General features: G+C 44.8%; 2 protein-coding genes across 2 annotated transcripts in view; both read left to right on the top strand.

Annotated features, from left to right (window-relative positions):
• Positions 1 to 10,796: 10,796 nt before the first annotated feature.
• Positions 10,797 to 28,959, top strand: scaf1 (SR-related CTD-associated factor 1). Its single transcript, XM_046305781.1, has 8 exons — positions 10,797 to 10,816; positions 12,851 to 13,207; positions 13,290 to 13,413; positions 14,187 to 15,975; positions 16,126 to 16,208; positions 22,413 to 22,697; positions 25,976 to 26,104; positions 28,364 to 28,959. Exons 1-8 carry the CDS (start codon positions 10,797 to 10,799, stop codon positions 28,511 to 28,513), a joined length of 2,937 nt encoding a protein of 978 aa, XP_046161737.1. The 3' UTR covers positions 28,514 to 28,959.
• Positions 28,960 to 61,098: 32,139 nt separating this feature from the next.
• Positions 61,099 to 71,335, top strand: part of trpm4a (transient receptor potential cation channel, subfamily M, member 4a) — a 94,749-nt gene continuing 84,512 nt past the window's right edge. Inside the window, 1 exon segment of the mRNA XM_046305487.1 lies at positions 61,099 to 61,133. Coding sequence (XP_046161443.1) covers positions 61,122 to 61,133 — 12 coding nt within the window. The 5' untranslated portion in view covers positions 61,099 to 61,121.

The raw sequence follows: 71,335 nt of genomic DNA, 5'->3' as shown, positions 1-71,335 counted from the left end.
AACGATTCGGTTGACTGTTTTATGTGTGGATTAATTGTCGGAGTAGAGGACTTTGTGTATTTCAGGTAGAATAACAACTCAATGTTTATATCCCAGGACAAATTAGCTAGTAACAGCAAGCTAGCTAAATAGGACAAATTAGCTAGCAAGTGCAAGCTAGCTAGCTAAATTGCCATAAATGTTTGATGCTTTTCGACCTGTCCTCAAAGTAATGTAATTGGTTCAGAGTTTGTTTTGATATTTTAACCTGCGAGTTATGATCGCGTTTGGTGTGGGGGGACAAAGTACATTTATGCACGATGTTCTGTGTCCAACCACTCGTAGAACAGCTAAGTACGTAGTTAGGTGCTTTTTTGACCCCCTCATCACTTTTTTTCCCAGAAGATCTCCGCTATACATAGAATCACATGGTTTATCTGTTTCTCTGTGACCATGATAACTTCGGAACAAAGTTGACCACAAATACAAAGTTGCCAATTCCTTTGCATTTGATACAAACAAGCAACATGCTTCAAATGAAAACTGAGATTACTGCATTAACATACAAACAGTAGGCTATGCATGCCTATTTAAATCATGTAGAAATACATTTCATGTTCAATCAATTGAGGTCTATGTTGCTACTTGTAGGCTACTGTCTCTAATTTGTCTCGATATATTTCGTAAGGTGTAGCCTAAAATGTGATCAATGATGTGCCAAAATGGTGATTTAGTGCATTTTTATTGGGTAAGCAATAAACCACGTCAATATTCCAGCTATAGGTGATAATGTCTCTCCAGGAGCTGATTTCTCAATATTGTAAGATAATTATAATGTCAAGGAAAAATTTGAATGAAGAAAGCGTATCCAAAAGCAGCACTCCCTTTCTTTTGTTCCTATCAGTATCGGCATGCTTCAACAACCCACTTAACCACCGTTTTCTCTGCGTGGTGTTTTGGGAAACCCATGTTAGCCTACATCTTCGGCCTTGGTAGGAAGGTTCCATCGGTATGGGGAAACCAGGCCCAAGTCAAAACATTGTGGTGCAGTGTGATGAGCACTGTGGAGGAAAGATAACCAGGATTTAAATATTGAAATCAATTAACATTACATGGCAAAAGTGTTTCGTTTGTATATTATGGTGTTATTTGTTTTTATTCATAAAAACGATTGATGCGAAATGTATAGGCCTAGCCTACCTTTTTATGTGAAATGTGGGCTATTAGTGGTGTTTGCCTATGATGCAAGAGGCATTGATTTAAGCACCAGGGAATTGGACAGTCCCCCCCCCCCCCCCCGAAGAGATCACGTGAAAAACAAACATGCCACCAAAAAATGCAAGTACAACTAAATGTATGCTATTCAACCAATCGCTGCCTGCACCTGCCCGCCCGTCCAGCATCACTACTCTGGACGGTTCTGACTTAGAATATGTGGACAACTACAAATATCTAGGTGTCTGGTTAGACTGTAAACTCTCCTTCCAGACTCACATGAAACATAATCCAATCCAAAATGAAATCCAGAATCGGCTTCCTATCTTGCAACAAAGCATCCTTCACTCATGCTGCCAAACATACCCTCGTAAAACTGACCATCCTACCGATCCTCGTCTTTGGCAATGTCATTTACAAAATAGCTTCCAACACTCTACTCAACAAATTAGATGCAGTCTATCACAGTGCCATCCGTATTGTCACCAAAGCCCCATTTACTACCCACCACTGCGACCTGTACGCTCTCGTTGGCTGGCCCTCGCTTCATACTCGCCGCCAAACCCACTGGCTCCAGGTCATCTACAAGTCTCTGCTAGGTAAAGCCCCGCCTTATCTCAGCTCACTGGTCACCATAGCAGCACCCACCCGGAGCACACGCTCCAGCAGGTATATCTCACAAAGCCAATTCTTCCTTTGGCCGCCTCTCCTTCCAGTTCTCTGCTGCCACTGACTGGAATGAACTGCAAAAATAACTGAAGCTGGAGACTTACCTCCCTTACTAGCTTTAAGCACCAGCTGTTAGAGCAGCTCACAGATCACTATACCTGTAAATAGCCCATCCAACTACCTCATCCCCATACTGCATTTATTTATTTATCTTGCTCCTTTGCACCCCAGTATCTTCTGCACATCTATCATTCCAGTGTTTAATTGCTATATTGTAAATACTTTGCCACCATGGCCTATTTATTGCCTCACCTCCCTTATCTCACCTCATTTGCACACACTGTATATGGCTTATTTTTCTACTGTATTATTGACTGTATGTTTTTTTTACTCCATGTGTAACTCTGTGTTGTTGTATGTGTCGAACTGCTTTGCTTTATCTTGGCCAGGTCGCAGTTGTAGATGAGAACTTGTTCTCAACTAGCATACCTGGTTTAATAAAGGTGAAATAAAAATACATTTAAAAAAAAAGTAAAGTAACAAAAATATATATATTTACATGCAAGGACTTGTTCAACTACAAATCTTTGTCTATTTATTGTGGCTCCCAGACAGCCCTTTTCATGATCATGTCTACAACACATTTGGATTATGTCATTATAATAATAATAATAATAATAAATAATAATTATTATATTATTATTATTATTATTATTATTATTATTATTATAAAATAGGGACCTTGTAGCAGTCATAAGGCATGAAATCAGCAGAAGGCAGGTTGATGTACTCAAGAGTAGATTTATTTACAGATCTTGGTGATCTAATGGTTACAGCACCATATCATACAAAATACACAAGTAGATTTACCAAATATACAAGGGCAACAGCCCAAAAGAATTAGCCCCTGGATCAGGCTTAACCTATCTAAACATAAATACATAGAGGGAAAGACTGCACAGCCTTCCCTTGAGAAACCAAATCTAATCTGTCTAATAGAAGCTCAAACAGGTACATAATATAAGCACTTGGCCCCCAGGACCATACAATTACCCAATTGGCAATTACAACCAATAAACTGGTTCTGCAATGTAAAAGGCCATTTCCATTGTTACATTGGTACATTAGTCTTAATATGCCTAATGATTGTTAATTATATTTCAACAACATGCATACCTAGGACAATCCTTTTCTTTTATTCCATGTTCTGACTCCAAAGCATGGAGCGCAGGCCACGTAACCTATTTCTATGTGCACTGAGGCGTGCTCGCTCCCAACACGCATAACAAAAACGACAGAGACATAAGATACAGACACACGGAACTCTGACATGTCCCAGGAAATATGAACAAAGGAAACCATGCATTTAATTAAATAAACAGAACTAATACCTTGTGAATCTTGTGAACGTTCATGTGTACAATAAACATCCCTCCCACTCAGAGCAAGGTAAGTAATGGTTGGCTAAATGAAAATGTATCGTGGGCATATCAAACATAAAACAGAAATGTCTAAGTGTTGCAATACATGTTACAGGGATGGAATGATGAAATGCTAGAAGTTATTGTAGTATTAGATGGAATATAGATTTCCTACATGTGCATTTAAACGTGTGAAAGCAACAGCAAACATTCAAACAAGAGACAAAAGCACTCGCCACTGGCGGGGGTTTGGACAGTGCAAGTGGAGAGCCGCACCTATGTTGCGTTTTTGCCACAGTAATAATTAACAAAAAATTCTAAAGGCAAGCCTTATAAGTACATTATAAATTTAAAGCAATTTTGACATACCAAAAGACCAGTTGGCCTATGCTAGTAATTGTTGTTTGATGCCCCATTGCTGTTAAAAATTTCAAAGTAAACAGTAAATATTCTTGAGCACCAAACAATTTTTGGAGCTGCATATTTATTATGGCAATCCTCTCTCCCTACAATTTGACGTTAGCACAGCACCCAATCCTATAGCTGTAGGCCTACAACAAATCAGCAATCTGTTCGCTAGCTCAGCCGATCTGTGTTGATTGATAGTTTGCTGGTCCAATTAGAGGGCCGAGTGTGTGTTTCACTAGCCAATCTGTTCCAGGTTTTTTGGGGCGATACTGCAACTACTGTCTTTTGCTGCATGTAGAGTAATCCACGTAGACTGTGCCACAAAATGAGTGACAAAACTTTACAAAACCTGGCCAGATAATTTCAAGACAAGTCTCAAGTAAACGTAGTGTGCTGAGTCTTGAGGCTCCAAGTCAAATTATTTTATTTTCTATGAAGTTGAGTCTCAAGTCATCCAATTTTTGACTGGAGTCAGACCCGAGTCCAAGTCATGTGACTCAAATCCACAACTCTTCTTTCCTCTGCATCTCTCTGTGGTGCTCTTTCACTGACAACAAGCGCTGTTTTCTAGAAATCCACACTTGTGAAGCTCTGGGAGGAGTGTTGTCATGATCAAACTACCATTCAGCTCCTCATGAGTCATTTGCTTGAAATCCAGAATAATGTCTAATCCCTCGAAAGGGATGCAGTTCACAGGATACAGTTCTGCTACAATGACACACGCAAGCAAACTAATTATCTTTCTGTATCTATAATCCACTCCAAGAAGAATCCCAGGCACCACACGTTATTGTCTGTAAGACAAAAAAACTATTGTACAGTTTGAACTGTTCCACTATAACATCAATATTAGGGTAGGCAAGTACATGTGCACAGGCACAGATATTACATTTACGCCTCTATCATCCGTCCTATTTGCCAACGTACAATTGGAGAATACTGGATGAGCTCCATTCGAGACTGTCCTTCCAACAGGACATTAAAAACTGTAATATCTTATGTTTCACCGAGTCGTGGCTGAACAACAACATGGATAATATACAGTTGACTGGGTTTTCCATGCATTGGCAAGACAGAACAGCTACCTCCGGTAAGATGAGGGGTGGTAGTCTCTGTCTACTTGTCAATAAGAGCTGGTGCGCGAAATGTAATTTGAAAGAAGTCTCAAGGTTTTGCTCGGCTGCGGTATGGGGTACCTCATGATAAGCTGATGACCACACTATAATGCGCACGGTGGAGACCTGGTCTGGACTTTCCACCGTAGTAGCACCAATGGAAACCCCCAAACACCTCCCCGAGCACTCTCACTACCACCCCGTGAGAGCCCTCCGTTGCCATGAAACAGTGGGGTCATGACATGCCGAGCACCACGGAAAACGCAGGAGAGTCAATAAGGAAGAGACTGATTCTCTCCCTGTGACCCCCTGCGTCATCATGACCAAAGGAGTGACCTTTGGTCAAAGCCGGACCCTAATGTTCGACTGTCCAACGCGTGAACTGGAAAGGGCCTAACCACTGAAACAATGGGGATCCTTAAACTACGGGCAACTGCTTTGTCGATAAAATTCCTAGCCACGCCTGAATCGACGAGCGCCTTATGCTGGGAATGCGGGGAAAACTCAGGAAAGTTGGCTTGCACAAACTGGTGGGCAACAGAGGGCTCTGGGTGAGAATGGTGCAAGCTCACCTGGGATGACGCCAGAGCGCTCTGCCTGCTGCTTTCAACCCCCAGAGGAACCAATCCGACACCGACCGGCAGCGTGACCTCTGCGGCCACAGATGGTGCACGTGAAGGCCTCCCTGAGCGCAGCACCCCCCAGCTCCACAGGCACCGGAGCGGTGGTGCTGGGAGATAGAACCGATGGAACCGTCAGAGCCGCCCGCGTCTGAACATCCGCGGGTGACCAGCAGGTTATCCAGCCGGATGGACAGGTCCACCAGCTGGTCAAAGGTGAGGGTGGTGTCCCTGCAGGCCAACTCCCAATGGACATCCTCGCGCAAGCTGCAGCGAAAGTGGTTGGTTAGGGCCCTGTCGTTCCATCCCGCTCTGGCTGCCAGGGTCCGGAAGTCAAGGGCGAACTCCTGGGTGCTCCTTGTCCCCTGCCTCAGGTGAAAGAGATGTGCATCCGCCGCTCTACCCTGCGGGCGGGTTGTCGAAGACTGCCCAGAAGCGGTGGGTGAACTCCTCGAAGTGGTCCAGCGCCGCATCTCCTTCTTCCCACACGGCGTTAGCCCAGGGCTTTCCCCGAGAGGCACGAGACGAGGACGGACACCCTGTCACGTCCCGAAGGAGCTGGGTTGACGGTCCCCAGATACAGGTCCAGCTGCAGCAGGAACCCCTGGCAGCGTGCCGCCGTCCCATCAAACTCCCTGGGAATGGCGAGACGAATCCCACTGGGACCGAGAGCAGGGGAGTCGAGTAGTGGAAACCCCTGTTGTGCTGGAGCGGGCACTGGAGGGACTCCCTGTGTCTCCCAGCTGTCCCGGTTGTTTGTAATTTTGTCTGGTCTTTTATTTCATTATGTGCTATTGTTTTTACCATCGAGGACCACTTTGGAATAAGCGTTTTAATTCATACTTTCAAGTGATATCCTCTGTCCACATTGTACTTTTTGTTGTATATGTCTGTTGCTCAAAATGAATTCAATACAATAAAAAATAAATAATAATCTCATTAGTGTTATGTTGCACATTTGATTTCATAACTGAAAGAGCCTACATTTCTCATTGTCCTCTTGCTCTTTAGGAGTCTCATCAAGAGTACAAATACATTAGAGTGTCTAGTTTGAGAAACAGACGCTTCACAAGTCCTCAACTGGCAGCTTCATTGAAATAGAACCCACAAAACAAACATCTCAACATCAACAGTGAAGAGGCGACTCCAGGATGCTGGCCTTCTTGGTAGAGTTACAAAGAAAAAGTCATATTTCAGACTGGCCAATAAAAATAAAGATTAATATGGGCAAAAGACACTGACAAGAGTAACACTGCCTAGAAGGCCAGCATCCCGGAGTCGCCTCTTCACTGTTGACGTTGAGACTGATGTTTTGTGGCTACTATTTAATGAAGATTCCAGTTGAGGACCTGTGAGGCGTCTGTTTCTCAAACTAGACACTATTATGTACTTGTACTCTCGCTCAGTTGTGCACTGGGGCCTCCCACTCTTGTTTCTACTCTGGTTAAAGCCAGTTTGCACTGTTTTGTGAAGGGAGTTGTACACAGCGTTGTACGAGATCTTCAGTTTCTTGGCAATTTCTCGCATGGAATAGCCTTCATGTCTCAGAACAATAATTGACTGACGAGTTTCAGAAGAAAGTTCTTTGTTTCTGGACATTTTGAGCCTGTAATCGAACCCACAAATGCTGATGCTCCAGATACTCAACTTTTCTAAAGAAGGCCAGCTTCTTTAATCAGCACAACGGTTTTTAGCTGTGGAAACATAATTGCAAAAGGGCTTTCTACTGATCAATTAGCCTTTTCAAATTATAAACTTGGATTAGCTAACACAACGTGCCATTGGAACGCAGGAGGGATGCTTGCTGATAATGGGCCTCTGTACGCCTGTGTAGATATTCCATTAAAAATCAGCTGTTTCCAGCTACAATAGTCATTTACAACATTATCAATGTCTACACTGTATTTCTGATCAATCTGATGTTATTTTAATGGACAAAAAATGTGCTTTTCTTTCAAAAACAAGGACATTTCTAAGTGACCCAAACTTTTGAACGGAAGTGTATATTTTTAGATAACTGATAGAATGCACTCATATATACAATTATATTATAATTATACAATTTGTTGTTGAAATCTTACAATAAATTGAAAACCCAAATCAGGGTGTGGGTCTATTCCCTTTCAATTCCAGTCAATTCAGGAAGTACATTGCAATTCCAATTCCAATTATTTTCAATGCTTTGAAATGAGGAACATTTAAAAAAAAATGTGATAGATTAAAAAAATAAAAAATAGTTTGGAGTATCTTCATCCATTGTCCAACTGTTTCATTTATTATAATTGTTTTTAAAACATTTTTAAAATGTTGATAATTGTTGCTCAGGGACTGTTTGTAATTATGAATGCTCATAGTGATGATTAATTGAAGGCCTCTGGTATTTGGTCTCTGATGGACCCGGACATTGGTCAGACAACATGATGCATTAGTTAATGTACAGTAGATGGAGAGAAAGGAAGTGTGTGGGTGTGTGTGTGTGTTTGTCAAATCAAATCAAACTGTATTTGTCACATGCTTTGTAAACATCAGCTGTAGACTAACAGGGAAATACTTCCTTTCTGGTTATTTCCTGACAATTCAGAGTTAATTATTTAAAAAAGTATAGAAATGTGTGTCTGTGTGTTAGTGTGTGTGAGAGAGAGGGCGAAGGGAATATCGAAATAAAAAGCCCTAACAGCCAGTCAACAGGGTAAGTTAACTCTACTTTAAAACTACTTAAAGCTCTACTTGCATTTCCGTCTTTGCCTTCACATCAACTTTTTTCTTCGTAGCATTTGTCACTCACCCTCAATCTCATCTCTCTTTTTCTCTCTCTCTGCCTTTCTGTGTCAGGTTACTTATTTTTCTACTCTTTCTTTCTTAATCTTTTTTTCTGTCACTTCTTGGTGACAAATTGTTCCTCTCCATCTTTTCCTCTCTTGTTCTTACGTCTATCCTTTGTCTTTCTTTCTTTCTTTCTTTCTTTCTTTCTTTCTTTTTTCTTTCTTTCTTTCTCTCTCTCACAAACTGTCTCCCCACCGTGTGGCTCCTCTCTACTCTGTACTCCTCCTCTGTAGCAGAAGGATGCACCTTATTGGTCTCCCTGTCCTGGCCCTGCTCCCTGTGCCATCCCTGTGTGAGCATTTGAGATCCGCAGTCCGTGTGGCATCCAGCTGGTCGAAGCTCTGCTGTTGGTCTGTGGAGAGAATGGGTCAGCGAGACGGGTCAGAGAGGAGAACATAGGCCTGCGTATGTTTTTGTGTGTGTCTATAGGTGCCTGTTTCTGTGTAACAGTACCCTGTTTTCAACCCAAACAGGTATCATCCAGTGGAGGCTGGTGGGAGGGGCTATAGGAGTATGGGGTCATTGTAATGGCTGGAATGGACTTCATGGAACAGTATCAAACACATCAAACATATTGAAATCACATGTTTGACTCCGTTCCGTTAATTCCATTTCAGACATTACAATGAGCCCATCCTACTATAGCTCCTCCCACCAGCCTCCACTGGCATCATGATGAGGGACATAGCCCATTTCCAAATGGAAACCAGGGTGATGCTGGAGAATGAAGAGAGATCAGGACCATGGACTGTTAAAGAGGGGCTACTGAAACTACTATGACCTGGAAAACTACTGCAATAGTTAGGAAAGCTGTTGCTGTTCCTCGGCCAACAAGCAAAGATCTTGGGAACCACAAAACTACAACACTTTGAGACCGATTTAGCATGGGTTTAAACCAGTGGAAAGTTTAAACATTTTCTGAAGTATATACACTAAAAGGATATGGGTCGACATATGAGGATAAAAAGTTTGAAAGACAATTAACAACTAAACAATAAAATAGTGTATTTTATTTAAGGAGGCAAGTCAGTTAAGCACAAATTCTTATTTACAATGACAGCCTACATCGGCCAAACCCGGACGACGCTGGGCGCCATCCTATTGTGCGCCATCCTATGGGACTCTCAATCACGGCCGGTTGTGATACAGCCTGGATTCGAACCAGCCTCAAGCACTGAAATGCAGTGCCTAAGACCACTGCAATTATTTGTTATAATAAAGGCTTGATATTCAGTCATCGAAACGTGAAAAAATATAATCTTCAGTATTAAATACACATCTAGATGTATAGGCGGGAAAAGTATTTATTTGGTTCAGGATCTTTCAAATAGCATTTGGTAGGTTGTCATACCCAACATTAGCCCGATCAACGAAAATTTTAATTTCCCGTCGGCCCTTGTTGACCAGTTTCAAGTGAAGGGAAATAAAATGTCGGCGATGGATGGGATGGGCCTCTTATTGTGCTTTTAAAATAACAATATCTCAACCTTTAATACTGTATTTTAAACTTAAATTGCATGTTTTAGAAAATAAAGGGTAGTTGAAGATTGTGGATTTACACGGACAAAACATATAACTGGAGCTAAGGAATTTAGCGCATGTATTTGACTGGTGTAGCTAGGAGGTGAGCTAACATGAGCATTCCTGGCCAGCTAGCTAGTAACGTTAATGCTATTTCTGGCAGTTCTGGCTGGCTAGCTACGAATCTATTCCATTGAAAACATGTGACGATTGTAACTAGTTTTCAGTGATCAAGTGTATTTGCTAGTTAAGTTAGTTGATGTAGTTTGTTAGCCTAGTCAACTGAGTAGTGCGACCTGATCCAGGTATTTTGCAACATCTAACGTTAGCTAGCCACTGCCAGTTATAACTAATGCAATGGCTAATTAGATAGTTAGCTAGCATTAGTTAGCGCTCTCGTTCGCTGGCTGAAGTTTTCATTATAGATCTGTGGTCTTATTAGCCAGCTAGCATTACATAGTTACACAACGACGTGTATTTACGACCCAATCACTGAATGTCATTATCGTCTATCTTTCGTGTTTTTTCGCAGGAAACTGTGAAATTAGCTAATCGGCTAACCCCGATCAGTAATGATAGCTTGATGTCGAGACTAGCTAGACTACAATTTCACTATTGTTCTCACATAGATGGCCATAGAGGAAGAAACTGATGGAGACAGCCTGAATCCCAGAAACAAAGGATTGTGCTGTAACTGTGCTTCCTCAAATTAATTGAGGGGGTACCGTAGAAGTTGAAGGTTTTGGTTCAATCATTTTGTTTATGGTCATGCTGCAACTGATTTGAATTGAGGAATGCTTACATTTATTCACGGTCTACATTTTCTAATATACCTGAAGTGATAAGCGATGTGGCACAGAGGGAGGGTCATACACCACTACACTACAAGATTCTTCAAAACAAAATTTGATTTGCCTTATGTTGCTTCAGACAGAGAAAGACTCCAGCGAAGAGGAGACAGATAAGGATGAAGAAAGGAGTAGGACGCGATTGAGGTGTTACCAATTGCGATCGGGAGAGCCCAGATGACGAGCCTAGCGAGCTGGTGAGTGTGATTGTGTGTTTTTTAAAGCTCTTCCACAGACTGTAGCAGCTATTAATGTGTGTGTTTGTCTGTCTGTCCCCTTCGTATAGGGAGCTGTCATTACTGCAACCCCCGAAACGCTTCCCTGCCTGGTCTATCTTCACTGCTCTCCTCAGCATCTCCTTGATAGGTAATGCCGGCGTACACTACATTACTTTTCAAATCTTTCCTGTAATTTCTTTTGCTTTGCCAACATAGTGTTGCCGCTCTAAACAATGTGGCAGAGACCGGGGTCACACGCTATAAAATTCTTCCCTTGGCCGTGAGGATTTGAAACACCACGCTGTCTCGCAAAAGCAATTATGTAATTAGATGAGCTAGAATGAGCTGTGGGTCAAAGCCGCCTCATAAACGTTTTAGGTCAGACATTCACGCACGCCATGCAGAGTTGAAATATCAAGCCAATACGTTATTGGATTGAATAACATTGCTTGTCAACTTCAGAGCTGTGATGATATTACGCGTTGGTTAAAGGCAAGTACAAATGCATTGCAAGTATTAGTCATCACTCTTGTTTAAGAGTACACATTCTGGCAGACGCGATACATCATCATCACTGGTAGGATATCTTTGGCTATTGCTGATCACCGTTCTCAAAACTTGTCATTAAACATCTCGCACTACAAGAGCATTGTAGATTTTTTTGGAAAATATCGGGCCGTCTCAAAGACGGGATCGGTAGGCCTCAGATTTCTTCTCTGACCCGCTCACATTTAAACAAGCATCAGTGACAGCCACGCGCCCCGAGTAGGCAACGACGTGTAATTTTGTCTACAATCTCAAACGTGTCGGGGACAGCTAAATTGCGGCCAAAATCATATGCCCGGCTAAAGAGAGGATGTCAGAGTGAAAAGTAAGCTGAAATGTATGGGAGAGGGAGACACCCAATATAATAAATGACATAACAGGGAATTTAGATGTGCCAGTTCCACTGTGCGTGGTCTCAGGGGTGATGTATTTGTATTCCAGTTCTGACCTTGAAGTGGAGTTGACAGCTGAGGTGAGAGTGGAAGGCTCGTCACTGCTCAGTATCTTGTCCACTGTCACTGCTGGTATAGGCAACAGGAAGTCAGGTAAATTATTGGTACCGACTCAAATACACACCTACAATACTCTACTTCCCCCAAACACACACACACTTCACAGATTGTGGACCCCAGGTGGTTGATTAAAGCCTAACATTTCTTGTCTCATCTTTCAGGGTTGCTCTTTTATCCCCGGCCCTCAGCATCCCTCCTCCAGCCACAACCCCAGGCTCCAGGGAGTACTGACTGGACTGCAGCTTGCCCCAAGCCCAGCTCCCATCCTGGCCATGGATTTAACTCGAATCCCAGGCCTTAAAGGGGTGCCTGCCGTCCCTCCTCCTCACGGGATCACAGAGACTGCCAAGAGCCCCCTGCCCTCCTCCACATCTCCCTCCTCTCCTTCCTCCTCTCCTGCCTCCCCACCTTCCTCTTCATCCTCCTCTCCTGGAGCTGTGGCAACCAGCTACCACAACGACATCCAAGAGGGAATGGCCAACAGCGTGATGATGGGTGACGTAGTGTCCTCCACTTCCGCCTCCCTGGCTCCCCCCTCCTCTCTCGCTGACCCCCCTTTCTCCTCCTCTGATCCCTTGTTATGTCTCTCCCCACCCCCTGTGGGCACCGACGGACAAAAAGAGGACGAGACTGAGATCTACGACCCTTTTCACCCCACGGAAGGAGAGAGGGAGGGAGGAGCGGCCGAGGAGGAGGAAGAAGGGGAAAAGTACGATCCCTTTGATCCGACCGGCTCTCCCCCCTCAGAGAGAGAGGAGGAGGAGCGAGCAACGGGGGGAGGGAGGGAGAGAGGGAACAGCGTGAGCAGCAAGGGGAGCGATACCAGAGGGAAGAAAAGGAAGGCAGAGACGGGGGGGACAGGAGGAGAGGAGAAGGACAATGCTCCTCCAGACTCCACGGACACTCTCTCTGTTCCCCCGCTCTCCCCGCGCTCTCTCCCTCTACCCCTCCGGAGGAGGCTGGACCGAACCAAAGAGCCCCGGGTGAAAGTACGGGACAGGAGAGAGAAGGCGGACCACTCGGACCACTCTGAAATTGAGGAGGGTGAGATCGTGGGGGCCACCGAGAGGGACGGAGGGAATAGGGAGGAGAGAGGCCGGGAAGGAATCGTTCCTCTCGTCCTCCCCATCTCCTCCGGCAGTCCTTTCCTCCACGGGGGAGCTAAGCCGGAGAGGATCCTGAGGGTGTTGGATGGGGATAGCTTTGTGTCGGTGCGGGCTGATGGGGACTGGGGGGGGCCGGTGATGCCTGGCATGGAGGATGGGGAGCCCATGGAGGAGGAGGAGGAAGAAGAGGAAGAGGTGGTGGTCGGGTTGGGAGATCTTAGGAGGAAGCTGGTCAGCCGGCGTAAGGCGAGATACCGTTCCTCCTTCCCTTCTTCCCTCTCACCTCAGCACCTCCCATCGTCTCCTCACACCCTCCTTCTGCCCCCCTCCCTCCACTGCCGAGAAGGACAAGAGCTGCAAGTCCTCCAAGAGTTCCAAGGAGAGGGAGCGGCGCAAGCGGAAGGAAGGAAAGGTAGGGGAGGAGGAGGAGAGTAGGAGGAGGAGAAAGAAAAGGAAAGAGAAGGATTGTGGTGGAGAGAAGCGTGGTGAGAGGAAGGAAAGACACAGGGAAAGGGAGAGGGGGCGGCGGAGTGAGAGAGAGAAGAAAACAAAGGTGGAGGAGAGAGGGAGGAGCAGCAGAAGCGATAGCAGAAAGAGGAAGAAGAGACGATGGAGCACCCCGGAATCTCCAGCACGCCCCCGCTCACAAAACTCCTCAGTGCGGCAAATGCGCGGGGGTCGCTCCTGGTCAAACACTTCAGAGGACCAACACAGAGAGAGAGATAGAGACAGAGAGAATAACAGAGACCGGTACAGAGACCGAGATGGGGAACAAGATGGAGATCGAGACAAGGACAGAAAGAAAGATGACACCCAGAGAAGGGAGAGGGATAGAGACTCGAGCCGGATAAAGAGGGAAAGAGAGCGAGACGGCATCCACGAATCGACCAGCCGAGAAAGAGGCAGCTCCAAGAGGTCTAAAGCAAGCATAGAACGAAGGCACCGGGACAGGCACCGGGACAGGCACCGAGAAAGGCACAGAGAAACGGACAGGGACAGAGACAGAGAAAGGGACAGAGAGAAAGGGACAGGGACAGAGAAAGGGACAGGGACAGAGAAAGGGACAGGGACAGAGAAAGGGACAGGGACAGAGACAGGGACAGAGACAGAGAAAGGGACAGGGTCAGAGAAGGGGACAGGGAAAGACGTAGAGACGGTCGTCCCGTGGTGCCACCGTCCATCCAGGATCTCAATGGCTCTGACCTGTTTGCCATCAAGCGCACCATCACGGTCACCACGACCACCACCACCACTCTCCCCGGTTCCCCCCCGCTGGCTCCATCCTCCCCCCACAGCCCCCCCCAGGGCTCGGACAAGCCCCACAAGAGGAAGAAGAAGAGGCGTCGGCGCTCGGACGAAGAGTTGGAAGAAGGCATGGGCCGGCGTGGGAGCCGCTCCCTCTCGCCGCCGTCACATTACCATGGCTATGACTCGGACCACTTTTCAGACAAACTGGAGATAAACATGCACTCTCTGGACGGGGAGGCCCTGGACTCAGACTACCCCTCTATAGAAGACTCCCCACCCCCTCCCCAGCTTCTGGAACCCGCTGCTCCCAGCGCCAAACCCAAGACCGCCAACAAACCTGGACGCCACCACTTCAAGAAGAAATCCCGAACGGGGAAGAAAGCTGGTCAGTCCGAGTCGTCCTCTTCCTCCTCGGTTCGACCCAAAGGCAAGGGGCTCTCCACTGCCTCACTCTCCCCAACCCAGGCCGCCCTAGCCACCCTCCCCTCGGCCAAACGAGGTCGGAAGATGGGGAAGGAGAAAGATCGTGGGGAAAAAGGGGGAAAGAAAGAGTCTGGTCGGTCTGGCAGGTCCAAGAAATTAAGCGGTGGTGGGAGGAAAGCCAAGCTGCAATCCAAAGTGTCAGTGCTCGTGCGTGAGGGCGTGAGCAGCACCACGGGGGGCCCGGTGGGCTCTGGGAAGCTGGGCATGGAGCTCCTCGGGGCAGGCGGGTCAGTAGGGGGCTCTGGTATGCCGGTGGTGGGAGGTTCCATTGCGGTGGTCTTTAGGAGGGACAATGAGAGCAGGTCTCCGTTCCTCAAGCCCTGCTCTGAGCCTCTATTGCTGAGTGGACGCAACAAGGACCTGGGGAAGGTGGGCAAACGCAGTTCCCTGGCCGCTCCCCCTTCCTCCTCGCTGGCCAATCCCACGGTGGCAACACTGAAGTCCAAGAAGGCCAAGCCCAGCTCCACCACCTCCACTTCCTCCTCGGCGTCTTCGCCCTCATCGTCCCTGGCAACCAAGCGTAGGCGGCGGCTGGCGAAGAAGACGCGGGGAGAGAAAAGCTTAGCCGCTGGTTTGACGGACGTGGATGGCGCCATGGCCAACTGTAGCTCTGAGGGCGGCGGCTGGGGTGGACCTTCCTCCGACATCCAATCAGGAGTCGGGACTAAACCATCCAGTCCACACTCTGGTCCAGCCGGTCCAACCCCTTCCTCATCCTCTTCTTCATCATCCTCCTCTTCCACCAGTGTCCTCCCCCCGTCCTCCTCACCCCCCCACACCCCTCCGCCCTCCTTCACCACCTCGCGTGATGCTCGGGAGTCGTCTCCCGACTCGCAGACTGTGGACAGCAGCTGTAAGACCCCTGAGCCCTCCTTCCTATCCGAGGACTGCCCCGCTCAGACCCAGAGCACCCCCAACCTGCCCCCCTCCAGTCCCACGTCCGTACCATCCTCCCAGGGGGGAGGCCTCTCACAATACGGCCCCTCCAGCATAAAGCCCCTTCCTCTGGAAGAAGCCTCCAAATCCCTGGCCTCACCCCCTTGCTCCTCCTCATCTGGCTCTGCCCTCGCCTCTCTCTCCCTTCCTCCTTCCTCCACAGACCCCTCCTCCTCTTCCTCTTCTTCTGTTTCTTCATCCTCAGCCAACAAGCTGCCACCGCCTCCTCCTCCCCCTCCTGCTGCCCCTACCCTCCCCTGGAGTCTGCAGACAGGAGTGGACTGCACAGCCGGAGGAGTTTTAGCATGTAAGTCTCTGTCACGAGCATTCGTTATAATAATGTCAACTAGTAGATTTTTGGTGGAGGGGCATTATTTTTGGGGGGTATTCCTGTTTCTACTATGAAGTATATAATATCTATAAGGTTTTTACTAACCCCTTGCTCTCTGTATTTCAGTGACAGCTCTGCTGTTTAAGATGGAAGAGGCCAATATCGCAAGTAGAGCCAAAGCCCAAGAGTTCATTCATGCTACAAGCCAGGTGTGTGTGTGTGTGTGTGTGTGTGTGTGTGTGTGTGTGTGTGTGTGTGTGTGTCGTACCAGTCAAAAGTTTGGACACACCTACTCATTCCAGGATTTTTCTTTATTTGTACTTTTTCTACATTGTAGAATAATAGTGAAGACATCAAAACTATGAAATGACACATGGAATCATGTAGTAACCAAAAAAAGTGTGAAACAAATCAGAATATATTTTATATTTGAGATTCTGCAAAGTAGCCACCCTTTGCCTTGATGACAGCTTTGCATGCTCTTGGCATTTTCTCAACCAGCTCCATGAGGTTGTCACTTGGAATGCATTTCAATGAATATGTGTGCCTTTTTAAAAGTTAATTTGTGGAATTTCTTTCCTTAATGCGTTTGAGCCAATCAGTTGTCTTGTGACAAGGTAGGGGTGGTATACAGAAGATATCCCTATTTGGTAACCTCCCTCTACCATCTGTTCTATTGGCCAACGTGACATCACTGGAGAATAAACTGGATGAGTTCTGTTCAAGACTATTGTACCAACGGGACATTTAAAAACGGTAATATCGTATGTTTCACCAATTCATGGCTGAAGGATGACACGGATAATAAACAGTTGGCTGGGTTTTCCGGGCATCTGCAGGACAGAACAGATATGTCTGGTAAGACACGTGGTGGTGGTATGTGTATATTTGTCAATAACAGTTGGTGCGCAATGTTTAATATTAAAGTCTTGAGGTATTGCTCGCCTGAGGTAGAGTACCCCATGATAAGCTGTAGACCACACTATCTACCAAGTTTTCATCTATATTTTTCATAGCTGTCTATTTACCACAACAAACCCATGCTAGCACTATGACCGCACCCAATGAGCTGTATAAGGCCATAAGCAAAAAAGAATATGCTCATCCAGAAGTGTCGCGCATAGTGGCCGGAAACTTTAATGCAGGCAAATTTAAATCCATTTTCCGTTATTTCTACAAGCATGACATATGTGCAACCAAAGGGGGAAAAAAACTCTAGACCACCTTTACTCCACACACAGAGACGCATGCAAAGCTCTCCCTCGCCCTCCCTTTTGCAAATCTGACCATAATTATATCCTCCAGATTCCTGCTTACAAGCAAAAACTAAAGCAGGAAGTATGTGACTCAATACTGAAGTGGTCAAATGATGCGAATGCTACGCTACAGACTCTTCCAGGATTCATCCAATGGCATTGAGGAGTTTATCACATCAGTTACCGGCTTCATCAATAAGTACATCGACGATGTCATCCCCACAGTGACCTTACCTCCATATCCCAACCAGAAGCCATGGATTACAGGCAACATCCGCACTGAGCTAAAGGCTAGAGCTGCCGCTTTCAAGGAGTGGGACACAAATCCACACGCGTATAAGAACCACTATGCCTTCAGATTAATAATTTAAACAGGCAAAGCATCAATACAGGAACTAGGATTGAATCCTACTGCGCCAGTTCTGACGCTTGTTGGATGTGGCAGTGCTTGCAAACTATTACGGAGTACAAAGGAAAACTCAGCCGAGAGCTGCCCAGTGACACGAGCCTACCAGACGGGCTAAATGCCTTTTGATACTTGCTTCGAGGCAAGCAACACTGAAGCATGTGTAACCGATGTGAAATGGCTAGCTAGTTATCGGGGTGCGCGCTAATAGCGTTTCAATCGGTGACGTCACTCGCTCTGAGACCTTGAAGTAGTTGTTCCCCTTGCTCTGCAAGAGCCGCGGCTTTTGTGGCGCGACGGGTAACGATGCTTCGAGGGTGGTTCGAGCCCAGGTAGGGGCGAGGAGAGAAAAGGAGGCTATATTGTTACACATGCATGAGAGCACCAGCTGTTCCGGACGACTGTGTGATCAAGCTCTCCATAGCCTATGCAAGTAAGACTTTTTAAACAGGTCAACATTCACAAGGCCGCAGGGCCAGACGAATTACCAGGACGTGTACTCAGAGCATGCGTGGACCAACTGGCAAGTGTCTTCACTGACAATTTCAACCTCTCCCTGACAGTCTGTAATACCTTCGTGTTTCAAGCAGACCTCCATAGTCCCTGTGCCCAAGAAAGTGTTGTTTGGACTTCCTAAACATGCCGCCCCCAGGTGGTAAGGTTAGGCAACAACACATCAGCCACGCTGATCTTTAACGGGGGGCACCTCGGGTGTATGCTTAGTCCCCTCTTGTACTCCCTTTTCACCTACGACTGTGTGGCCAAGCATGACTCCAACACCCTCATTAAGCTTTCTGATGACACGTGGCAGGCCTTATTACCGACAACAATAAGACCGCCTATAGGGAGGAGGTTGGAGACCTGGAAGTGTGGTACCAGGACAACAACCTCTCCCTCAACGTGAGCAAGACAAAGGAGCTGATCGGGTACTACAGGAAAAGGAAGGCCGAACACACCCATTCACATCGATGGGGCTGTAGTGTAACGGGTCGAGAGCTTCACGCCCCTTGGTGTCTACATCACCAACAAACTATCATGGTCCAAACACACCAAGAGGTTTGTGAAGAGGGCACGACAACACATTTTTCCCCTCAGGAGACTGAAAAGATTTGGCATGGGTCCCCAGATCCTCAAGGTTCTACAGGTGCACCATTGAGTGCATCCTGACTGGATGCATCACCACCTGGTATGACAACTGCTTGGCATCTGACCGTAAGGTGCTACAGAGGGTGCATACAGCCCAGTACTTCTCTGGAGTCAAGTTTCCTGCCATCCAGGACCTATATACTAGGCTGTGTCCGAGGATGGCCCAAAAAATGGACAGACTCCAGTCACCCAATTCATAGACTGTTCTCTCTGCTACCGCACAGGAAGCGGTAGCGGAGCGCCCCCCCTTGTTTTTACACACCTTACCCCTACCTACATGTGCAAACTACCTTTACTAACCTGTGTCCCTTGGTACTGGTACCCCTTGTGTATAGCCTTGTTATTGTTACTTTGTGTTACTTTTATTACATTTTTCATTTTGTTTATTTAGTAAATATTTTCTCAACTCTATTTCTTGAATGGCATTGTTGGTTAAGGGCTTGTAAGTAAGCATTTTGCTGTAAGTTCTACACCATTGTATTCGGCGGATGTGATAATTAAGATTTTATTTTAATTTCAAGCAGATTTAAGTCAAAACTGTAACTAGGCCACTTGGGAACATTCAATGTTGTCTTGGTAAGCAATTCCAGGGTACATTTGGCCTGGTGTTTTAGATAATTGTCCTGCTGAAAGGTGAATGTCTCCAAGTGTCTGTTGGAATGCAGACTGAACCAGGTTGTCTTCTAGGATTTTGCCTGTGCTTAGCTCTATACAGTTTATTTTATACTCGAAAAATCCCTGGTCCTTGCCGATGACCAGCATACCCATAACATGATGCAGCCACCACCATGCTTGAAAATATGAAGAGTGGTACTCAGTGATGTGGTGTTTGCACCAACATAAATCTTTGTATTCAGGACGAAGTACATTTCTTTGCCACATTGTTTGCAGTTTTACTTTAAATCAAATCAAATTCATTGGTCACATACACGTGTTTAGCAGATGTCATTGCGGGTGTAGCGAAATGCTTATACTTCTAGCTCCGACAGTGCAGTAATATCGAACACTTTCACAACATGTGGTCCTTCTGTAGCTCAGTTGGTAGAGCATGGCGCTTGTAACGCCAGGGTAGTGGGTTCGATCCCCGGGACCACCCATACGTAGAATGTATGCACACATGACTGTAAGTCGCTTTGGATAAAAGCGTCTGCTAAATGGCATATATTATATTATTATTATTAAATACATGTACATCTAAGTAAGGAATGGATTATCACAGCCTGTAACTGTTTTAAAGTCACCATTGGCTGGGCCACCCGAGTGGTGCACCGGTCTAATGCACTGCTTCGCAGTGCTAGAGGCGTCACTACATACTCCGGTTCGATCCCGGGCTGTATTACAACCGGCCATGATTGGGATTTACTTGGCTCATCACGCTCTAGCGACTTCTTGTGGCGGGCCGGGTGCCTGCAGACTGTGGGGGAAATAAAATGTCATAATCACCTTTGGCCTCCTTCCTCTACGGCAACTGAGTTAGGAAGGATTCCTGTATCTTTGTAGTGATTGAGCGTATTGATGCACTGTTCAAAGTGTAATTAACAACTTCGATATGCTCAAAGGGATATTCAATGTCTTTTTCCTACCAATTATGTGTCCTTCGCGAGGCTTTGGAAAACCTTCCTGGTATTTGTGGTTGAAGCTGTGTTTGAAATTCACTGCTCGGCTGAGGGACCTTACAATTATCTGTATGTGTGGGTTACAGAGATGAGGTATTCATTTTACATTAAGGCTCTACAAACGCAACAAAATGTTGAAAAAGTCAAGGGACGTGAATACTTTCTGAAGACACGGTTTCCAGTTGAAGTCGGAAGTTTACATTCATCTCAACCAAATACAGTTTTTCACAATTCCTGACATTTAATTCTAGTAAATTTCAGTGTTTTAGGTCAGTTAAGCTCACCACTTTATTTTAAGAGTGTAAAATGTCTATAATAGTAGAGTGATTTATTTCCGCTTTTATTCAGAAGTTTACATACAACTCAACTAGTATTTGGTAGCATTGCCTTTATTTTTTATTTATTTTTTATTTATTTCACCTTTATTTAATCAGGTAGGCTAGTTGAGAACAAGTTCTCATTTGCAACTGCGACCTGGCCAAGATAAAGCATAGCAGTGTGAACAGACAACACAGAGTTACACATGGAATAAACAATTAACAAGTCAATAACAGTAGAAAAAAATGGGCAGTCTATATACAATGTGTGCATTGGGTCAAATGTTTCGGGTAGCCTTCCACAAGCTTCCCACAATAAGTTGGTTGAATTTTGGCCCATTCCCCCTGACAGAGCTGGTGTAACTGAGTCAGGTTTGTAGGCCTCCTTGCTCGCACACGCTTTTTCAGTTCTGCCCACACATTTTCTATAGGATTGAGGTCAGGGCTTTGTGATGGCCACTCCAATACCTTGACTTTGTTGGGGTCATTGTCCATTTGGAAGACCCATTTGCGACCAAGCTTTAACTTCCTGACTGATGTCTTGAGATGTGGATATATTGAAGCGACATCCTTTTCCTACCTCATGACGCCATCTATTTTGTGAAGTGCACCAGTCTCTCCTGCAGCAAAGCACCCCCACAGCATGATGCTGCCACCACGTGCTTCACATTTGGGATGGTGTTCTTAGGCCCGTTCTATTTTTGTTTCATCAGACTAGAGGACATTTCTCCAAAAAGTACAAACTTTGTCTCCATGTGCAGTTGCAAACCGTAGTCTGGTTTTTTTACGGCGGTTTTGGAGTGGTGGCTTCTTCCTTGCTGAGCGGCCTTTCAGGTTATGTTGATATAGGACTCGTTTTACTGTGTATATAGATTATTTTGTACCCGTTTCCTCCAGCATCTTCACAAGGTCTTTTGCTGTTGTTCTGTGATTGATTTGCACTTTTCGCACCAAAGTACATTAATCTCTAGGAGACAGAACACATCTCCTTCCTGAGTGGTATGATGGCTGTGTGGTCCCATGGCGTTTATGCTTGCGTACTATTGTTTGTACAGATGAACATGGTACCTTCAGGCGTTTGGAAATTGCTCCCAAGGATGAACCAGACTCGTGAAGGTCTACAATTATTTTTCTTAGGTCTTGGCTGATTTATTTTGATTTTCCCATGATGTCAAGCAAAGAGGCACTGAGTTTGAAGCTGGGCCTTGAAGTATATCCACGGGTACACCTACAATTGACTCAAATTATGTTAATCAGAAGCTTCTAAAGCCATGACATTTTCTGGTATTTTCCAAGCTGTTTAAAGGTGCGGTCAACTTAGTGTATGTAAACCTCTGACCCACTGGAATTGTGATACAGTGAATTATAAGTGAAATAATCTGTCTGTAAACAATTGTTGGAAAAATGACTTGTGTCATGCACAAAGTAGATGTCCTAACCGACTTCCCAAAACTATAGTTTGTTAACAAGAAATTTGTGGAGTGGTTGAAAAACACGTTTTAATGACTCCAACATAAGTGTATGTAAACGTCCGACTTCAACTGTATGTTTACTGTGAAATATAATGATATTATATATTTACATATTTGTCTTGGATTGTTTTGAAGGTGTTAAATATCTGACCAAGCACTTCCGTTTCTCATCATACCTTCCGTCTCTCTCTCTCTTGCAGATTCTCTCCCAAACCAATCAGAACCATTCATCGCAGCATGCCCCTTCCTCTTCTTCCTCCTCCCAGGTTCCTCCCCCTGGCCCCACCCCTGCCCAGTTCATCCTGCACAGCTCTCTCCCAATGGTGGGCTGCACCAAAACCACGCCCAGCCACCTGCACCCTGGCATGTCTATGGGTGGCGGCTGTGCCCAGACCCCGCCCCCTCCCATGCCCTCTGGGTTCTCGGGAGGGTCTGGGGGCTCCAGTGACATAGGCTGGGACAACGAGAGCAAGGACCCTGACAAGGTAGCACCATTAAAAACCATGTCTTTCTACCACTCCCATACCTTCCAATTACGTGTGTGTGTGTGTGTGTGTGTGTGAAAGGAAGGTAATCTGACTATCAGTACAGTACCTCATAGTGTTGTCACGATACCAGAATGTTGACTTCATTACCGATACCAGGTTTAGTATCACGATGCTCAATACCAAAACGGTTCCATGGCAACAACAAAAAAGGCATATTAGCCAAAGTCACCGAATGGCACAGCTACTGCTCTCTTCAATCGTTGGGCATCTTTGAGTTCAATATCATTACATTTGCATTTTTTTACTAACAATTTTTCAGAGACAGCCATGTATGCTGTAGTGGCTTCCTTTCGTCTTTACCATAGCCACTGCCCAAGCCTGAAGCGGGGTTGTTTGGTACGCATACAGTCCACACTCAAGGTTTCCAAACGGCCAAACATTCCATGACATCCAGGGATATGGTGCAACAAAAATGTTTATTCTTCTTATATCTAACAAATAAATGAGTCTCCAATCAACTTAAAGCACAAAATACTTGATATGGAAAATACATATTATGACCTGTATGTCTGTATGTCTGTATGTCTGTATGCGTACCAAACAACCCTGCTTCAGGCTTGGGCAGTGGCTATGGTAAAGACGAAAGGAAGCCACTACATTCAAGTCAAAAAACTCCGCGAAGGATTACTATCGGAAGGAAATCTCCGGTTCGGACACACGCTGGATATTGTTCTATTTGTAATTGCATCCGGATCGTAAGGACAGCTCGCTTGGAAGGATTTGAACTCCTAGAATTCGCCAGCCGTGAGTAACCACTGCGAATGAATGAGCTGCCCTGTTCAATGCGATCATTTGATCATGCATATTATGGAAGCGCAAATGTGCTTTTAATTGGAATGTTTGATAAACTTGGGAATGGAATTCAAAACACAGCGTTGTGAAAACAATTAAGAAGTTTAAGTTTGGGAAACACTGAGATCCTACGCACAATGTAGCCTAATCTTATGTCTAATATTTGGCCTAACGTGGAAATGCAATGCATCAACGCAACAAATTGCAATCTAAGGATCTGAAGATACTGCGTGTTTAAACTTCATTAAAGGGACAACTTATAATGGGATGAAATGTTTAAAACTCATCTAAAATGCCGAACTTCCACATGTTCAATTCAAAATGGGTCAATATGCTGAAATGGAGGACTGTGTTTTAAAGCATTAAAGGAGGTCTAAAGGGGCATTACGTTTAACAATCAAAAACCAACAACTGTGTCATTGTAAATTGTGTGAACTAAAAGTGAATGATGGAGGATGAAATCCCAAATAAGACTCCACTGGAGAGGGCAGAGGAGCATCTAAATTCACTCTATGCAGCCCGGAGAGGCAAACTTGGAGTGTGTACACGCAAAATGAATGAAATAAAAGCCCTTCTTGTTGATGGAGGAAACATTGAAACTGTGGATGAGAGTCTTGAAGCATTCCATGCTGTTCTCAATGACTTTAAGAATGCTCATGATTCTGTGCTAGAGCTGGTCACAGAGGAGGAACACGAACAGGAGAGCATTAACTATTATCAACCAAGAATGAGAACTTATGAACATTTCCTGAAAGAGGTGGAAATATGGAAAAAAGCTGAAATCGAGCCACAAACGCTCATTGAACCACACGACAGCATTTCCAATGTGTCAAAAACATCAAGTAAAACAAAGTCTTCTAAAACTGCTTCCTCAGTGTCCTCTGCACGCCTAAAAGCTGAGGCAGAACGAGCAGCTCTACTAGCTCGCCAAGCATCATTACAGGACAAGCATGCATTGGAACTGGAGAAAGCTCAACTGGAACAACAGAAAGCTCAACTGGAACAACAGAAAGCTCAACTGAATGTTAGGATGGAAAAAATGGCACTGGAAACGGACATAGCAGCATATAATGCCAAACTGAAGGTTCTGGAGAGTGTTGAGTCAACTTCTCAATCCCATTCTGTGGCAGCCCATTTTCTAAGCCAAGAAGATGGAATGAACTCTTATTATGAGAACCAGGAACCCGAGGTCTATAAGGAACCTGAACCATCACCTGTTGCATTTTCTGCATTAGGTGCAGTTCCAAAGACCCCACTATAAATCATAAAGGTACGTACCTAATATTTCATCATTTACATTCATATTTAATATATTTACACAAATATACATGGAGCTCCATATGTTCGGTCTTTTATACAAATATGTCCAAATCGGCTCTAACATATGCATTAATTAATCAATTATACAATCATGCAATCAGTTTGACTTTGTTTTTACCAATCTAACTACATTATGGTAATAATTTATTTGAATAATCTGTTGGGTAAATAAATCTGTAGCATATGGACAATACAGGTGAATGCATATTCAATAGGAGTGTGTGCATGCATTGAGTTATTGGCCTTGTTTTTGGGTGTTTACAGATGACAAATTGTATTCAACAACATTTGCGGAGAAGTAGCTTTTTCATAAAAACTTGCGTTGTCTCTTAACGGGTAACGATGTCATTAAACGAGGCAGTCAGGACACCAAGGAACTTGGGTCAATGGGTAGCCTTGTGGTTAGAGCTGGATCGAATCCCCGAACCCCCAAGCTGACAAGGTAAAAATCTGTCGTTCTGCCCCTGAACAAGGCAGTTAACCCACTGTTCCTCGGTAGGCCGTCATTGTAAATAAAAATTTGTTCCCAGCTGATTTGCCTAGTTAAATGAAGGTTAAATAAAAAACAATAACGTTTTTATTGATGATCAGCTTTGAAATGAACATATGCCTTTTGCAGTTTGCATATCACAAAGTAAGTCTCGGATAGTGAATTGATGTTAGCTTAGCATCACCTAGCAAGGAAAGTTAGCCTACAAAGCTGGACACTCTGTAAGCTGTATATTCTTCCATTGTAAAGGGTATCGACATTGTTTTGCTCACAGTAGTTAACAGTTTCAACATCTACATGCCTTGTCGCATTGTTCAAGTCTGTTAACTTCTGTTCAGCATGAGTGGGGAGCCAACATGATGTTGCCCAGACTACCAGTGCAGGCTAGAAATGAGCAAGTGTAGCAGGCACTGTGCACGCTATAATAAGGGGTTCGGCTGCGCTGATAAGAATGGCTTGATCCGTGAGGGACATTTGACAGAAGTACCGAAAGTGACATTCTACTGCAAAACAGTTTTGCATGTTCTGGTATCTAAAAAGTACTGACGTTTCGGTATACCTTTCAACCCTAGTACTGCACCTCTTATTTTATTTTTCTCTCTCTCACTCTCAGTACCTGAAGAAGCTCCACACTCAGGAGCGTGCGGTGGAGGAGGTGAAGCTGGCCATTAAGCCGTACTACCAGCGTAAAGACATTAACAAGGACGACTACAAGGACATCCTGAGGAAGGCAGTACACAAGGTAACCCAGCTCTCGAACCATAAACCTGTTTTAGCTGCATTACATTGTTATTACATGGTTTAAGTGCGCCGTTGCCGCGCGGCTGAGTGCGCCGTTGCCGCGCGGCTGAGTGCGCCGTTGTTACGAACGCTTTGTTCAGCGTTCTTAACGCTGTTATTCGAGGGTGTCAAACACCTTATTCTATGACTTGATAAACAGTTGAATCAGGTGTGTTAGTGCTGGGCTGGAACAAAAACGTCTGCTCTGCAATGGTCAGGCTTTTGGATTTAGGCTGTAGCGTATCTCAGTAACGGAGTGTAGGTGCATCTTGTTCCATAGGAATAACAATTGCTGTTCAACCTGTTTGTGACTTGCACATTTAAAAATATTGGCTCACACAATTTAAAGATTGGCGTAATTACTAGACTGAGTGGTGTGGTGTCGATACAATTACTTTGACTTGTTTGTGAAGGTTTAAAGAATTTCCACAAACAGTTGTTGGAAGTAGACTTCATAAAGGCCAGAGGGAGTGTAGTATATTTAAGCAATAAGGCCTGAGGCGGTGTGGTATATTGGCCAATAAACTGAACAAAAATATAAACACAACATGTTAAGTGTTGGTTTCATGAGCTGAAATAAAAGATTTTAAAAAAATAACATGTGCACAAAGAGCTTATTTCTCAAAGTTTGTTCACAAATTTGTTTACATCCCTGTTAGTGAGCATTTCTCCTTTGCCAAGATAAACCTTCCACCTGACAGGTGTGGCATATCAAGAAGCGTATTCAACAGCAGGATCATTACACAGTTGCACCTTGTGCGGGGGACAATAAAAGGTCACTCTAAAATGTGCAGCTTTGTCACACCACACAATGCCACAGATGTCTTGCAATTGGCATGCTGACTGCAGGAATGTCCACCAGAGCTGTTTCCAGATAATGTAATGTTCATAAGCAACCTCCAATGCCGTTTTAGAGAATTTGACAGTATGTCTAACTGGCCTCACAACCGTAGACCATGTGTAACCACGCCAGCTGATGAAACTGAGTATGCACAACTGAAGAATTTCTTCACTAACTATCAGAAACCGTCTCAGGGACGCTTGTCTGTGTGCTCGCCGTCCTCACCGGGATCTTGACCCGACTGCAGTTTGGTGTCGTAACTGACTTCAGTGGGCAAATACTCTCCTTCGATGGCCACTGGCACACTAGAGAAGTGTGCTTTTCACGGATGAATACCGGTTTCAATTGTACTGGGCAGACGGCGTTGTGTGGGAGAGCTGTTTGCTGATGTCAACATTGTGAACAGAGTGCCCGTGCTGGCAGTGTGGTTATAATATGTGGAGGCATAAGTAACACGATTGCATTTTTTCGAAGGCAATTTGAATGTACAGGGATATCATGACGAGATCCTGAGGCTCATTGTCGTGCCATTCATCCATCACCGCATTATAACGCACGGCCTCATGTCGCAAGGATCTGAACACAATTCCTGGAAGCTGAAAATGTCCCAGTTCATCCATGGCCTGCACATCCATGTCACCCATTGAGCATGTTTGGGTTGCTCTGGATCAACGTTTACGACTGCATGTTCCGGTTCCCGCCAATATCCAGCTACTTCGCACTGCCATTGAAGAGTGTGACAACATTCCACAGGCCACAATCAACAGCCTGATCAACTCTATGCAAAGGAGATATGTGGCGCTGCATGAGGCAGATGGTGGTCACACCAACTACTGAGTGGTTTTCTGATCCACGTGCATATATATAAAAAAAAAAAGCTATCTGTGACACACAGATGCGTATATGTATTCCCAGTCATGTGAAATCCATAGATTAGGGCATAATTGATTTCGTTATGAACTGTGACTCAGTAAAATCTTTGAAATTGTTGTATGTTGTGCTTTATCTTTTTGTTCAGTGTACCATGGCCAAGGGCTGTTCTTATGCACAACGCGGAGCTGTATATTGGCCATATACCACAAACCTCAGAGGTGCCATATTGCAATTATAAACTGGTTTCCAACATAAGGAGTATTTTTGCAGTATACCTGTGGTATATTGTACAATATACACGCGGCTGAAATGCTGTTTCAGCCAATCATCATCCAGGACGCAAACTAACCGGTTTATAATGCAGAATATGTTACTATGTTCCAGCAGTTGCAATTGGAAGTTGTAATTACAGCCTAGTTAAACTGTAACTACACAGTAATTACGCTGTAACAGCCATTTGATATATAGTGTGTTTATGACTAATACCGACCTGTGTCTGCTTCTCAGATCTGCCACAGTCGAACGGGAGAGATCAACCCGGTCAAGGTGAGCAACCTGGTCAAGCTTTATGTTCAAAGGTACAAGTACTTCAGGAAGCACGGTCGAAAGATGGACGAGGAAGAGAGGGAGGACAGAGAGATGGATTCCTCCTATTGATTGGACATGGGGTCGCACTCCCCCTCCTTCCGTTGGTTCTGCCACCCAACCAAGGACCAGCCCCGCACTCCTTGCACGTGACTGGGCCCAATGAGGCCGTAGAGTGACATTTTGTTTTATTCCCCTCCCTATTTTCTGTCCCCATGTAAACTCGTAACAACACCCCCCCCCGTCTCCTGTGTGTCTTGCTGTACAGAAATGAGTAGATATCTGCGAAATATACACACGCAGTATATGAATTTTTTAAAAGTACAATGTTGTGGGAGAGATGCAGAATACATGTATACACACTTACACATGCGCGCGCGCGCACACACACACACTGTATATACTGTAAGTACACTACACTGACTCTCCTTTCTCTCTGTGTGGTATAAACCTGTCATAGTCAGGTGGTTGGTCTGTTGAATGGATGGATGGTTTAAATATAGAGATTTGACACTTGATATTCTGTCCCTGTCTTTTATTTGAAGTCTGTACTCTGAAGGGTGGTTTCCTGAGCACAGGAGATTCTCTATCGAGTTTGCGTTTTAAATCCGGGACCAGGCTTAATCTGTGTCCGGGAAGCCAACCCTGAAGGTGTGTGTACTCTGATCAGTGCTTAGGCAGAGAGAGAAATAAATGAAAGCAGGGTGTCACTGTCCTACAAGCTATGGATTTACAGGCTTGCAGCAGACCTGTCACTGACTGAGTGAACTGTTTGTAATGGATTCTTTATACGGGCTGGTTCTGAACCAGGCTTAAATGCTGTAGGTAATGTTAGTTAAAAGAGCTACTTTGAAGCCTAAAGTAATTGCGTGTATCTCTGTGTATCCCTTTCTGTCATACACACAGGCAGATCTAGGATCAGTTTTATCCGCCACACAATCCTTACCCTACCCATTAAAGTAGGGAACTGCAGAACTTAGATTGGCAATTTGACACTACTACTTTGTGGTTAGCCTTCATTGGTTTATATTAGTGTTAGTGAGTCATTTTTCTTAGTACATTATTCATCAATAAACGGACATCAAATGAAACATTGAAAGCATATGACTTGTGACATCAGAGCTCACGTTAAAAGCAACCATGAAAATGAAGTCTTCTACACATTGGAAGTTGAAGCTATGTGGTGAGTCAATGCATGTTGGGTGCCTGGGATGTGTGAACTGTGTTGCATGTATCAACGTGCTTGTTCCTTTCATTGTCAGGTCTCCTGTAATCTCTGTTAGTGGGTGAACACGCCAGTCAGTTTATCTCTACGTGTTTGACAAGTCAGGCAGTCAGAATTGGAACCAATTAAATAGTCCCAAACGAGTTGACTCCAAGCAACATCAAGAGCACCTCAGAACTATGGAAGTATATAATTATTAGGGCTGTTAGAGTTGATCAGTTTTTATAAATGTTTTGTAATGTTTAGTGCACCACAGTCTTTTTATCACGATTTAATTATATTTTCTGAAATGGTAGAAAATACATTGAAAACATCCAAAATTGATGTGTCATGGACACCGGCGTCATGCTGCCAGACAAACTAAACACATTCTTTGCCTGCTTTGAGGATAATACAGTGTTATTGTCGCGGCTCACTAACAAAGACTGTGCCCCCCTCTCCTTCTCCATGGCTGATGTGAGTAAAACATTTAAACTTGTTAACCCTCGCAAGGTTTCTGGCCTGGACGGCATCCCTAGCCGTGTCATCAGAGCATGTGCAGACCAGCTGGCTGGTGTGTTTACGGACATATTCAATCGCTCCCTATCTCAGTCTGTTGTCCCCACATGCTTCAAGATGGCTACCATTGTTCCTGTACCCAACCAAGAAGACAAAGAGAAATCAAATCCAATTTTAGTTGTCACATACACATGGTTAGCAGATGTTAATGCGAGTGTAGCGAAATGCTTGTGTTTCTAGTTCCGACAATGCAGTAATAACCAACAAGTAATCTAACTAACAATTCCAAAACTACTGTCTTATACACAGTGTAAGGGGATAAAGAATATGTACATAAGGATATATGAATGAGTGATGGTACAGAGCAGCATAGGCAAGATACAGTAGATGGTATCGAGTACAGTATATACATATGAGATGAGTATGTAAACAAAGTGGCATAGTTAAAGTGGCTAGTGATACATGTATTACATAAGGATGCAGTCGATGATATAGAGTACAGTATATACGTATGCATATGAGATGAATAATGTAGGGTAAGTAACATTATATAAGGTAGCATTGTTTAAAGTGGCTAGTGATATATTTACATCATTCCCATCAATTCCCATTATTAAAGTGGCTGGAGTTGAGTCAGTGTCAGTGTGTTGGCAGCAGCCACTCAGTGTTAGTGGTGGCTGTTTAACAGTCTGATGGCCTTGAGATAGAAGCTGTTTTTCAGTCTCTCGGTCCCAGCTTTGATGCACCTGTACTGACCTCGCCTTCTGGATGATAGCGGGGTGAACAGGCAGTGGCTCGGGTGGTTGATGTCCTTGATCTTTATGGCCTTCCTGTAACATCGGGTGGTGTAGGTGTCCTGGAGGGCAGGTAGTTTGCCCCGGTGACGCGTTGTGCAGACCTCACTACCCTCTGGAGAGCCTTACGGTTGTGGGCGGAGCAGTTGCCGTACCAGGCGGTGATACAGCCTGCCAGGATGCTCTCGATTGTGCATCTGTTGAAGTTTGTGAGTGCTTTTGGTGAAAAGCCAAATTTCTTCAGCCTCCTGAGGTTGAAGAGGCGCTGCTGCGCCTTCTTCACGATGCTGTCTGTGTGAGTGGACCAATTCAGTTTGTCTGTGATGTGTATGCCGAGGAACTTAAAACTTGATGATTAAGTTGGAGGCGTGCGTGGCCACGCAGTCGTGGGTGAACAGGGAGTACAGGAGAGGGCTCAGAACGCACCCTTGTGGGGCCCCAGTGTTGAGGATCAGCGGGGTGTAGATGTTGTTGCCTACCCTCACCACCTGGGGGCGGCCCGTCAGGAAGTCCAGTAACCAGTTGCACAGGGCGGGGTCGAGACCCAGGGTCTCGAGCTTGATGACGAGCTTGGAGGGTACTATGGTGTTGAATGCCGAGCTGTAGTCGATGAACAGCATTCTCACATAGGTATTCCTCTTGTCCAGATGGGTTAGGGCAGTGTGCAGTGTGGTTGAGATTGCATCGTCTGTGGACCTATTTGGGCGGTAAGCAAATTGGAGTGGGTCTAGGGTGTCAGGTAGGGTGGTGGTGATATGGTCGTTGATACTAGTGATACTAGTCTCTCAAAGCACTTCATGATGACGGAAGTGAGTGCTACGGGGCGGTAGTCGTTTAGCTCAGTTACCTTAGCTTTCTTGGGAACAGGAACAATGGTTGCCCTCTTGAAGCATGTGGGAACAGCAGACTGGTATAGGGATTGATTGAATATGTCCGTAAACACACCGGCCAGCTGGTCTACGCATGCTCTGAGGGCGCGGCTGGGGATGCCGTCTGGGCCTGCAGCCTTGCGAAGGTTAACACGTTTAAATGTCTTACTCACCTCGGCTGCAGTGAAGGAGAGTCCGCATGTTTTCGTTGCAGGCCGTGTCAGTGGCACTGTATTGTCCTCAAAGCAGGCAAAAAAATTATTTAGTCTGCCTGGGAGCAAGACATCCTGGTCCGTGACTGGGCTGGATTTCTTCTTGTAGTCCGTGATTGACTGTAGACCCTGCCACATGCCTCTTGTGTCTGAGCCGTTGAATTGAGATTCTACTTTGTCTCTGTACTGACGCTTAGCTTGTTTGATAGCCTTGCGGAGGGAATAGCTGCACTGTTTGTATTCGGTCATGTTACCAGTCACCTTGCCCTGATTAAAAGCAGTGGTTCGCGCTTTCAGTTTCACGCGAATGCTGCCATCAATCCACGGTTTCTGGTTAGGGAATGTTTTAATCGTTGCTATGGGAACGACATCTTCAACGCACGTTCTAATGAACTCGCACACCGAATCAGCGTATTCGTCAATATTGTTATCTGACGCAATACGAAACATATCCCAGTCCACGTGATGGAAGCAGTCTTGGAGTGTGGAGTCAGCTTGGTCGGACCAGCGTTGGACAGACCTCAGCGTGGGAGCCTCTTGTTTTAGTTTCTGTCTGTAGGCAGGGATCAACAAAATGGAGTCGTGGTCAGCTTTTCCGAAAGGAGGGCGGGGCAGGGCCTTATATGCGTCGCGGAAGTTAGAGTAACAATGATCCAAGGTTTTTCCACCCCTGGTTGCGCAATCGATATGCTGATAAAATTTAGGGAGTCTTGTTTTCAGATTAGCCTTGTTAAAATCCCCAGCTACAATGAATGCAGCCTCCGGATAAATGGATTCCAGTTTGCAAAGAGTCAAATAAAGTTTGTTCAGAGCCATCGATGTGTCTGCTTGGGGGGGGATATATATGGCTGTGATTATAATCGAAGAGAATTCTCTTGGTAGATAATGCGGTCTACATTTGATTGTGAGGAATTCTAAATCAGGTGAACAGAAGGATTTGAGTTCCTGTATGTTTCTTTCATCACACCATGTCTCGTTAGCCATAAGGCATACGCCCCCTCCCCTCTTCTCACCAGAAAGATGTTTGTTTCTGTTGGCGCGATGCGTAGAGAAACCCGCTGGCTGCACCGCCTCCGATAGCGTCTCTCCAGTGAGCCATGTTTCCGTGAAGCAAAGAACGTTACAGTCTCTGATGTCCCTCTGGAATGCTACCCTTGCTCGGATTTCATCAACCTTGTTGTCAAGAGACTGGACATTGGCGAGAAGAATGCTAGGGAGTGGTGCACGATGTGCCCGTCTCCAGAGTCTGACCAGAAGACCGCCTCGTTTCCCTCTTTTTCGGAGTAGTTTTTTTGGGTCGCTGCATGGGAACCATTCCGTTGTCCTGTTTGAAAGGCAGGGAGTATTCTTGGTCGTACTGATGGTGAGTTGACGCTGATCTTATATTCAGTAGTTCTTCTCGACTGTATGTAATGAAACCTAAGATGACCTGGGAAACTGCATAGTTTCCTAGGAACGCGAAGCGAGGCGGCCATCTCTGTCGGTGCCGGAAGTCAAGTAAAAGACTACCGCCCTGTAAGCATTTACTTCTGTCCTCATGAGGTGCTTTGAGAGGCTAGTCAAGGATCATATCACCGCCACCTTACAACTTGCAGGTGCCTTGGTGGAAGAGTAGCGTAACATCTCACAGCAATAACTGGCGAATCTGGCGCAGTCCATGAGGACGAGATTCACTGCAGTACTTAATGCAGCTGGTGGCCACACCAGATACGGACTTACTTTTGATTTTGACCTTCCCCTTTGTTCAGGGACACATTATTCAATTTCTGCTTAGTCACATGTCTGTGGAACTTGTTCAGTTTATGTCTGTTGTTGAATCTTATGTTCATACAAATATTTACACATGTTAACCTTTCTGGTGCAGGCGTTCAGCTAGCGACCCACTTCGACAACATCCGGTGAAATTCGGCCAAATTCAAAATACAGAAATAGTCATAATAAACATTCATAGAAAATACAAGTGTTGTACATCGGCTTAAAGATGAACTTCTTGTTAATCCAGCCGCTTTGTCAGATCTCCAAAAAGCTTTACGGCGAAAGCATACCATGCAATTATCTGAGGACAGCACCCCGCTTACAAAAGCATACAAACATTTTACAACCAAGTAAAGGAATTACAGTCAAAGTCAAAAATAGCGATAAAATTAATCACTTAACTTTGAAGATCTTCATATGGTTGCAGTCACGAGAGTCCCAGCTACACAATAAATGTTTGTTTTTGTTTGATTAAGTCCCCCTTTTTATCCCAAAAACTCAGTTTTGTAGCGTGTTTTGTTCAGTAATTCACTGGCTCAAAGGCGGTCAAAACATGCAGACGAATACATCCTAATAGTACCGGTAAAGTTCGTCAAAACATGTCAAACAATGTTTTTAATTAATCCTCAGGTTGTCAGTTGTCTAAATAATTGATCATATTTAAACTGGACAATACCGTATTCAATAGAAAGGAAAAACAATGAAGGGTGCGCACTCGGTCATGCGCGCAAACCAGCTCTGCATGAATTCTACAGTCCAGTGACAGAAAGGTCTCATTCTTCTTCATTTTTCAGAAAACAAGCCTGAAACATTGTCTAAAGACCTGACATCTAGTGGAAGCCATAGGAACTGCATTCTGGGTCCTAACCCATTAGATACTTTATAGGCATTCAATTGAAAATACCCACTTCCTGGATGGATTTTCCTGAGGTTTTCACCTGCCATATCAGTTCTGTTATACTCACAGACATTATTTTAACAGTTTTGTAAACTTTAGAGTGTTTTCTATCCAAATCTACCAATTATATGCATATCCTGTGTAACAGGCAGTTTCCTTTGGGCACGCTTCTCATCCAGACGTCGAAATACTGCCCCCAAGCCATAAGAAGTTTAAGTTTGCTGAAAATAAACGCAGTTGACAGTGAGAGGACGTTTCTTTTTTTGCTGAGTTTGTGAAAACAACGCGCAATTCTATCAGGGGCAGTCGCCATGCCCTAGCTCAAGAACAAAAATGTAAAGTAAGCAACAACAAAAAAAGTAGACAAAAATCATTCCAATCCTGATTAAAATGAAATGGCTGTTTAGCATTGGCTGGCTTTAGGACCATGCAAAGCATCGCTCGGAGAGCAGCTGCCAGCCTGCAGCCTTTTTTCTCACTTTTAGAAATTAGAGACACTGCCAGTTTGTTTTGCCTTTCAGCCATTTAGGCAGTGCGCAAATTGCTTCACATTTGATGTCTGCATTTGAACTCGTAAACCTTGTTGTAATCAGATAGCCAGGGGTTAATTGAATTGGGAGGTCGGCAATGTTCCCTCTTTTTTTTTTTTTTGGTACTGAGCAAATTTCAGGTCTGCTGAGTGCAAAAATTCGGTGCAACTTCCAGCACACTTTTAATTTGAACACTGAGTCTGTACCCACCTTAAGTTAGTTTTAACAGTGGCCAAGTAGGCTGCTGTGGCTATTTGATCGTAATGTAGGCCTACCAGTGGCCTACCACAAAAACAATGGAAAAAATGCATCCCAAAACATTTTAACATGGAAATACCTACAGTAGCAGCCAATGTGTGGTGCTCAATGTAGGCCTAAATTCCATGAGACTTTTGAAAAAAACATGCAGGGCTTGACATTAACCTGTTTTCCACTTCTTCTTCAGACAAGGTGACTGAAAATGTTGTCGTATTGTTTGATGCAAGAAATCATTTTGCAAAATAGAATGCATTATTATTCCCATACCATTATTACAAATGATGCTACCCTTTGCCTATTGGCTACGCGTGTCTCAAAATACAACACTGCCCCTTGCTTTGATCTCAAAACAAGCGCATCTACTCATGACCACAGCTGTAAACACAGTCCAGTTCAATGTGAATGGCATCCTTACCCCTAACCCACCCCTTACCTTAAATCAGGTTTGTATCCAAACCCCAACCCTACCCTCCCCAAACACAGATACATCACACTCTTTCCCTTCCTTGAGCCCACCCCTGTTGTTGTTCATGTTTTTGTTAAGTCTGCTGTTGTTTTGCTTGAAATGCACTGCAATGTGGAAAGAAAAACAAGTTCGAAGTGCTATGGGAAAATCGCTGTCAACTTTTGTTAATGATGGGCAGCTGGCAAGAAATCACATGTATTTGTCTGCGATTGTGTTAATCATCAAGGGGGACATTGGACGAGAGTCAAGAGGGGAGGGGGGCAGTGGACTTTTTCTGTCTATGATGGAAAATACTCTCTGAAACGACAAGGAGTTTGCCAAGGTGTTTAGCACCATACCCAACAATGCCACACACACGTCCCACGATATTCAAAATGAAAGGAGTGAGGCATCCTCAGCTACATGCGAGAACTAATTTTCCACTTTTACAAGCTTGTTCAGTCAGCACAGAAGAAGCATGCTACACCAGGAAAGCTCAACTAATCCAACTGGAATTTGAGGGAGATCTTACAAGAAGATTTTGGGGAGAATGGAATGAAAGTTCCACAAAGCATCAAGGAGGCTGGAACTCTTCTGAAAAGGTAAGAAACAATCTAGCTGGTTGGTTTTGATCAAAGTCTTGGTGGCACAGCCAGTGGTGTCATTTCAGCAAAAATGTAGGGTATGGAATGTCAAAATGCATCCTTAGCCAGTGTCGTGTCTTTGGCATCATTTAAGGTGAAAACTTATTTTATCAAATAAATTCTCTGTAATTATTATTATTACGTGATTAAACTAATCATGTACATTTAATTAACTAGGAAGTCAGGGCACCACGGAAAATCTTTAGATTACAAAGTTATAATGTTAATATCTCATCAATTAGTCTTCTATTAATGAATTATTCTTTACCTCACGTTAGTCTCATCTGAACGAACCCAGCCTTTTACTATAAATCATCCATACACCTATTGGCTTAATCATTTATTTACTAAACTAACTAAATAATCACAGAAATGCATAAACAAACAAACAGTAGATATTGGTTACTAACAAAGATAGGGAAGATTCCCTAGTGGGCGAAACCGATATGACGGCTTGGTGGACAAAGGGAAGGGGGTGTGGACTGAGAAAGAGCGAGGAAGACAACATTGATTCATTACACAGTCTATAATTATATACAGTCATGGCAATAGTTTTGAGAATGACACAAATATTAATTTTTCATAGTCTGCTGCCTGAGTTTGTATGATGGCAATTTGCATATACTCCAGAATGTTAGGATTAGTGTTCGGATTAATTGAAATCAATTGCAGTCCCTCTTTGCCATGCAAATATACTGAATCCCCAAAAACATTTACACTACATTTCAGCCCTGACACAAAAGGACCAGCTGACATCATGTCTCGTTAACACAGGTGTGAGTGTTGACGAGGACAAGGCTGGAGATCACTCTGTCATGCTGACTGAGTTCGAATAACAGATTGGAAGCTTCAAAAGGAGGGTAATGCTTGGAATCATTGTTCTTCCTCTGTCAATCATGGTTACCTGCAAGGAAACGTGCCGTCATCATTGCTTTGCACAAAAAGCGCTTCACAGGCAAGGATATTGCTGCCAGTAAGATTGCACCTAAATCAACCATTTATGGAATCATCAAGAACTTCAAGGAAAGCGGTTCAATTGTTGAACCAATATTTTGGGTCCATGGCCAGGAAACTCCCCAGACCTTGTGAACTTGTGCTCAATTCTCAAGAGGTGGACAAACAAAACCCCACAAATTCTGACAAACTCCAAACATTGACTACGCAAGAATGGGCTGCCATTAGTCAGGATGTGGCCCAGAAGTTAATTGACAGCATGCCAGGGCAGATTGCAGAGGTCTTGAAAAAGAAGGGTCAACATTCCAACATATTGACTCTTTGCATCAACTTCATGTAATTGCCAATAAAAGCCTTTGACACATATGAAATGCTTGTAATTATACTTCAGTATTCCATAGTAACATCTGACAAAAATATCTAAAGACACTGAAGCAGCAAACTTTGTGGAAATTAATATTTGTGTCATTCTCAAAACTTTTGTCCACGACTGTACATTGAAATGCTAATCCACTCATTCGAGAATAATTGCAAGTACATAGTTACGGTGTATATCATTGTTTTCTTCTCTGTTGGAATCTGGTCCGTCTGCTGGAGAGTTCATCCGAGTCTCTCTCTCTTTCTGGTTAGAGTACCATTCAGAAATGTTCTCATAGAATAGATGTTTCAGCGGTTGTCTGTATTCTCGTCCTCGGTTTAACAACCATTGCAACCTTAGCTCACGCTGTGGGTTTGCTTAGTCTGGAGTGGATTTTCTTAGGAGGGGCTTGTATTCGTAACAGTAGAAAAGGCAGTTCCATGACGCCAGATCATGTCTGTGCTCAAGGGAGTGTGGCCGCTGACTAGTTAAACTTTACAGGAAATACAATTCTCTCAAAATTAAAAAGGTTAACATCACATTACATAATTTCACAAATAGTTTCATCTTTACTCATTCATTTTATAAAATAATTAGATGCAAACACCATAATTGAGAAATGTACACGTTCAGAGATATAATTGTGTGTTTCCTGTCCTTCATGAGGTCACCAAATGAAACACACTCAACATAACTGTCCCTTAAGTGTCCACGGACCCTTCCCACATTCTCACAAGTGGACATAATAGTTTCATTTTCCCATTTTGGGGATTTAGGAGTTCGGCCACGTGAAATCCTTTGTTCACTTTGTGGTCTCTCTCTCTCTGCATGACCAGGTGAAGAGAGTCTCCGCCAGGAATTTATGACCTGAGACAACCGAACTGGGTGTAGGAGAGAGTGAGAGAGGGGGAAGTCACGATCTACACCCAGAAAGGGCCACGTCATGACACCAGCATAGGTTTTCATCGGCTTTGCTTTAGTGTGTAGAGCGCTGTCCGTGGTGTTAATAGAGCACAGTGGAGATTTCACGCCCACCTGTCACTTCTTGATCAAAAGCACTGGTGGCGGCATTTGAACTGTTATGTTTATTGTGGTGTAGCATGATATAAGCACCATTCAATATAATTCCAATGCGTGAATCCAAATAACAACCCTGGGTATACAGTGTATTCGGGAAACTATTCAGACCTCTTAACATTTTCTACATGTGGAAAAATAAAAAATGTATTCAAAATAAAAAAACAGATTTTATTTACAGACCCTTTACTCAGTCCTTCTGTAGCTCAGTTGGTAGAGCATGGCGCTTGGAACGCCAGGGTAGTGGGTTCGATCCCCGGGACCACCCATACGTAGAATGTATGCACACATGACTGTAAGTCGCTTTGGATAAAAGCGTCTGCTAAATGGCATATATTATTATTATTATATTACTATGTTAAAGCACCTTTGGCAGCGATTACAGCCTCGAGTCTTAATGGGTATGACGCTACATGCTTGGCACACTTGAATTTGGGGAGTTTCTCCCATTCTTCTCTGCAGATCCTCTCAAGCTCTGTCAGGTTGGATGGGGATCGTCTCTAACACAGCTATTTTTAGATCTCTCCAGAGATGTTCGATAGGGTTCAAGTCTGGGCTCTGGCTGGGCCACTCAAGGACATTCAGAGACATGTCCCAAAACCACTCCTGCGTTGTCTTGGCTGTCTGCTTAGGGTTGTTGTCCTGTTGGAAGGTGAACCTTCGCTCCAGTCTGAGGTCCTGAGCGCTTTTGAGAAAGGTTTTCATCAAGGATCTCTCTGTATTTTGCTCCATTCATATTTCCCTCGATCCTGACTAGTCTCCCAGTCCCTTCTGTTGAAAAACATCCCCACAGCATGCTGCTGCCACCTATACTTCATCGTAGGGATGGTGCCAGGTTTCCTCCAGACGTGACGCTTGGTATTCAGGCCAAAGAGTTTAATCTTAGTTTCATCAGACCAGAGAATCTTGTTTCTCATGGTCTGAGAGTCTTTAGGTGCATTTTGGCAACCTCCAAGGGGGCTGTCATGTGCCTTTTACTGAGGAGTGGCTTCCATCTGGCCACTCTACCATAAAGCCAAGTTTGGTGAAGTGCTATAGAGACTGTTTTCCTTCTGGCAGTTTCTCCCATCTTAGCCAAGGAACTCTGTAGTTCTGTCAGTGGCCATTGGATTTTTGGTCACTTCCCTGACCAAGGTCCTTCTTGCCCGGTTGTTCAGTTTGGTCAGATGGCCAGCTCTATGTAGAGTCCGGGTAGTTTCATATTTCTTTAAATTTCCTAATGATGGAGACCACTGGGCTCTTGAACACTTTCAACACTCTAGAAATGGTTTTATACCCTTCCACAGATATCTGCCACATTTCCTTGGACTTCATGGTATAGTTTGTGCTCTGACATGCACTGTCCACTGTAGGACAGGATATAGACAGGTGTTTCTTTATAAATCAACCATTTATTGAATCATCAAGTGTTTGATAATCAATGTTTTTAAAATATTAAAACTTTTAATGATGTCATCGGGTAGAACTTTTGAATGTTATATTTTTCTGACATAACTTAGACATGCGTCGTTTTTGCAAATGTAAATACTGGTTTGGTGCTGGAGATAAATAATATAATGTTGCGGAGTGGCAGAGTTGTCTTTTAAATGTCAGAATATCCTGTAAGTTTAAAAAAATTACATTTAGTTATCGTTTGACAGCCCTAATAACTATGTATTTTAAAATCAGCAGCTCTGATCGGCTGATCAGGCACTGAATTAAATAGAACTAGACCTTTGTCTCAGAAATGTCTAATTTATATGATATGAGAAATATTTGAGATGAACAACCAGGAACGAAATCAAGAAACGGAACTCAAAACAGATTTAAGCGGACAAGAGGCACTTTGCTCCAATAGAATCTAAATCGAATAAGTAATGTAGCCTTAGTCATATGAATATTAAATATGTCCCAGACCATGCCCTTACATACCACGATTGACCTGCCCAGCAGTCTATGGCACTGCATCTCAATGCAAGAGGCGTCACTACAGTCTCTGGTTCGGATCCAGGATGTATCACATCTGGCCGTAATTGGGAGTCCCATAGGGCGGCGCACAATTGATCCACCGTCGTCCGGGTTTGGCCGGGGTAGGCCGTCATTGTAAATAAGAATTTGTTCTTAACTGACTTGCCTAGAGGCAAAGGTTCAAAAATAAAAAATAAAACCCTGTGTTCTCTAATTACCTACTGGGTGTGGCTAATCTGATGAAGAGAGGGAAATTGACACTACTAGGCCCTAAATTAGCTGCCCCATCTGCAGGTCTACAGTCTCCTGCCCTGTACGGATCGGGTCTCCTACCTTATTGGGTATGCAGCTTCCTATCCTGCCAGGCTTAGAGCCCCCTGCCATGCCATGCTAGGCTATAAGTTACCTGCCCTGTTTTCAGGTCTGCTGTTTCCTGCTCTGCTCAGATCTCAGCCCTCTGTCTTAGTTGGTAGCAAGTTGCCTAGCCCACCAGGTTTAGGCTCCTGCCCTATTAAGCCCAGAGTTCGCTGCACTAGGCTCACTGTCTTCAAACATAGTCAGCCTGCAGCTCCCTAGCCCGCCAGACTTTCAGCCTCCTGCCCTGCTAGGCCACAAGTTGCTGGTGCTAGGTTTTCAGTCCTCAGCCCTCCTAAGGCCTTCAGTCCCTAGCACTAGGTCCTCAGTGTCCAGCTGTACTAGATATGTTGTCTCCAGCACTAGTCGGCCCTCAGTTCCTAACCCAGGTGGGTTATCAGGTGGCTGCCCAGCTAGGCTCAGAGTTACCAGTTCCTGGAGTAGGCCCAGAGCTCTAATGCTCTCCTAGCACTCCGTGGTTTTTCCTGTCAGGTCCAGAATCAGTTTCCCTGCCAGTTTCAGAGTCGTTCTCCCTGTCCGCTCCAGTGTCAGTATCCTTGACAGGTCCAGAGCCACTTTCCCTGTCAGGTCCAGAGCCACTTTCCCTGTCAGGTCCAGAGCCACTTTCCCTGTCAGGTCCAGAGCCAGTTTCCCTGTCAGGTCCAGTGCCAATTTTCCTGTTAGGTCCAGAGCCAGTTTCCTTGTTAGGTCCAGAGCCAGTTTCCCTGTTAGGTCCAGAGCCAGTTTCCCTGTTAGGTCCAGAGCCAGTTTCCCTGTTAGGTCCAGAGCCAGTTTCCCTGTTAGGTCCAGAGCCAGTTTCCCTGTTAGGTCCAGAGCCAGTTTCCCTGTTAGGTCCAGAGCCAATTTCCCTGTTAGGTCCAGAGCCAGTTTACCTGTTAGGTCCAGAGCCAGGTTACCTGTCAGGTTCAGATTTGTTCTCCCTGTCAGCTCCAGTGACAGTATCCTTGTCAGGTCCAAAGCCAGTTTCCCTGTCAGGTCCAGAGCCAGTTTCCCTGTCAGGTCCAGAGCCAGTTTCCCTGTTAGGTCCAGAGCCAGTTTCCCTGTCAGGTCCAGAGCCAGTTTCCCTGTCAGGTCCAGAGCCAGTTTGCCTGTCAGGTCCAGAGCCAGTTTGCCTGTCAGGTCCAGAGCCAGTTTGCCTGTCAGGTCCAGAGCCAGTTTGCCTGTCAGGTTCAGAGTCGTTCTCCCTCTCAGGTTCAGATTCAGTTTCCACTAGGTTTTGGGTTGTCCGCAGCCTCTGCTCTCAGTTGATCCGCAGCCCCCCAGCCTCAGCAAACAGTCAGCTCCCTTAGTGCTTCACACCAAACCTCCTACCCTGGTTCTACACCCTGTGTCTCCTGTTCTGCTAGGCTCAGAGTCCATGCCTCTAGCAAGTTTAGCTGCTAGGTTCTGAGTCCATGCCTCTAGTAGCCCCAAGTCACAGCCAGAGCCCAGTCTCCTGTCCTAGCGCTAGGTGCCAAGTTCCCTGCTCAGCTTAGTTCACAGTCTCCTGCCATACTTGGTTCTAAGCCTTAGTAGTAAATTCAAAGTCCCCTGTCAGGCCCTGAGATTCATACCCTGCTAGGCCCTCAGCCCCTGGCCTGGGGGACCCACCACTCCCTGACCTGAGAGTCCTACTGTCTCCAGTTCTGGGGGTCTACCCGCTTCCTGGGCTGGAAGACCATTTGGCCCTCACACCTGGGGAACCACCTGACTTGTCTCTGGGGCCCAGGCAAGTCATGCCTTAAGATCCAAGCCTCCCCCAGTTTATGGAGCCCTGTCTGACCTACCACAGGGGTTCCCACCAGCACAGGAGTAATCTCCTTCAGTTGTGGTAGGAGAGCCACCCAACAGCATGGTCAGCACGCCTCACTCCTTCACTCCTTCAGCTATGGTCAGGAGACCACCTTCAGCTTCTTGCACCTCACTCAGCTCCCATTGGTGGGCCCCAGCGACCCTACAGCCATGCCACAGAGACACACGTGGCCCTCCATGGGGCGGCTAAATGCTGTGCCCTTTGACTATGTACATTCCTTACTGGGTAACCGAATACAATGCCCCTTGACTTCCGTGTTCTTCCATCACAGGGCGGCCCTCGAGCCCTGTAGGCACAGCTGAGCTGGCACCTCCATGGTGTCCTTGACTGAGAGACCTTTTTTATTGCCTTTGATTCGACTGTTCAACACAGGCTTTTGTCAACTGTCTCTAGTTTTATGACCTTTTTCAAGATGTTAAAATGTATAGTGTACATTTTGGGGCAGCTGTTAAAAAGGCCCTTAAAGACTATGATTGACCTGCCAATGAACAAATTGCTACTCCCTTGTGTCCTCTAATTACCTTGCTGTTGCCCGCCTACTGGGCATGGCTAATCTATTAATAATGATCAGACCCTTTTTTTCAATGTAGCCTAAAAAAAACATACTCAAATCTAACTGCCTGTAGCTCAGGAAGCAAGGATATGCATATTATTGATATCATTTGAAGGAAACACTGATGTTTGTGGAAATGTGAAATGAATACATTAGATCTAGTAAAAGATAATACAAACAAAAAAAACATGCATTTTCTATTTTATGTTCCATCTTTGAAATCCAAGAAAACTGATCCAGTGAAGAATTACATCACAACACAACATTTTGTATCAAGTCTGCCAGGAGTTTGCCCAAATGGGTCGGATTGGTCAATTTATACATTTTCAAGTACATAACTACATATAAAAATGCTATGGTAATACAAAAATAAAGTTTATCATTAGCTTCCCTACAGAAAATACACTGACCTTCACACATCTTGATGGCCGGGCGGGGGGGTGGGTGTGGCGCCAGAGACAGCAGTGGGGTCAAACTGTAGAACCCAGTTCCTACATTTTAATATAAAAATTGATTTTTCAAACTACACTACATTTTTTCTCTGGGACCCTCAGGATGACAAATCAGAGCAAGATCACTGAATGTAAGTACATTATTTACCTGGAGGTGAATGTATCAAACCAGTTTCCGTGATAAGTGTTTTGTTGTTGTGAACTATTCTCAAACAATAGCATGGTATTGTTTTTTGTAATAGCTACTGTAAATCTGACACTGCATTTAGATTAACAAGAATTGAAGCTTTCTGCCCATATAAGACATGTATATGTCCTGGAATTGGCTGTTGTTTACAACGTCCCGGTTTAGGGACACCGAACCCGTAGAGGTTAAAAAGAGGGAGATGGACACATGGGAGCAGAACTAGCAACAAAGAAGTTGTTTCCGTGTCACCGTGTGCGTAAAATAATAACGCACATTGTTGTAAAAGTACCTAAAATGATGATGTGTAGTGACAATAAAATCCCTTTACCCTGGCATCCCTGGGGTCCTTCACACATCTCTGAATCATCAGTACATAGTGTTTAGTAGAGGTCATCAAGACAGTTTCATTTTTACACCCATCTTAGTCATGACTGTCAGGAAGTGGGTTTCCTGACTTGTCAGAATGCAGGGCTACAGTTTCCTGTACTGTGTCTTTATGTTGCCTCCTCTCAGAGCCTGCAGAGATCACACACACACACACCGGTTGTGTATGCTAGTTGTAATGACAGGATGTTTGTGTGCTATGCTATGGGTCAGGGGAGACAGCAACCGATAAAAGACCAAACATTTCCTTGGAAATGTGACGAAGATTCTTCAATACACACACCACACACACACAATGGCACACACATTCCCTCTGATTCAACACAACACACATTGCATTACGATACATGGTTGTTCTCCTGTGAATAACTACTTTCCCCTGGAAAAGTAACAGGAGGTTTACATTGGGGTGGGTTCATTGGAAAGTATGGGCATCATTTCCAAGGAAAATCTACGTTTTCATTTTCAAGACCATTCTCGACTGTAGTTATTCACAGGAGATCAGCCATTATATATTGTAATGTACTGCATCTGTGATTCATCAATGCAACGGAATGTGTGTTGTGCTGAACAGAGGGTGTGTGAGTGTGTGTGTCCGGTGTACATGTGTGTATTGAAGAACGTCAGGAGATTGTACTGTGACTTCCTCGAGTTCAGGAAATAACACGACTCCAAATGGGTCTCCAAGACGTGACTAAGGCCCAGTTCCCTTTCAGTCCCTATCCCCTTCCCTTAGTGCCAACCCTCTACAGTGTTCACAGATCTGAGCTAGAGGACTTGATCAATTTAAGATATACGGAGCGGATCCCTACTAGTCTTTCAAAAGCCTGTGGAGTTCCAATTGCATTGCTTTTACCTATCAGATCTGTGAACACAGAAAAGGGTAGAGAGCTTGGCGCCAAAGGAAAGGAACCGGTCCAGAGTTAGAGACTAACAATGCAGGATGCCTGAGGTCCCACCCAACGTTGACCCTGTTTGATAAAGAATGGAAGGAACCCAGCCCATGAAAGCAAGTGTATCCATACCCAACTGGTTTCACTCTATCTCCCAGCCTGCTCCCCCTCCACCCTCGGACCCACACTTTCTCTTCCAATTCACTATCACACCTTTCTACATTAAGTGTTAACTGAAATAGAGACCTGCCTTTATGCCAACAGACTTCCTGACAACTATAGGCCTAGCCCACTAAGCACACCCATGTCATTTCAACGTGGAAATGTGGGTCATATTTGGTTGAGACCTTGATCAATGAGATTACAACCTTTATTCACCCACTCAAAAATGACAGCCAGAAGTTTGTTGAATTGTGTGCTTTCAACCGTCTAAAAGCACAACCAAATTCCAATGGAAAAGCAGTGTCTGATTGTTGGTTTCTTTGTCATCTAAATGTATTATCACTGTGCTTTCAACCATTTAAAAGTACAACAAAGTTAAAATGGGAATACAATGGCAGATATTTGGTATTTATACAACAATTTAATGTTTTATCACTTTTTTGTGTCATTTGTAACTTATTTTGTACATAATGTTTCTGCCGCCATCTTTTATGATCGAAAAGAGCTTCTGGATATCAGGACAGCGATCACTCACCTCGAACTGGACGAAGATTTCTTCTTTAACGAGTCGGACGCGAAGGATTTACTTCAGACGCCCGACAAGGCCCACATCCTCGTCACTCGCGTGAGAAAGAGTCAGAGATATCTGGGACGTAGGTCGGGTGCCTTGTAAGGATCCGATGCCGAGTGGGCTATCTGCCTCTACCATCAGTCCTATTAGCCAACGTACAATCATTGAATAACAAAATAGATGAGCTACGATCACGAATATCCTACCAGCAAATCAAATCAAATGTATTTATATAGCCCTTCGTACATCAGCTGATATCTCAATGTGCTGTACAGAAACCCAGCCTAAAACCCCAAACAGCAAGCAATGCAGGGGTAGAAGCACAGTGGCTAGGAAAAACTCCCTAGAAAGGCCAAAACATATGAAGAAACCTTCAGAGGAACCAAGCTATGTGGGGTGGCCAGTCCTCTTCTGGCTGTGCTGGGTGGAGATTATAACAGAACATGGCCAAGATGTTCAGATGTTCATAAATGACCAGCATGGTCCAATAATAATAAGGCAGAACAGTTTAAACTGGAGCAGCAGCACGGCCAGGTGGACTGGGGACAGCAAGGAGTCATCATGTCAGGTAGTCCTGAAGCATGGTCCTAGGGCTCAGGTCCTCCGAGAGAGAGAAAGAAAGAGAGAATTAGAGAGAGCATACTTAAATTCACACAGGACACCGAATAGGACAGGAGAAGGAATCCAGATATAACAAACTGACCCTACCCCCCCGACACATAAACTACTGCAGCATAAATCCTGGAGGCTGAGACAGGAGGGGTCAGGAGACACTGTGGCCCCATCTGAGGACAACCCCGGATAGGGCCAAACAGGAAGGATATAACCCCACCCACTTTGCCAAAGCACAGCCCCCACACCACTAGAGGGATATCTTCAACCACCAACTTACCATCCTGAGACAAGGCTGAGTATAGCCCACAAAAATCTCTGCCACGGCACAACCCAAGGGGGGGCGCCAACCCAGACAGGATGATCACATCAGTGACTCAACCCACTCAGGTGACACACCCCTCCCAGGGACGGTATGAGAGAGCCCCAGTAAGCCAGTGACTCAGCCCCTGTAATAGGGTTAGAGGCAGAGAATCCCAGTGGAAAGAGGGGAACCGGCCAGGCAGAGACAGCAAGGGCGGTTCGTTGCTCCAGAGCCTTTCCGTTCACCTTCCCATTCGTGGGCCAGACTACACTCAATCATATGACCCACTGAAGAGATGAGTCTTCAGTAAAGACGTAAAGGTTGAGACCGAGTTTGCGTCTCTGACATGGGTAGGCAGACCGTTCCTTAAAAATGGAGCTCTATAGGAGAAAGCTCTGCCTCTAGCTGTTTGCTTAGAAATTCTAGGGACAATTAGGAGGCCTGCGTCTTGTGACCGTAGCGTACGTGTAGGTATGTACGGCAGGACCAAATCAGAGAGATAGGTAGAAGCAAGCCCATGTAATGCTTTGTAGGTTAGCAGTAAAACCTTTAAATCAGCCCTTGCTTTGACAGGAAGCCAGTGTAGGGAGGCTAGCACTGGAGTAATATGATACATTTTTTTGGTCCTAGTCAAGATTCTAGCAGCCGTATTTAGCACTAACTGAAGTTTATTCAGTGCTTTATCCGGGAAGCCGGAAAGTAGAGCATTGCAGTAGTCTAACCTAGAAGTGACAAAAGCATGGATACATTTTTCTGCATCATTTCTGGACAGAAAGTTTCTGATTTTTGCAATGTTACATAGATGGACAGCGGGACATTAAAAACTGTAATATCTTATGTTTCACAGAGTCGTAGCTGAACGACAACATGGATAAAATTCAGCTGGCGGGGTTTACGCTGCATCGGCAAGATAGAATAGCGACCTCCGGTAAAACAAGGGGTGACGGTCTGTGTATATTTGTAAACAAAAGCTGGTGCACAAAATCCAACATTAAGGAAGTCTCAAGGTTTTGTTCGCCTGAGGTAGAGTAGCTCATGATAAGCTGTAGACCACACTATTTACCGAGAGAGTTTTCAACTGTATTTTTCATAACTGTCTATTTACCACCACAACCTGATGCCGGCATAAAGTCCGCACTCATTAATCTGTATAAGGCCATACGCAAACAGAAAAACGCTCATCCAGAGGCGGCACACCTAATTTCTACTAGCATGTTAAATGTGCAACCAGAGGGAAAAAACTCTAGACCACCTTTACTCCACACACAGAGACGCGAACAAAGCTCTCCCTTGCCCTCCATTTGGCAAATCTGACCATAATTCTATCCTCCTGATTCCGGCTTACAATCAAAAACTAAAGCAGAAAGCACCAGTGACTCGGCCAAAAAATAAGTGGTCAAATGACGCAGATGTTAAGCTACAGGACTGTTTTGCTAGCACAGACTGTAATATGTTACGGGATTCTTCCTATTGTATTGGGGAGAACAACACATCAGTCACTGGCATAGTGATCGTACGTACATGCCCCAACCAAAAGCCATAGATTACAGGCAACATCCAGGTAAAGATTACAGGGTAGAGCTGCCGCTTCAATGAGTGGGATTCTAACCCGGATGCTTATAAGGGATCCCGCTATGCCCTCCAACAAACCATCAAACTGGCAAAGCATCAATAAAGGACTAAGATTGAATCATACTATACCGGCTCCAACGCATGTAGGATGTGGCAGGGCTTGCAAACTATTACAGACTACTGTACAAAGGGAAGCACAGCTGTGAGCTGCCTAGTGACACAAGCCTAACAGATGAGCTAAATGACTTCTATGCTCGCTTCGAGGCAAGCAACACTGAAGCATGCATGAGAGCATCAGCTGTTCAGGACGACTGTGTGATCAAGCTCTCCGTAGCCGATGTGAGTAAGACCTTTAAACAGGTCAACATTCACAAGGCCCTATGGCCAGACAGATTACCAGGACGTGTACTCCGAGCATGCGTTGACCAACTGGCAAGTGTCTTCACTGACTTTTTCAACCTGTCCCTGACTGAGTCTAATACTAACATGTTTCAAGCAGACATCCATAGTCCCTGTGCCCAAGAACACTAAGGTAACCTGCCTGAATGACTACCAACCCTTAGCACTCACGTCTGTAGCCACGAAGTGCTTTGAAAGGCTGGTCATGACTCCCATCAACACCATTATTCCAGAAACTCTAAACCCACTCTAATTTGCATACCGCCCAAACAGATCCACAGATGATGTAATCTATTGCACTCCACACTGCCCTTTCCTACCTGGACAAAAGGAACACCTACGTGAAAATGCTATTCATTGACTATAGTTCAGTGCTCAATACCATAGTGCCCTCAAAGCTCATCACTAAGATAAGGACACTGGGACTAAACACCTCCCTCTGCTACTGGATCCTGGACTTCCTGATGGGCCGCTCCCAGGTGGTAAGGGTAGGTAACAACACACACACATCCTCAACACGGGGTGCATGCTCAGTCCCCTCCTGTACTCCATGTTCGCCCATGACTGCATGGCCAAGCACGACTCCAACACCCTCATTAAGTTTACTGATGACACAACAGTGGTAGGCCTGATCACGACAATGATGAGACAGCCTATAGGGAGGAGGTCAGAGACCTGGCCGTGTGGTGCCAGGATAACAACCTCTCCCTCAATGTGATCAAGACAAAGTAGATAATTGTGGACTACATGAAAAGGAGGACCAAGCCCGCCCCCATTCTCATTAACAGGGCAGTAGTGAAGCAGGTTGAGAGCTTCAAGTTACTTGGTGTCCACATTACCAACAAACTATCATGTACCAAACACAACAAGGCAGTCGTGACGAGGGCAAGACGAAGCCTATTCCCCCTCGGGAAACTAAAAAGATTTGGCATGGGTCCTCAGATCCTCAAAAAGTTCTACAGCTGCACCATCGAGAGCATCCTGACTGGTTTCATCACTGCCTGGTATGGCAACTGCTCGGCCTCCGACTGCAAGGCACTAGAGGGTACATCACTGGGGCCAAGTTTCCTGCCATCCAGGACCTCTAACAAATCAAATTTTTAAATCAAATGTATTTATATAGCCATTCTTACATCTGCTGATATATCAAAGTGCTGTACAGAAACCCAGCCAAAAAACCCAAACAGCAAGCAATGCAGGTGTAGAAGCACAGTGGCTAGGAAAAACTCCCTAGAAAGGCCAAAACCTAGGAAGAAACCTAGAGAGGAACCAAGCTATGAGGGGTGGCCAGTCCTCTTCTGGCTGTGCTGGATGCAGATTATAACAGAACATGGCCAAGATGTTCAAATATTAAGAAATGACCAGCATGGTCAAATAATAGTAATCACAGTGAATAGGTCAGGGTTCCATAGCCGCAGGCAGAACAGTTGAGACTGGAACAGCAGCACGGCCAGGTGTACTGGGGACAGAAAGGAGTCATCATGCCAGGTAGTCCCAAGGCATGGTCCTAGGGCTCAGGTCCTCCGAGAGAGAGAGATAGAAAGAGAGAATTAGAGAGAGCATACTTAAATTCACACAGGACACCGGATAAGACAGGAGAAATACTCCAGATATAACAGACTGACCCTAGCCCCCCGACACAAACTACTGCAGCATAAATACTGGAGGCTGAGACAGGGGGGTCAGGAGACACTGTGGCCCCATCTGATGAGACCCCCGGACAGGGCCAAACAGGCCGGATATAAGCCCACCCACTTTGCCAAAGCACAGCCCCCACACCACTAGAGGGATATCTCCAACCACCAACTTATCATCCTGAGACAGGGCTGAGTATAGCCCACAAAGATCTCTGCCACTGCGCCAACCAGACAGGAAGACCACGTCAGTGACTCAAGCAACTCAAATCACGCACCACTCCTAGGGACGGCATGGAAGAGCACCAGTAAGCCAGTGACTCAGCCCCTGTGGTAGAGTTAGAGGCAGAACATGAGGGGAACCGGCCAAGCAGAGACAGCAAGGGTGGTTTGTTGCTCCAGTGCCTTTTCGTTCACCTTCACACTCCTGGGTCAGACTACACTCAATCATATGACCCACTGAAGAGATGAGTCTTCAGTAAAGACTTTAAGGTTGAGACTGAGTCTGCGTCTCTCACATGGGTAGGCAGACCCTTTCATAAAAATGGAGCTCTATAGGAGAAAGCCCTGCCTCCAGCTGTTTGCTTACAAAGTCTAGGGGCAATTAGGAGGCCTGCATCTTGTGACCGTAGCGTACGTGTAGGTACAGTGGGGCAAAAAAGTATTTAGTCAGCCACCAATTGTGCAAGTTCTCCCACTTAAAAAGATGAGAGAGGCCTGTAATTTTCATCATAGGTACACTTCAACTATGACAGACAAAATGAGAGAAAAAAATTCCAGAAAATCACATTGTAGGATTTTTAATGAATTTATTTGCAAATTATGGTGGAAAATAAGTATTTGGTCAATAATGGTTTCATCTGACCATGGTGGCCTGGCGGCGTAGTGTGTTACTGATGGTAGGCTTTGTTACTTTGGTCTCAGCTCTCTGCAGGTCATTCACTAGGTCCCCCTGTGTGGTTCTGGGATTTTTGCTCACCGTTCCTGTGATCATTTTGACCCCACGGGGTGAGATCTTGTGTGGAGCCCCAGATCGAGGGAGATTATTAGTGGTCTTGTATGTCTTCCATTTCCTAATAATTGCTCCCACAGTTGATTTCTTCAAACCAAGCTGCTTACCTATTGCAGATTCAGTCTTCCCAGCCTGGTGCAGGTATACAATTTTGTTTCTGGTGTCCTTTGACAGGTCTTTGGTCTTGGCCATAGTGGAGTTTGGAGTGTGACTGTTTGAGGTTGTGGACAGGTGTCTTTTATACTGATAACAAGTTCAAACAGGTGCCATTAATACAGGTAACAAGTGGAGGACAGAGGAGCCTCTTAAAGAAGAAGTTACAGGTATGTGAGAGCCAGAAATCTTGCTTGTTTGTAGGTGACCAAATACTTATTTTCCACCATAATTTGCAAATAAATTCATTAAAAATCCTACAGATTTTTTTTCTCATTTAGTCTGTCATAGTTGAAGTGTACCTATGATGAAAATTACAGGCCTCTCTCATCTTTTTAAGTGGGAGTGTATGTACGGCAGGACAAAATCAGAAAGATAGGTAGGAGCAAGCCCATGTAATGCTTTGTAGGTCAGCAGTAAAACCTTGAAATCAGCCCTTGCTTTAACAGGAAGCCAGTTTAGGGAGGCTAGCACTGGAGTAATATGATAAAATTTTTAGTTCTGGTCAGGATTCTAGCGGCCGTATTTAGCACTAACTGAAGTTCATTTGGTGCTTTATCCGGGTAGCGGGAAAGTAGAACATTGCAGTAGTCTCACCTAGAAGTGACAAAAGCATGGATTCATTTTTCTGCATCATTTTTGGACAGAACATTTCTGATTTTTGCAATGTTACTTAAATGGGAAAAAGCTGTCCTTGAAACAGTCTTGATATGTTCGTCAAAAGATAGATCAGGGTCCAGAGTAACGCGGAGGTCCTTCACAGTTGTATTTGAGATTAATTAAGTATTAAGATTAATTGTCAGATTCAACAGAAGATCTCTTTGTTTCTTGGGACCTAGAACAAGCATCTCCGTTTTGTCCGAGTTTAAAAGTAGAACATTTGCAGCCATCCACTTCTGTATGTCTGAAACACAGGCTTCCAGCGAGGGCAATTTTGGGGCTTCACCATGTTTAATTGAAATGTACAGCTGTGTATCATCCGCATAGCAGTGAAAGTTAACATTATGTTTTCGATTGACATCCCCAAGAGGTCAAATATATAGTGAAAACAATAGTGGTCCTAAAACGGAACCTTGAGGAACACTGAAATTTACTGTTGATTTGTCAGAGGACAAATCATTCACAGAGACTAACTGATATCTTTCCGACAGATAAGATCTAAACCAGGCCAGAACTTGTCCATGTAGACCAATTTTGGGTTTCCAATCTCTCCAAAAGAATGTGATGATTGATGGTATCAAAAGCAGCACTAAGGTCTAGGAGCACGAGGATAGATGCAGAGCCTCGGTCTGACAACATTTAAAAGGTAATTTACCACCTTCACAAGTGCAGTCTCGGTGCTATGATGGGGTCTAAAACCAGACTGAAGCAATGAAAGCTCTTACAATATTCAATGATTATATTTCTCTAAAACAGGCTATAGGCTACATACGCACCACCACATCAGAACAGTAGGCTAAGTTACGAAGGGGAAAGGGACCAAATTATTAGGGTGAGGCACATGGGCTACTACACAACACACACTTAGTATTACTTTCTTAGCTACAGTATACATATCTACCTGGCATATTACATCATTATGCAGCAACATACAAGACATTTTTTGACTCACCTTGTTGTTCTGTGCTCACTTGAACAGGAAAATGGTGCGGCGGTTCTTCTTGTGGTCCGATTTTGTCATCAAACTTGAAAGCACCATAAATCCAGAGAATGCCAGACTTTGATGACAAAAACCAGGTTAAATCATTTACATTTACATTTAAGTCATTTAGCAGACGCTCTTATCCAGAGCGATCATGTCGTCAGTGATCTTCTGGTCGAAGCTCTAGGACGAGGCCCGAATTCTGGACTTGGAATTCCTAGTTGGATGACCGTTCAAAACATATTTTCCCAGTCAAAGCTCGTTTGTTTTCACAATTTCCCAGTTGTCTTGAACTCACTGAAGTCTGAGATGTCCTAGTCCCGAGTTTCCAGTTGTTTTGAATGCAGCAGAAGTCATGTTGCACGGCCAATGTATGGAACCTTTTATGTGAATGTTTATCCTTTTAAGCTTGGAAAAGAGACCCTTAAACCCAGACTTGGACCACATACCCACTCCACTGAATAGCAGGAAGGGGATAGACACTGTGTCATGCAGGTGAAAGAGGACCCAAAAGCGACTTGGCGAAAACAGAGTCTTTAATCCAGTAAAGTAAATACAATCAAAAAACACAACTTTCACTCGAAATGACGAGGACAAACTGGAGACTCGATCTTGAACAGCAGGTGAACAGCAGGTTGCCTCGGGAAGGCACTTGAACCAGACAGACTCAGACACCTGCTCACCACGCAGCATCTGAGGAAAACACGACACGACAGGGCGATACACAAACACAGCACGGTGCATTCTAGACAAGGAACCGACAGGGCAGAAACGAATAACAAGGAGAGAAATAGGGACTCTAATCAGGGAAAAGGATCGGGAACAGGTGTGGGAAGGCTAAATGATGATTAGGGGAATAGGAACAGCTGGGAGCAGGAACGGAACGATAGAGAGAAGAGAGAGCGAGAGAGTGAGAGAGGGAGGGGAGAGAGAGGGATAGAAAGAGGGAAAGAACCTAATAAGACCAGCAGAGGGAAACGAATAGAATGGGGAGCACAGGGACAAGACATGATAATAAATGACAAAACATGACAGTACCCCCACTCACCGAGCGCCTCCTGGCGCACTCGAGGAGGAATCCTGGCGGCAACGGAGGAAATCATCAATGAGTGAACGGTCCAGCACGTCCCGAGACGGAACCCAACTCCTCTCCTCAGGACCGTAACCCTCCCAATCCACTAAGTATTGGTGACCCCGTCCCCGAGAACGCATGTCCATGATCTTATGTACCTTGTAAATAGGTGCGCTCTCGACAAGGACGGGAGGGGGAGGGAAGACGAACGGGAGTGCGAAGAAAGGGCTTGACACAGGAGACATGGAAGACAGGATGGACGCGACGAAGATGTCGCGGAAGAAGCAGTCGCACAGCGACAGGATTGACGACCTGGGAGACACGGAACGGACCAATGAACCGCGGAGTCAACTTACGAGAAGCTGTCGTAAGAGGAAGGTTGCGAGTGGAAAGCCACACTCTCTGGCTGCAACAATACCTTGGACTCTTAATCCTGCGTTTATTGGCGGCTCTCACAGTCTGTGCCCTGTAACGGCAAAGTGCGGACCTCACCCTCCTCCAGGTGCGCTCACAACGTTGGACAAACGCTTGAGCGGAGGGAACGCTGGACTCGGCAAGCTGGGATGAGAACAGAGGAGGCTGGTAACCCAGACTACTCTGAAACGGAGATAACCCGGTAGCAGACGAAGGAAGCGAATTGTGAGCGTATTCTGCCCAGGGGAGCTGTTCTGCCCAAGACGCAGGGTTTCTGAAAGAAAGGCTGCGTAGTATGCGACCAATCGTCTGATTGGCCCTCTCTGCTTGACCGTTAGACTGGGGATGAAACCCGGAAGAGAGACTGACGGACGCACCAATCAAACGACAGAACTCCCTCCAAAACTGTGACGTGAATTGCGGGCCTCTGTCTGAAACGGCGTCTAACGGAAGGCCATGAATTCTGAATATATTCTCGATAATGATTTGTGCCGTCTCCTTAGCGGAAGGAAGTTTAGCGAGGGGAATGAAATGTGCCGCCTTAGAGAACCTATCGACAACCGTAAGAATCACAGTCTTCCCCGCAGACAAAGGCAGACCGGTAATGAAGTCTAGGGCGATGTGAGACCATGGTCGAGAAGGAATGGGGAGCGGTCTGAGACGACCGGCAGGAGGAGAGTTACCCGACTTAGTCTGCGCGCAGTCCGAACAAGCAGCCACGAAACGGCGCGTGTCACGCTCCTGAGTCGGCCACCAAAAGCGCTGGCGAATAGACGCAAGAGTGCCTCGAACACCGGGATGACCAGCTAACTTGGCAGAGTGAGCCCACTGAAGAACAGCCAGACGAGTGGAAACAGGAACGAAAAGGAGGTTACTAGGACAAGCGCGCGGCGACGCAGTGTGCGTGAGTGCTTGCTTAACCTGTCTTTCAATTCCCCAGACTGTTAACCCGACAACACGCCCATAAGGAAGAATCCCCTCGGGATCAGTAGAAGCCACAGAAGAACTAAACAGACGGGATAAGGCATCAGGCTTGGTGTTCTTGCTACCGGACGGTAAGAAATCACAAACTCGAAACGAGCGAAAAACAACGCCCAACGAGCTTGACGGGCATTAAGTCGTTTGGCAGAACGGATGTACTCAAGGTTCTTATGGTCTGTCCAAACGACAAAGGAACGGTCGCCCCCTCCAACCACTGTCGCCATTCGCCTAGGGCTAAGCGGATGGCGAGCAGTTCACGGTTACCCACATCATAGTTGCGCTCAGATGGCGACAGGCGATGAGAAAAATAAGCGCAAGGATGAACCTTATCGTCAGACTGGAAGCGCTGGGATAGAATGGCTCCCACGCCTACCTCTGAAGCGTCAACCTCGACAATGAAGTGTCTAGTGACGTCAGGAGTAACGAGGATAGGAGCGGACGTAAAACGTTCTTTTAGAAGATCAAAAGCTCCCTGGGCGGAACCGGACCACTTAAAACACGTCTTGACAGAAGTAAGAGCTGTGAGAGGAGCAGCAACTTGACCGAAATTACGAATGAAACGCCGATAGAAATTAGCGAAACCTAAAAAGCGCTGCAACTCGACACGTGACCTTGGAACGGGCCAATCACTGACAGCTTGGACCTTAGCGGAATCCATCTGAATGCCTTCAGCGGAAATAACGGAACCGAGAAAAGTAACGGAGGAGACATGAAAAGAGCACTTCTCAGCCTTTACGTAGAGACAATTCTCTAAAAGGCGCTGTAGAACACGTCGAACGTGCTGAACATGAATCTCGAGTGACGGAGAAAAAATCAGGATATCGTCAAGATAGACAAAAACAAAGATGTTCAGCATGTCTCTCAGAACATCATTAACTAATGCCTGAAAAACAGCTGGCGCATTGGCGATACCGAACGGCAGAACCCGGTACTCAAAATGCCCTAACGGAGTGTTAAACGCCGTTTTCCACTCGTCCCCCTCTCTGATGCGCACGAGATGGTAAGCGTTACGAAGGTCCAACTTAGTAAAGCACCTGGCTCCCTGCAGAATCTCGAAGGCTGATGACATAAGGGGAAGCGGATAACGATTCTTAACCGTTATGTCATTCAGCCCTCGATAATCCACGCAGGGGCGCAGAGTACCGTCCTTCTTCTTAACAAAAAGAACCCCGCCCCGGCCGGAGAGGAAGAAGGCACTATGGTACCGGCGTCAAGAGACACAGACAAATAATCCTCGAGAGCCTTACGTTCGGGAGCCGACAGAGAGTATAGTCTACCCCGAGGAGGAGTGGTCCCCGGAAGGAGATCAATACTACAATCATACGACCGGTGAGGAGGAAGGGAGTTGGCTCGGGACCGACTGAAGACCGTGCGCAGATCATGATATTCCTCCGGCACTCCTGTCAAATCGCCAGGTTCCTCCTGAGAAGTAGGGACAGAAGAAACGGGAGGGATGGCAGACATTAAACACTTCACATGACAAGAAACGTTCCAGGATAGGATAGAATTACTAGACCAATTAATAGAAGGATTATGACATACTAGCCAGGGATGACCCAAAACAACAGGTGTAAACGGTGAACGGAAAATCAAAAAAGAAATAGTCTCACTGTGGTTACCAGATACTGTGAGGGTTAAAGGTAGTGTCTCAAATCTGATACTGGGAAGATGACTACCATCTAAGGCGAACATTGGCGTAGGCTTCTCTAACTCTCTGAAAGGAATGTCATGTTTCCGAACCCATGCTTCGTCCATGAAACAACCCTCAGCCCCAGAGTCTATCAAGGCACTACATGTAGCACCCGAACCGGTCCAGCGTAGATGGACCGACAAAGTAGTACAGGATTTTGATGGAGAGACTTGAGTAGTTGCGCTCACCTGTAGCCCTCCGCTTACAGATGAGCTCTGGCTTTTACTGGACATGAATTAACAAAATGTCCAGCAACTCCGCAATAGAGGCACAGGCGGTTGGTGATCCTCCGTTCCCTCTCCTTAGTCGAGATGCGAATCCCTCCCAGCTGCATGGGCTCAGTCTCTGAGCCAGAGGAGGGAGATGGTTGCGATGCGGAGCAGGGAAACACCGTTGATGCGAGCTCTCTTCCACGAGCCCGGTGACGAAGATCTACCCGTCGTTCTATGCGGATGGCGAGAGCAATCAAAGAGTCCATTTACATTACATTACATTTAAGTCATTTAGCAGACGCTCTTATCCAGAGCGACTTACAAATTGGTCCACATCTGAAGGAACCTCCCGGGAGAGAATCTCATCCTTAACCACTGCGTGGAGTCCCTCCAGAAAACGAGCGAGCAGCGCCGGCTCGTTCCACTCACTAGAGGCAGCAAGAGTGCGAAACTCAATAGAATAATCCGTTATGGACCGTTCACCTTGGCATAAGGAAGCCAGGGCCCTAGAAGCCTCCCTACCAAAAACTGAACGGTCAAAAACCCGAATCATCTCCTCTTTAAAGTTCTGGAACTTGTTAGAGCAATCAGCCCTTGCCTCCCAGATAGCTGTGCCCCATTCTCGAGCCCGGCCAGTAAGGAGTGAAATGACGTAAGCAACCCGAGCTCTCTCTCTAGAGTATGTGTTGGGTTGGAGAGAGAACACAATCTCACACTGCGTGAGAAAGGAGCGGCACTCAGTGGGCTGCCCGGAGTAGCAAGGTGGGTTATTAACCCTAGGTTCTGGAGGCTCGGCAGGCCAGGAAGTAACAGGTGGCACGAGACGTAGACTCTGGAACTGTCCAGAGAGGTCGGAAACCTGAGCGGCCAGGTTCTCCACGGCATGGCGAGCAGCAGACAATTCCTGCTCGTGTCTGCCGAGCATGGCTCCTTGGATCTCGACGGCAGTGTAACGAGCGTCTGAAGTCGCTGGGTCCATTCCTTGGTCGGTTCCTTCTGTCATGCAGGTGAAAGAGGACCCAAAAGCGACTTGGCGAAAACAGAGTCTTTAATCCAGTAAAGTAAATACAATCAAAAAACACAACTTTCACTCGAAATGACGAGGACAAACTGGAGACTCGATCTTGAACAGCAGGTGAACAGCAGGTTGCCTCGGGAAGGCACTTGAACCAGACAGACTCAGACACCTGCTCACCACGCAGCATCTGAGGAAAACACGACACGACAGGGCGATACACAAACACAGCACGGTGCATTCTAGACAAGGAACCGACAGGGCAGAAACGAATAACAAGGAGAGAAATAGGGACTCTAATCAGGGAAAAGGATCGGGAACAGGTGTGGGAAGGCTAAATGATGATTAGGGGAATAGGAACAGCTGGGAGCAGGAACGGAACGATAGAGAGAAGAGAGAGCGAGAGAGTGAGAGAGGGAGGGGGAGAGAGAGGGATAGAAAGAGGGAAAGAACCTAATAAGACCAGCAGAGGGAAACGAATAGAATGGGGAGCACAGGGACAAGACATGATAATAAATGACAAAACATGACACACTGATTCCTTCCAATCCACTCATTGTTGAATTTGCGATTTCCAACTTGTTGTGTAATGTTTATGTCCAATGGACTGTGAGAACCGATACGTTTGATCTATAATTTATATTCATATGACAACTACTGCATTGAAAAAGATTTGCCAGTAGATTGTCGACTTGATTCATGATGATGACTACTTGTCTAGCTTGCTAGCTAATATTTTGAAGGTATGATGTTGACATGATCAGTCCCATCAAAGCTTCGGTAGATATAACGTGATTTGCTATTTTATCTGTGGCCAATGACCTTGAGCCTTCTTGGATGGGCACATCTAATGTAAATCTATGGCAGCACCCAAGGGGCTTGAATTTCCGAGATCTCCCAGTAGATTGTGCAGTGACGTAGTGTCCCCATGAGTGACAGAACACTGAGCCAATCATGGCACAACTTGAGAACATGACCAACCCTTACGCTTCGTATTTTCCTCTGGCTGCCCCACCACCACAGAAAACACTGAGCTAGGCTGAAACACCTGCATTTTGGAGCTGCCTTACTCAAGAAAGCAAAAAAAAGAGACCATGTTTGTATGCGGCTTTAATAACTCAATTATATATATTTCTTTACATTGTTTTCAAACTGATATGTGACACGTATGAATGCCAAAATAACATACAAAACAGGCAAAAGCCCCACCTGCCCAGAATGATGGGTCACCACTGGTTACAACAATGGCATAATCCTTTGGTTGAAATTCCACCCTCAAAACGAAGTAATTCCAAAGGGTTGACTACTTTTTTCAAATCCAGTTTAATTTCCAAGTAGATTCCACGTCACAATAAGTTGACAAATTACATTGAAACAATGTTGCCCAGTTGGAGGCCTACTGCAGTTTCAATGCTGATTCATGATTCCAGTTTGCCAAATCCCTTCTAAAATCAATTAACATTGATGTGTTGGTGTGAGAAAAAAGTTGTCTTCTCTCCAATGTCGGTCTAAGCTCTACAGAACACCACAGTTTGCAGATTAGTTTTCAAATATCCTATAAACCGAATTATAATTAAATAAGTGTTTAATACATTGGACAAATTCAAATGGCAACAGTCTAAAGGATTCATCCAAATAATTCACACTTTATAATTTATTAATGTATGATCCTGGAATCAATTTATGCTTTCTGGACATGATGGGTAGCCTAATGTAATTCAAAACGAGTCTACTTTTGTCAGTTGGCCTATGAGAAAACGCAATCAAACATCCCAAAATGACATGAATTGTTGCTTTTATGCTGGGTGACGTTGGCGACACACTGTTACATACTGTCCCGAGGTATATCCCAGGACTTCCCTAGAAAATGGTTGCGCCATGATTGAACACCACAAACCATGTTAAAAACAAAGGTTTATTTGTTTATGATTGTTGTTCCAAAGATAGGAAAACCAGAATCCGCGAGGCAATGCACTCGAAATGCCCCGGAGCCTGGACACTGGCCATTCTTTCCTGCCTGCCCCCCCTTTCCCAAGTAGCTTAACCCTTTGGCCTCCTCCCATTCCCCTGCTCTATATCATAGGCCCTACCATTTCTACACCGTGCCTCGAGCATACTGTACATCTTCCTTGCAGATGGGCTCGGCTGTAAGTCTATCTATTCACAGCACCAGCGAGCTATTGTACACTTCTTGAGAGATAGATCCTTGTGACTGGTTGTGGGCAGAACGCAGCGTAGCCGGAGGCAGCTACTCCAAATAGTTTTGCATCGCTCTGTCTGCAGTGCACATCCAGCAGTGAACCTCAAAACTTCAAAATGGGGTTTTAGCTGTTTCTGTATCGACTTCGGACCTATTCGAGAATTATTTTAGCCGCTTGCCGGAGAAGGGCAGAGAGGGGATAGAGTGTGTAATGAACGACACGGATAAAGAGCATGAAGGAGGCAGAGGGAGAAGGGAAACAAGAAAATCCGAGAAAGATCAGGTTTGGTTCATCTATTATAAACACGTGTGAGTTACTCAACTATCACTCAATTCCACTGTGTCATTTTGGGTAGTGCATGCCAAAATCGTGCGCGTAAATGGTACAGTAGGCTACTGACCAAGTGATTCCGTGTTAAATGTTTAACTGAAAGCAGCGGTATAGTGTTACTTCTATAATATAATTTTTATTTATTTATTTTTTATTTCACCTTTATTTAACCAGGTAGGCTAGTTGAGAACAAGTTCTCATTTGCAACTGCGACCTGGCCAAGATAAAAGCATAGCAGTGTGAACAGACAACACAGAGTTACACATGGAATAAACAATTAACAAGTCAGTAACACAGTAGAAAAAAAATGGGCAGTCTATATACAATGTGTGCAAAAGGCATGAGGAGGTAGGCGAATAATACAGTTTTGCAGATTAACACTGGAGTGATAAATGATCAGGTCATGTACAGGTAGAGATATTGGTGTGCAAAAGAGCAGAAAAATAAATAAATAAAAACAGTATAAAAAAAGTATGGGAATGAGGTAGGTGAAAATGGGTGGGCTATTTTCCTATAGACTATGTACAGCTGCAGCGATCGGTTAGCTGCTCGGATAGCTGATGTTTGAAGTTGGTGAGGGAGATAAAAGTCTCCAACTTCAGCGATTTTTGCAATTCGTTCCAGTCACAGGCAGCAGAGTACTGGAACGAAAGGCGGCCAAATGATGTGTTGGCTTTAGGGATGATCAGTGAGATACACCTGCTGGAGCGCGTGCTACGGATGGGTGTTGCCATCGTGACCAGTGAACTGAGGTAAGGCGGAGCTTTACCTAGCATGGACTTGTAGATGACCTGGAGCCAGTGGGTCTGGCGACGAATATGTAGTGAGGGCCAGCGTATCCCGAAAGATTACATTTCTTATCTTTGAAATGTATTATACTTCATTAAAGCTGTTAGATGCAGTTTATCATAGCGCACTGCCCTTTATTACTGGCAACAATTTTAGTACTCATCACTGCATTCATTTTAGTAGAAGCTCTTATCCAGAGCAATTCGGGTTACGTGTCTTGCTCAAGGACATAGACAGATGTATCATCTACGGGATTCAAACCAGCAACCTTTCGGGTATTGGCCCAACACGCTGAACCACTAGGCTACTTACTGCCCATACCTGAGACCAGCATTTCCTACCAGAATGTTGTTTGGCCTTCTTTGATGTCGCATAAAAAAAGTCCCACTGCACCTAACATCAAACTTTAGACACGAGTTACCACTTAGGAATGGCTAACTCTGGAAATTCCTTTGGTTTCTACTGAGTTAGGTAAATACGGTTTTAGTTTTCTTGCACCTTATTTGTGGAACAATCTTCAAAATGTTCTTAAATTTGATTACCTGGTGCCTCTGGGGCACTGATAGAAAGCTGATTGAGGACCTTATTACTGATAAATGTGTTTGTTTTATGACCATGTTTTTCTTTATGCTTGAATCTTCTGTTTATATTTTGATGTGTGTATTTTCAGTAAGTCATGTAATTCAGGGCTGTTTGTGAAAGAGACCTTGGTCCCAGTATGACTCCCTGATCAAATAAACAAAATAAACAAAAACATTTAGGGTTAAAATTGCAGTATCCTACTGTGGCAGCTTGACCCAAGTGGGTTTACGCAGGAATATGGAACAAGTGGATGGTCGTCAATTGTCAAAAACAACAGTGTAGTTGGAAGAGTGATATCCTATAGGAAAGTGTGCCCACTTTGAAACTTTCCAACCAGACTACCCAGCTAACAATTCTAGGGCAAGAGAATGTTTTTGTAATGTTACCTGTAATGTCCCCCTGATGTTTGAGCGTCCAGTTTTCCATTAGTTAGGGTAACAAAATAACATTTTATTTGTCACATGCGGAGAATACAGCAGGTCACCTTACAGTGAATTACTTACTTTACAAGCCCTTAACCAACAATGCAGTTTTAAGAAAAATAAGTGTTAAGAAAGTATTTACTAAAATAAACTGAAGTTAAATTTTTTATTTTATTTTAAAAGAGCAACAATAAAATAACAGTAGCGAGGCTATGTACATGGGCTACCAGTACAGAGTCAATGTGTGGGGGCACAGGTTAGTCAAGTTAGTTGAGGTACATCTACAAGGGGCTAGATGTAAAGTGACTATGCATAGATAATAAACAGAGAGTTGCAGCAGCAGTGGTGGGGGGACAATGAAAATAGTCTGGGTAGCCATTTGATTAGCTGTTCAGGAGTCATATGGCTTGGTGGTAGAAGCTGTTAAGAAACCTTTTGGACCTAGACTTGGCGCTCCGGTACCGATTGTCGTACGGTAGCAGAGAGGACAGTGTATGACTAGGGTGGCTGGAGTCTTTGGCAATGTGATACCGCCTGGTATAGAGATCCTGGATGGCAGGAAGCTTGGCCCCATTGACGTACTGGGTCTTACGCACTACCCTCTGTAGTGCCTTGCGGTTGGAGGCCGAGCAGTTGTCATTCCGGGTGGTGATGCAACAAGTCAAGATGCTCTCGATGGTGCAGCTGTAGAACTTTTTGAGGATCTGAGGACCCATGACAAATATCTTCAGTCTCCTGAGGGGGAGTTTGGACCATGATAGTTGTTTGGTGATGTGGACACCAAGGAACTTGAAGCTCTCAACCTGCTCCACTACAGCCCCGTCGATGAGAATGCGGTTGTGCTCGGTCCTCCTTTTTCTGTAGTCCACAATCATCTCCTTTGTCTTGATCATGTTGAGGGAGAGGTCGTTATCCTGGCACCACACTGCCAGGTCTCTGACCTCCTTATAGGCTGTATCATCGTTGTCGGGTGATCAGGCCTACCACTGTTGTGTCGCCGGCAAACTTAATGATGGTGTTGGAGTTGTGCTTTAAAGCACAACTCTCTCTCTCTCGGAGAAGGACCTGAGCCCTAGGACCCTGATGAAAAAAATGGAACTGTTTGGCCATAATGACCATTGTTATGTTTGGAGGAAAAAGGGGGAGGCTTGCAAGCCAAAGAACACCATCCCAACCGTGAAGCACGGGGGTGGCATCATCATGTTGTGGGGGTGCTTTGCTGCAGGAGGTACTGGTGCACTTCACAAAATAGATGGCATCATGAGGAAGGAAATTTATGTGGATATGTTGAAACAACATCTCAAGACATCATTCAGGAAGTTCAAGCTTGGTTGCAAATGGGTCTTCCAAATGGACAATGATCCCAAGCATACTTCCAAAGTGACCCAAGTTAAACCATTTAAAGGCAATGCTACCAATTAATTGAGTGTATGTAAACGTCTGTCCCACTGGGAATGTGATGAAAGAAATTAATCATTCTCTCTACTATTATTCTGACATTTCACATTCTTAAAATAAAGTGGTGATCTTATCTGACCTATGACAGGGAATTTTTACTAGGATTAAATGTCAGGAATTGTGAAAAACTGAGTTTAAATGTATTTGGCTACGGTGTATTTGAACTTCAGTTTGTGCTTGCAAAACAGTCCTGTAGCTTAGCATCTGCGTCGTCTGACCACTTCCGTATGGAGCGAGTCACTGGTACTTCCTGATTTAGTTTTTGCTTGTATGCAAGAATCAGGAGGATAGAGATATGGTCAGCCAAATGGAGGGTGAGGGAGAGCTTTGTATGCTTTTCTGTGTGTGGAGTAAAGGTGGTCTAGAGTTTTTTTTCCTCTGGTTGCTCTTATAACATGCTGGTAGAAATTTGGTAAAACTGATTTCAGTTTGCCTGCATTAAAATCCCCGGCAACAAGGAGCGCCGCTTCTGGATGAACATTTTCTTGTTTGCTTATGGCCTTATACAGCTCGTTGAGTGCGGTCTTAGTGCCAGCATCGGTTTGTGGTGGTAAATAGACAGCTACGAATAACTCTCTTGGTAAATAGTGTGGTCTACAGCATATCATGAGATACTCTACCTCAGGCGAGCAAAACCTTGAGACTTCCCTAATATTAGATTTCGTGCACCAGCTGTTATTTACAAATAGATACAGACCACCACCCTTTGTCTTACAGGGAGCTGTTCTATCTTGCCGATGTGCCGAAAACCCAGCCAGCTGTATTTTATCCATGTCATCGTACTGCCAAGACTCTGTAAAACATAAGAGATTACAGTTTTGAATGTCCTGCTGATAGGATAGTCTTGATCGGAGCTCATCCATTTTATTATCCAATGATTGCACGTTGGCTAAAAGGACTGATGGTAGAGGTGGATTACACACTCATCGTCGGAACCTTACAAGGTACCCCGACCTACGTCCCCTATATCTCTGTCTTTTCTTTATGCAAATGATGGGGATGTGGGCCTTGTTAGAATGAGGATAACATTCCCTTAATGTCAAACAAAACTTACCCAGAACATGGTAACCATGTTCTCAGAAAATCCAATGTTAATGTTCTAGACATATTTCATGGGACATTGCAAGAACATTTATGTCCAGTTGTCTGTTGTAAACTTGTTGTAACTTAGCCTACTTGTTTGTTTTATTTATTTGGTGAATTATCAATCGTTGTGACAGTTACTTACAGACCATCTGTGTAGTCTTCTGCTAGGTAAATGCCTACAGGCCTAGCCCTAGGTACAGGCCTACGTTTATGTTCTTTAAACCAGATTTTGTATGACTTTATTGTATTTCTGTGTCGATGTTGAACTATATTATGAGTGGCAATGGCGGAAGAATGACCGCCAGTGTTGTTGTAAATCAGACAGCTCCTATGACATGCGCGTCTCAAGCCGCCAGAGCAGGCTAGTCCATCTTTCTCAGGACAAGAGGGGTAGGACATGCAACTCATTTAAGCTGCAGAGCAGCAGGAACTGTCCTGCAAACAAAGTGGCAAAAAAACATGACTTGTAAGGCCCCTCTGCCCTCTTGACATATAAACGTAGGGAAGCCTCTAACAAACTAAACTTAAGAATTAAAATAATACCATAGTCTGTCAAAAAAGATCAGGCATGATAGCCCACATGCTGGTACAGTGGTAGGATCTTAATTTGATCACTCTGTTGCCGGATAACTTTCATGCAATGCAGGAAATATACAATTTGTAGTGTATTCAAGGTTTAAAAAGGTTTTAAAAGTTTGTAAATACCACTTTGAAATGGCAAACTTGATTTTCCCTTAGAATTGTTTTTATCATCCCTACAAAAATAGCCATGAATTATAATCCACATAATATTTCACATTTCCTGTTGTCTCAGGATTATTTTCCTGCTGTTGGAAACTGGCTCAAATTAAGACCCTATATCTGTATGCAATATGCACAACTGCCATTGATCCGAGAAAAATAAACAAAGGAGAGATAATTGAAGACTGGAGAAGAGTCCGTTCAAGAGATCAAATAGAAAGACAGTGAAAGAGAAGGTATTACACTTGTCTTGTGACACCTTTTTAGCTTGTCCTCTCATTTGCCTTTCCTGTCTCTATCTCTAATGTACTCTGTTGAATAGTGGTGCTTGAGTGCACTGGCTCAATATTTGCATGGGGAGAGAGAGAGAGTGCGTGTGTGGACCTCGCTTTGTGCACGGGGGCATTGTCATGCAGAAACAGGAAAGGGCCTTCCTTAAACTGTTGCCACAAAGTTGGCAGCAAAGAATCGTCTAGAATGTAATTGTATGCTGTAGTGTTAAGATTTCCCTTCGTGGAAATAAGGAGCCTGAACCATGAAAAACAGCCCCAGACCATTATTTCTACTCCACCAAACTTTACAGTTGGCGCTATGCATCGGGGCAGGTAGCTTTCTCCTGGCATCCACCAAATCCAGATTCGTGCCGTCGGACTGCCAAATGGTGAAGCGTGATTTATCACGCCAGAGAACGTGTTTCCACTGCTCCAGAGTTCAACGCTGGTCTGAACAATCTGAATCCACCCTTCAAGATTGTTTTGATTACGCAGACTGGTACATGTTCCGGGTAACCTCGAAGAATAATATCAACGTATACGCTGATTCGGTGAGTGAGTTCATAAGGAAGTGCATAGGAGATGTTGTATCCACTGTGACCATTAAAACCTACCCTAACCAGAAACCGTGAATGGATGGCAGCATACGCGCAAAACTGAAAGCGCGAACCACCGCATTTAACCATGGAAAGGTGACTGAGGTTACGGCCGAATACAAACAGTGTAGTTATTCCCTCTGCAAGGCAATCAAACAAGCGAAATGTCAGTATAGAGACAAAGTGGAGTCGCAATTCAACGGCTCAGACACTCAACGTATGTGGCAGGGTCTACAGACAATCACGGACTACAAAAAGAAAACCAGCCACGTCACGGACACCAACGTCTTGCTTCCAGACAAACTTAACACCTTCTTTGCCCTCTTTGAGGATAATACAGTGACACCGACGTGGCCCGCTACCAAGGACTGTGGGCTCTCCTTCTCCATGGCCAACATGAGTAAGACATTTAAATGTGTTAACCCTCGCAAGGCTGCCGGCTCAGATGACATCCCTAGCTGCATCCTCAAAGCATGCGCAGACCAGCTGGCTGGTGTGTTTACGGACATATTCAATCTCGCCCTATCCCAGTCTGCTGTCCCCACATGCTTCAAGATGGCCACCATTGTTCCTGTACCCAAGAAGGCAAAGGTAACGGAACTAAATGACAGCGCAACAGCGCCTCTTCAACTTCAGGAGGCTGAAGAAATTTGGCTTAAGGTTCACAGTTATTAAATCTTAGGACACTAAAGAGACCTTTCTACTGATTCTGAAAAACACCAAAAGAAAGATGCCCAGGGTCCCTGCTCATCTTCATGAACGTGCCTTAGGCATGCTGCAAGGAGGCACGAGGACTGCAGATGTGGCCAGGGCAATAAATTGCAATGTCCGTACTGTGAGACACCTAAGACAGTGCTACAGTGAGACAGGATGGACAGCTGATCATCCTCGCAGTGGCAGACCATGTATAACAACACCTGCACAGGATCGGTACATCACACCTGAACACCTGAACATCACACCTGCGGGACAGGTACAGGATGGCAACAACAACTGGCAACAACTCAACAAAACAACAAACAATCAAACGAACCGCGAAGCTACATGTTTGCATACAGGCACCTAACTGTAGACAAGATCCCACACCAGAAAGTGGGAAAAAGGGCTGCCTAAATATGATCCCCGATCGGATACAACGATAAACAGCTGTCTCTGATTGGGAACCATATCAGGCCAACATAGACATACAAAACTCCTAGACATACAGAAAAACCTAGAGTACCTACCCTAGTCACACCCTGACCTAACCAAAATATATAGAAAACAGAGATATCTAAGATCAGGGAGTGACAGTGACAAAACTCCACATTTTAGGGATGGCCTTTTATTGCCCCCAGCACAAGGTGCACATGTGTAATGATCATACTGTTTAATCAGCTTCTTGATATGCCACACCTGTCAGGTGGATAGATGATCTTGGCGATGGAGAAATGCTCAGTAACATGAATGTAAACCAAATGTGAGAGAAATAAGCTTTTTGTGCATATGAAAAATGTCTGGGATCATTTATTTCAGCTCATGAAACACTTTACATGTTGTCTTTATATTTTTGTTCAGTGTAGTTTTACACTTATTTTGAGCAATAAAAAAACAAAGAATATACCTAGGCCTATTCAGGGAGAGAAGCATCAATCGGTCCTCTTGCTTGCTGAAAGGCTATGAAATAGACTACAACTGTGGCAATGAACTAGCGGGGAAGTTTGAATGGCGAGAGCAACATGTGGCTCTGGTGTGATGTGATCACATTGGCTAAGTTGATCCATTGCTGCACTGATGCATTTCAAACGTTAAAAACTGGCAGTGAAAAATGCATTCGTTCATTGACACAACGAACCCACAGACCTGTCATGCGCGAATAACAATTTATATTGGTCAACAGCCTATTTTCGGATGTCAAAAGACAGCCAAATCAAACCTGTTCGAATAAATAGTTGACGGATTGCAGCAGGGCGATATTTTGCCATTGGTGTTAGCTGTGTCATAAACAAGATGTTCTCTTAATTTGTTTCGTCCGAGTTATTCAGATTAGAATAATGGAGGTCACTCTTGTCTTGACCAATTTTGGTCAAATCCTCCTTTAGTTTTACTGCCCTTGCATCTTTATTCCCTCATGCTGGGAGGGCAGTTTAGGACTCAGGTGTTAAAGGAGAGTTTTCCTATTTCCTATGTCCCACTATACTTACTTTTGAGAAATTTACCGCAGCCGCAATTCACTTTGTCATTGCTCGCTGTGCTGTATCAGGGCACACAAAAGACATGCTCCAAAAACACCCAAATACGCCCTTCTAGAAACAGACATGGTCTCAGTATAGTGATGAAGGTCTTTAGATGTTGTACACATTAAATTGTGCCATTCTCAACTTTAATCTGCAACGTTATATTCCATTTTATGCGAGCCGTTTCTTCTACCAGCTGTACTGCGCAGGATGTGTCTTGTACTATAGGGACACACTCGACTTGCACAGCTGTATGGGGGAAACAACGCAACCAAAATTGATATTTTGAAATCTCTCCCCCTTTCTTCCTCTTTCTACCTCTGTATCTTATGATCTCTGACATAAGTACTCTGTTACTGAGTGTACAAAACATTAGGAACACCTGCTTTTTCCATGACAGACTGACCAGGTGAATTCAGGTGAAAGCTATGATCCCTTATTGATGTCACTTGTTAAATCCACTTCAGTCAGTGTAGATGAAGGGGAGGAGACGGGTTAAAGAAGGATTTAAAAAAATTGAGACATTTATTGTGTATGTGTGCCATTCAGAAGGTGAGTGGGCAAGACAGAAGATTTAAGCACCTTTGAACAGGGTATGGTAGTAGGTGCCAGGCACACCAGGTAGATTGTGTCAAGAACTGCATGGTTTTTCACGCTCAACAGTTTCCCGCGTGGATCAAGAATGGTCCACCATCCAAAGGACATCCAGCCAAATTGACACAACTGTGGGAAGCATTGGAGTCAACATGGGCCCGCATCCTTGTGGAACGCTTTCAACACCTTCCAGAGTCCATGCCTCGACAAATTGAGGGCAAAACGGGATGCAACTCAATGTTAGGAAAATGTTCCTAATGTTTTGTGCACTCAGTTAAAGTCCTCAGATGACCCATAAATCCCTAGCAACCCTCGTACAATAATGTGTGTTCAGTAAACACACACACACACTACTTAGGTATTCCCCTCATTTACTGCAGTTTGGTGCTATTTTCACAAATATGTGGGGAATTTTCTATACAAAATTCTAAACTGGTAATGCATCCAGTTTGCATTCAAAACCTTTCTTTGTGCATTCATTTTGTTTGGAGACATCTTTCACCACACAACCATTGATCCAACATATACAGTTGAAGTCGGAAGTTTACATACAAAATACCAAATACATTTAAACTCAGTGTTTCACACTTCCTGACATTTAATCCTAGTTAAAATTCCCTGTCTTAGGTCAGTTAGGATCACCACTTTATTTGATGAATGTGAAATGTCAGAATAATTTATTTAAACTTTTATTTCTTTCATCATATTCCCAGTGGGTCAGAAGTTTACATACACTCAATTAGTATTTGTAGCAGTGCCTTTAAATTGTTTAACTTGGGTCAAATGTTTCAGGTATCCTTCCACAAGCTTCCCACAATAAATTGGGTGAATTTTGGCCCATTTCTCCTTACAGAGCTGGTGTAACTGAGTCAGGTTTGTAGGCCTCCTTGCTCGCACACGCTTTTTCAGTTCTGCCCACAAATTTTCTATAGGATTGAGGTCAGGGCTTTGTGATGGCCACTCCAATACCTTGACTTTGTTGTCCTTATGCCATTTTGACACAACTTTGGAAGTATGCTTGGGGTCATTGTCCATTTGGAAGACCCATTTGCGACCAAGCTT

The sequence above is a fragment of the Oncorhynchus gorbuscha genome, linkage group LG16 (genome assembly GCF_021184085.1).
Source record: "Oncorhynchus gorbuscha isolate QuinsamMale2020 ecotype Even-year linkage group LG16, OgorEven_v1.0, whole genome shotgun sequence".
Taxonomy (NCBI): Eukaryota; Metazoa; Chordata; class Actinopteri; order Salmoniformes; family Salmonidae; genus Oncorhynchus; species Oncorhynchus gorbuscha.
The sequence above is the reverse complement of the archived record's forward strand: the minus strand, read 5'-3'. Positions and strand labels throughout refer to the sequence as shown.

What these genes read in the sequence shown, in the direction of transcription:
- scaf1 (XM_046305781.1), top strand. Translation starts at nt 10,797, where the DNA reads ATGACGAGCCTAGCGAGCTG. An exon ending in ATGACGAGCCTAGCGAGCTG is followed by an intron (nt 10,817 to 12,850) that starts GTGAGTGTGATT and finishes ACCCCTCCGGAG; the next exon opens with GAGGCTGGACCGAACCAAAG. An exon ending in TGAGGAAGGCAGTACACAAG is followed by an intron (nt 26,105 to 28,363) that starts GTAACCCAGCTC and finishes TCTGCTTCTCAG; the next exon opens with ATCTGCCACAGTCGAACGGG.